Source organism: Dysidea avara, chromosome 5 (assembly GCF_963678975.1).
Source record: "Dysidea avara chromosome 5, odDysAvar1.4, whole genome shotgun sequence".
Lineage (NCBI taxonomy): Eukaryota > Metazoa > Porifera > Demospongiae > Dictyoceratida > Dysideidae > Dysidea > Dysidea avara.
This window is the reverse complement of record NC_089276.1, coordinates 5970170-6030087: the sequence shown is the minus strand read 5'-3', so window position 1 is coordinate 6030087 and position 59918 is coordinate 5970170. Positions and strand designations below refer to the sequence as shown.

The window sequence follows — 59918 nt, the reverse complement described above, 5'->3', positions numbered from 1 at the left end:
ATGCAGCACGATGTGAAGTTGAATGCTATATGAAGTTGAATGCTATATTAGGCCTGAGACACCTGTATTTTTCATATACACAAGCATAGGCAATGCTATACCATAGGTGCTATATTGTTCTATCTGGTCATTTTGCTTGGAGCATTCATCTCAAGTGCCCTAATCGCTTCAATCATTGGAGAATCAAAGTGCCACCTCATACTGTATTTTCCATACAGTACCAATTAGTCACATAACTGTACTGTATGTAACTGTACTGTATGACTATAATTGGGCAATTACAGTACGATTATGCAGAACAGGAACAACCCCACTCAGACAGCACAACTGATCACATGCATATCACTAAAACTAACCTGATTAATTGTACCAATTGGTTCTACAACTAGAAATAGGGAACTTACTGGTAGTCTGATTACCAGATATTGAAGCAGTTAGGGCACACAATCTGATGGACACTCTTACCAAGAAGACCAGGGAGTACAATATAACACTTAGAGCATGTGGGGTCAAGAGGCTAATACAGCACAAGACAAAGCCCAAGTTTTGTATTTATCTCAAGACTCCATGTGGTGCTCTTTAAACTGGTTTCAGTAATAATTACTTACTTAATTTTTCTGCAGGTGTCCCAGTGATCATTGATATGCCTAAACAACATTATGTAACAGAAGGTGTTGCTGCTACCTTCCCATGTTATGTGTCTGGTCAACCAACTCCTTGGGTGTACTGGTATCTTAACAACAGGTATGTGTACACCACTGTGAAATTAATGGATAGCAATTAGCGGTATAATGTAAACTGTTTATATGTACTTAGACAGCAGGCAGATTGTGCTTATGTGGTTTTGTTCAATACAATGTCTTTTGGCACCTTGCAAGCAATTGTATGCATGTGTTTTGCTTGTGTGATCAGTTTAGAATGAAGATGTTCATTGTCTAATTAAAGAACTGTACTTCATATTATAGGGACATGACTAATGATGATGATGTTACAATATCTGAAGATGGTCAACTCACTTTGGCCAAGGCCTCTAAACAACATGAGGGAGAGTGGAAATGTCAGGCCACTAACTCTGAGGGAACCATTGAGCAGACAATGCAAGTGCTAGTCAAAATGCCTATTATGGGTAAGAACAGCAGTTTGTAAAGCGGGCATGTAATTAGTGTTCTAACAGTTGTGGTGTGTAGTTGGATTAGTTATAATAAAATTTTTTTGTGCAATAAAGTCATAGTGTGAAGTACTGATCATGATTTGTTGGTATGTGTATACATATTTCATCACAGTACTAAATATTGCCTATAGAATATGGCGGTACTGAATCTCCTCTACCATTACACAAGATGGCAGACAAATCAATCCATATTAATGAGTTTGAAGCTCACGTAGAAGGAATGCATCACAACTTTAATGCACAGTTTGAATCACGGTTTAAGGTAACATGCAGTTTACTTTGTTATACGTTTTGTTTATACTTCTCTTGTATAGATGCTATACAGTGGTCATGACATGCCGGTAACTGTGGGAACTAAGAGAGAACACAAACCGAAGAACAGATTTGCCAATATTGTTCCATGTATGAATGAATAAAGCATGCACAATATTGTAATTTGGCAGTTTGGTATAATTCATTGGTTTAAAAATAGATTAGGTTATCTAGCACTGTTGGTTACTCAATTTTTTTACCAATTAATTTATTCAGTATTGTCATACAGTACAGTAGTACTGTATATTAGGGATCACAGAGGTTTGCAACTTCTCACAAAAAAATTTCACATGAAAACCAGCCTCACAGTACCTTAATATCGCCTTGGCAGAACTCTCAGTACGACCTGAAGTACTTCCAATAAGTTTGCTACCAAATATTATTTTTTTATTCAGTGAAATTTTTTGCTGACTGACTAACTGCCTGATGCCTTCAGACAAGCATAACTTGGGTTACAGGCTTGATTTTTTTCAGTGTTAAATGTTGCTTCAGGTGCCTTTTGGCATACGTACATTGCATGCATCATGGACTTACCTTTGTCTTCCTTTGTGTCCCATTTATCTTTGCTGACAGTGCAATGTGGTACATGTAGTTAGTGTGTGATGGCTATCCTACATTTGTAATGCATAGTGACTGGATTGATTGCAGAAGTGCTTGCTTGTTGTAATGCACTTTGTTTGTAATGCTGTACAATAGTTTGAACATACCTGAAAATGAAGTACAATGGTTACTTCACTTTAATTGATAGTTAGGGCATGGGTTCAGACAAAAACATTAAGCATGGCACCATTCTTTCTTTTGATGCAGTATGTGCTGGTTCACCAGTCATATACATGATCATGTTGCAAAAAAAGTAAACAAACAAGTAGAAAGAAACTGAGGAACAATTAGGGATCATAGAAAACAGTATGAAAACAAGGGAGGTCACCTACACCTGCAGATATACTAGTAGACATTTAATCCCTGTAGCTATATATACCAATGACTGGATTAAATGTTGACTAGTATAGGTAAACTGCTTGTTGTAATAACAACAATTGTTTATCAGATATGCTCATACGTGCATACGTATACATGTATGTATGTAACTTCCACGTGATTGTGTGTGAATGTGTATGCATGCAATTGTTCTGTTTGTTGCAGATGATAGTAACAGAATAAAGCTTGTTTCTTATGAAGATAGTGGAAATGACTACGTCAATGCTTCTCCAGTTGATGTACGTTTATAGTAGAGTATTAAACTGTCGCATAAAATTTTATAACTATTAGGGTTATAAGAAGAGGAAACGATTCATTGCTGCACAAGGTTTGAGATATTTTGTTTGACTGTCTAAACTTGGTACCATATTACATACTCTAGCTCCTCTAAAAGTGTCTGTCGTTGATTTCTGGTCTGTGATTTGGGAAGAACGTGTTACAACAATTGTTATGCTGACTAACATCAAAGAAGGAGACAAGGTACACTCATTTGTATGTGTATAGTATTCTGCAAACTTGGATGTTAACTATTGCAGTTGAAATGTTTTCAATACTGGCCTGAAACTGTTGGTGGAGAGGTTGAGTTCAAGCCCTTCAGAGTATCACTGTTGGAAGAGAATAGATACTCTGAGTATCTTATTAGGAAGTTTAATATTACGGTAAGTTTTTCCATTTGCACCAAATGTATGCTACCACAAAATAGAGCTCTGTTAGCAGCCAGTTACCATTAATGTTCTTAAAGGATAATAAATTTGCTGTAAATCTGCAACATTATGTGACCGAGCCTGCAAAGAGTGGGAACGTGGACACATTAATTTACCTACTTTTCAAACTTTCACAACTCGTAACTTTTAATACTGTTATCTCATGGTTACATAATGTTCAGCACTTAAATTTTTATGATAGAATGGAGATACTCTATGCCAATACTGAGATGTGATCTGTTATGTCAAAGGGTGTAGCTTGTGCACACATGCCCTGTTTTTGCAGACTTGGTCACTTATACAGATTATTGTATCCACCATTGGAAAATAGTGTACCTGTTTTTATGTACTGAGTTGTTTGTGTACATATAGTTTTACCGGGATATAGGCAATGTATTGCTATGGGTAGCTACACAGTAGATACATGCATTGTCAGATGTATTGCTTAAATATTTTATACAATACTCAGAAATCAGGAGAATCATTTGATGTAACTCAGTTTCATTATGTTTCTTGGCCTGATCATGGAGTACCAGAATATGCTACTGGAATGTTGAGTTTTTATCGAAGGATTAAAGGCTTCCATAGCACTACTAAGGATCCTATGTTGGTGCATTGCAGGTTAGTGTTATTTGGGTTCAGATTGGCAATCTGATTTGCCACCAATAGCATTTGTTAGTTACTTATTATTATTATTATCAGGGATGTAGCCAAGGAGTTGGATGATTTGGACTAACCCTGCTAAGGTTTTAAATTTAAAAATTTTACTAAAGTTTTCAATACTGAAAATCAGAAGAAACTTTCTGGATACTGTCACTTCAAGACTCAACCCACCCTCCAGGGAATCCTATATAGTTACATGCCTGACTATGTACATTCTTTATGGTGTTACAAGTAACAAGTATAAGGAAAATTAGGAATTTTAAGTTTGCTTAGAGATTATAGAAAAAAAGTAGGGAAACAGGGGAGGTCTGTAACTAGTGGACTTTTAATCCCTAATTCAGTCATGGGTATAGACTGCGTGAAGTATGGATTATGTAGGTAGGTTAGAGGTGTACCGATAATGATACCAATGATATCGGTATCGGATCGGTATTGGTAATACAATGCTACAGATATACCACCAGTAAACACTTATCATATTTATTATAGCTTCAACCATCTCTTGCTAAATTTCCTGCAGCAAATAAGTTAGTTAGGCTAACAAAGTAGCGAATACAAAGCCTTTGTTACTCTTTTCCAAGTATTGCTATACTTGCTCCATTTGTATTCTAATATATTAGAGCACGTGAATCCTTTGTAATTAAATGACAGTGCAGTTGTTTCTCAAAAAATAAGTAAATTTATGACTACTTGGCTTGCTTTTTCATGAAAATTTTTGGTTGCAAGGCTGCAACAAACAGTGTAGAATTATTGGCTGCCCACACAATTAATTATCTAATTAATGAGTTTACAAGAAAACTACCTCAAATCAAGCAGCAATTAGTAATCTGTTTAACATATATGAATATTTTGAAACTTGAGATCATCGCTTTTCAATCAAAGTGCACAATTACTATGATATTTTAATAGCTAGCTATGTATATCTAATCCAAAACAGCCAAGCTGTAAAAAAAGAGTGCGGCCCTCAGAAAGGCTATGGTGAAAAAAGATGTGAAATCCAAGGTGGCGGCCAAGAAATGGCTGTGATGGTAGGTTAATGGTAAAAAATTTAATAACAACAATTCAGGTGAATTTGGTGCCGAGATCAAGCGGGCTGTTTTGGATTAGATTTCACTTCTTTTTGTATTTTTATACCCCAAAGCTGGCCTATGGACGGCTTTAGGGCTTTTTAACCTGTCATTTTTTTACTTTACTACAGGAAGAAGAAAACATGAAGCAGGGTAATTTCTTTGTAGCTGACCTCTCTGCAAGGTGATCCTTCTAGCTGATCTCTCTACCGGATGACTTGTTTTTAGCTGAACTCTCTAAAGGGTGATTTGTTTGTAGCTGAACTCTCTACAAGGTAACTTCTTCTAGCTGATCTTTCTACAGGGTGATTTGTTTGTAGCTGAATTCTCTACAGGGCGATTTGTTTGCAGCTAAACTGCTGAACTCTCTACAATGTAGCTTCTTCTAGCTGAACTCTGTACAGGTGGCTTGTTTCTAGCTGATCTCTCTACAGGGTGATTTGTTTCTAGCTGAATTCTCTACAGAGTGATTTGTTTGTAGCTGAACTCTCTACAAGGTAACTTCTTCTAGCTGATCTTTCTACAGGGTGATTTGTTTGTAGCTAAATTCTCTACAGCGCAATTTGTTTGCAGCTGAACTCTCTATATGGTAGTTTCTTTGTAGCTGAACTCTCTACAATGTAACTTCTTCTAGCTGAACTCTCTACAGGATGACTTGTTTCTAGCTGAACCCTCTACAGGGTGATTTGTTTGTAGCTGAACTCTCTACAAGGTAACTTCTTCTAGCTGATCTTTCTACAGGGTAATTTGTTTGTAGCTGAATGCTCTATAGGACAATTTGTTTGCAGCTTAATTCTCTACATGGTAGTTTCTTGTAGCTGAACTCTCTACAATGTAACTTCTTCTAGCTGAACTCTCTACAGGGTGACTTGTTTGTAGCTGAACCCTCTACAGGATGACTTGTTTGTAGCTGAGCTCTCTACAAGGTAACTTCTTCTAGCTGATCTTTCTACAGGGTGATTTGTTTGTAGCTGAATTCTCTACAGGGTGATTTGTTTGCAGCTGAACTCACTACATGGTAGTTTCTTTGTAGCTGAACTCTCTACAATGTAACTTCTTCTAGCTGAACTCTCTACAGAATGACTTGTTTCTAGCTGAACCCTCTACAGGGTGGTTTGTTTGTAGCTGAACTCTCTACAAGGTAACTTCTTCTAGCTGATCTTTCTACAGGGTGATTTGTTTGTGGCTGAATTCTCTACAGGGCAATTTGTTTGCAGCTGAACTCTCTACATGGTAGTTTCTTTGTAGCTGAACTCTCTACAATGTAACTTCTTCTAGCTGAACTCTCTACGGGTGGCTTGTTTCTAGCTGAACTCTCTACAGGGTGACTTGTTTCTAGCTGAACTCTCTACAGGGTGATTTGTTTGTAGCTGAACTCTCTACAAGGTAACTTCTTCTAGCTGATCTTTCTACAGGGTAATTTGTTTGTAGCTGAATTCTCTACAGGGCGATTTGTTTACAGCTGAACTCTCTACATGATAGTTTCTTTGTAGCTGAACTCTCTACAATGTAACTTCTTCTAGCTGATCTCTCTACAGGATGACTTGTTTCTAACTGAACTCTCTACAGTGTGATCTGTTCATAGCGGAACTTTCTACTGGGTGATTTGTTTGCAGTTAAACTCTGCATGATTGTTTCTTTTAACTGAACTCTCTACAAGGTGACTTCTTCTAGCTGATCTCTCTACAGGATGACCTGTTTCTAACTGAACTCTCCACAGTGTGATCTGTTCATAGCGGAACTTTCTACTGGGTGATTTGTTTGCAGCCAAACTCTTTGCATGATTGTTTCTTTGTAACTGAACTCTCTACAAGGTAACTTCTTCTAGCTGATCTCTCTACAGGGCAATTTGTTTGTAGCTGAATTCTCTACAGGGTGATTTATTTGAGCTGAACTCTCTACATGATGGCTTCTTTGTAGCTGAACTCTCTATTAGGTACCTTCTTCTAGCTGATCTGACTACAGGGTGACTTGTTTGTAGCTGAATTCCCTACAGAATAACTTGCAATGTAATGTAATAACTGAGTGAATTATAAATGACGCTGAATGCTTTATTAGGGTGACTGTTCTATTAGAGTATCTCGATCTCGCATTTGCTGCACATAGTTGCCTTTCGAATCATAACTCAGTGATTTGTAATCCGATTCTTCTCTACTACTGCAAGGACTTTCTATGATGACTATTCCAGCTACATACTGATTTTCAGCTCGTTGTTCTAAGCGGTTTGCCTGGTAGACACGAAAACTAATAGTTTTTTAATTCATAAAAATCGATCGCGTAATTTTGACACAGGTTGGGTTTTGTGTCATATCTCCATGGTCTTTATCCCGATTCCTTTCAAACCACAAAAAGGCACTCCTACGATGGTTGCTCCATCTACATATCAATTTTCAACTGATTCCTCCAAGGGGTTTACCCTGTAGGCGTGACAGACCTTCGACCTTATTTTACGCAATAATCGGTCATAACTCCGTGAATGTTCATCAGATTCCTACCAAAGTTGGTACGGAGATCTGCCTTAATGAGCCCTTTAAGTGTGCCAAATTTCAGCCCAATCCGAGCATGTATTCATGTTTTATGGTGAATTTTGCGAAATGAAGATGAAGAAAAAAACGAAGAAATTAAAACGAAATTTTGTTTGCTCGTATCTCGGAAATGGCTGGAGCGATTTTCTTCAAATTTGGTATGTAGACTCACCTAACTGGGCGGCATGTCTCGAGCAAATTTGGTGCCAATCGGATAAGGGATCACTGAGCTACATAGGTGTGAAAATTGCGTTTTCTTTCTTCCTGTTAATATGCTCACGTTGTGGCGTGCCGACTTCTTGGGCCGCACGACACACTACCGTGTGTCTTGATATCACAACAGTGAAACACTCAGTATTAAACTTTGCCTAGGCTTCATTACTTAGTATTGGTATTGATATCGGCAGATAATTTCAGTACCAGTACTGGTAGCGGAAGTATCGGTAAAATAGTGGTATCAGTACACCTGTAGTGTAGGCGACCTCCCTTGTTTCCCTACTTTTTTCTATGATCCCTAATCAAACTAATTTTCCTTATACTTGTTTGTTTACTTTTTTGTAGCATTATTGTGGCTGGTGAGTCCATGCATACCGCATCAAAAGAAAGGATGGTGCCAGAGTTCATGTTTTCATCTGAATGCGCCCCCCAGCTATTAATTACTGTGAAGTGGCCATTATGCTTCACTTTCAGCTGTGTTCAGCTGTTATGCAGTGCTACAAATGAAGAGCAGTAGAAGAAGCACCTCCTCAATCAATCCAGTCACCACAAAAATTAGACAATTTGTGAGCCCCAACTACTCAAAAGTGAAGTGGCCAATATGCTTTGCTTTCAGCTATGTTCAACCCGTCACACAGTAAAGAATAGTATGAGAAGCATCTCTGCAATCAATCCAGTCGTTATGGAAAATACAGCATAACAGCCAACACAGCCACAGGGAAACCACATTGTACTATCGCAAATCGACACCTTGTGTTGTTAGTGAGAAGAACTGGAACACAAAGGAAGACAAAGGCAAGTCTATGATGCACAGATTGTGCTTGGCAAAAAGGCGCATCTCAGGACGAAGTGACGTTGAACAGTGAAGAAATCAAGCCCATAGCCTTATTCATTGATAAGTGATGCTTAGCTGGAGGCATCAGTTAGTCAGTCAGCATAAAACTCTGTTAAATAGAAATTTTTAAAATTCCAAAGAAACTCTTTGGAAGGGTTTGGGGGTTGGTCTGAAGATATTTTGGGCTTAGCTGTACCTAACCAGTGCTGCCAAGCTGTCATGAAGGGAAATCAAGACTGGTTTATATAGAGTGATATTTTTGGCTGGAAAAGCTCGGTCCTTCATGATCCCTAATATACATACTACCATATTGTATAATGCCAGAATAGAAACATAAAAGTAATAATGGATAATGACAACAGACAATTAAATTGGAAAATCAAAAACCATCTTGTCTACCCCTCCTTAAGTAGCATTAATTTGGCTACCTTTACATCACTGAGCAGTTCCTGATTATAGCCACCTAAAAACTGATGCTTTTAACATCAGCATCCAGTATATTCTTGCATGTTGTTGTAGAGGTTTAACTTAGTCTCACATATCTATTTTCCCATTAACAAAAGTGCATTGTGATTTATTTTAAGTGACATACTAGAGTACCATTGTATATTTAGTGCTGGTGTTGGTCGGACTGGGACCTTCATTGCTCTGGATATTGTACTGAGACAAGTGAAGAATGAGAATGTTGTGGACATTCACAATGTCATTAACAGGCTGAGACACCAACGTCCTCAAATGGTGCAGTCTCTGGTAAGGTCACGTGTACATTGTGTTTGTGTATATTCAAGTTGTGATTGATTGAACAGGAACAGTACATCTTCATCCATGATGCTGTACTGGAGTTCATCACATGTGGTGACACTAGCATTGAAGCACCAAATGTGATGAGGGCAATGGCTAAACTGAAGAGCAAAGACCGAATGACTGGATTAACCGGTTATGAGCAAGAACTCAAAGTTAGTATAGAGACTACTTTCTTTTACTGACGCACTTTGTATTGATCTTGATATCTGTAGATATTAAACAAAGTCAGTCCCAGAGCTGAAGATGTGGTGTGTCCTTCTGCCAATACTTTTCCAAACAAAAATCGTCCTGGCCATTGCTTACCTGGTATATTGAGATGATATATAATCAGTCACTTATATGTCTGTTTTATTTCAGTGGAGCGTTGCCGAGTACCATTAAAGCAGAGTTATATTAATGCCTCATATGCTGATGTAAGATATAATATATTCAGATACATTGACTACATTTTGCTATACAGGGTTACAAGCACAGTAGAGCATACATCATAGCTCAGTCTCCAATGGCAAACACCATTAGAGACTTTTGGAAAATGATCAGTGATAAACAGTGTGCAACTGTTATAATGTTATGTGAATTATTGGAGAATGATGAGGTCAGCACAGCCAATAAGTACATGCAGTAGTATTACGTACAATCTTACAGGAGGTGTGTGCATGCTACTGGCCCCGTACTGGTGTGAATACATTTGATGATATGGATGTTGAGTTAACCGGTGGTAATAGTGCTAAACATTTTACCACAAGAACAATGAAAATCACTGATAATAAGGTAATAAAGCAGCTACCAAGTTTAATTACACTCCTGGTAGATTATGCATACAAAAATACAATTAAAAAGTATGGCTTCTGTTTCAATGCTAAATTTACACTCATCATCATAAGGGATCCTGTTTTGTTTGGAGGGCATTCTTAAAACACTTAATACTACAAACATACGCATTCTCACAAACTTTGTATTTTTTGTAAATACATGGTGTTGTGTTAATAGACCAAGAAGAGCCACCAGGTGACCCAGTTTCAGTATCATGGTTGGCTAGCTCATAAGCCTCCTAGTAATAGTACTGGGCTGATATCAATGCTTGAAGAAGTGCAGAAAGTTCAGCGTAGCACTGCCAACAAGCCCATTGTTGTACACTGCAGGTACTGATAGTATCGTGTGTGGTCATACATTACAATTAGAATATGTTGATGTTCACACAGTAATGGACTGGGTCGAAGCTCTACCTTCTGTGCTATTTATACAACACTGGAACGATTTAAAGCAGAGCAGTGTATTGATATTTTCCAAGTGGTTAAATCACTCCGTATCAACAGGCCAGGAGCTGTGGATAGTTTGGTGAGATTTGAAATTATTTATATTTGTTGTACGTATGTACTTAAGACACATACGTTTGGGTTAAGGAATTTACTAGTAATAATAATGGTTCAGTTAAAATGAAGTGGGGTTCCAGCTATAAAATGTAGTGAAACAAGATTACATGAATGATGGTTTCATAACAAAGCTATGTGGGATAATTACTACATTAGCATTCTGCCTACTTTTTAAATCAAGATATTTATTAGACTAGTTTGTAAGCTTATATGTGACTGGGCCTGCGAAAATAGGGCATGTGGGCACATGATTTTTGCCTACTTTTTCAAACTTTCACCGCTCAACGTTTTGTATCATTATGCTATGGAAATGCAATTTTCAGCACGTAGTAAGCATTTAATTGGTGTTATGATGCAAGTTACAGAATACAAATATTCTGTTCCAGTACTGAGATATGACCTGTACAGTGACAGGGTGTAGTTTGTGCCCACATGCCCTATTTTCGCAGGCCCGGTCACATATTATGTACGTGTGACTGTTCTATTAGAATACTTAGCTGTGACTGTTTTATTAGAGTATCTTGATCTTGCTACAATAGATTAAGGAGTGTGGTTGCTTTCTACAGCAAAAATTTCAGTTAGATTCTAGGAAGCATAGTCACTGTGCTTTGATAGTTTAAGGGTGCTCTGTTTTCAGTAGTGATCAGATTGCTTTACAAATACCTCTTATAAGTGTGTCAAATAGTTTTGTTGTCTAAATACACTTCTCTAAGGAATTGTTGTGTAATTATTCAAGGTACAGTCTTCGGCTTATGTTTACTGTAATACAGAGGGGTTTTTTTTGGTAAAAATGTATGGAGCCAGACCTGTTGAAACCAAAATTTTGTCCTTGTTATGGAGTTGTTTTCTATTTTAAGGAGTTAGTTTAGAGAGGTCCACTGTATTTAATCTACACCAAAAACTAGTGCTGATTTCCTAAGCCTGGCACAGATTCCAGGAATAATTTAGAGAATGGCATGAAGAAAAATGGAAAGTTTTGGAGTGTAAAAATAGGGTACAGAAGGCACCATGGAACTATATGGGATTTCTTTGAACAGCAACTTTTTGAGATTTTAACTTGTTCTCCAAACCCAAAAGTTTTTGTTTTTGAATTTTAATTTTCACCTGGTAACTACGACCTACCATAGCTTTACCATAATAGGAAAACTACATAAGAGCCTTTATTAAGAGATTTTTTTGTAGGAGATGTACCAGTTCATCTTTGAAGTTGTCCTGCGCTACATGCAGTCGTTTGAGACTTACTCTAACTTCAGTGTTTAGGTGACTCCCTTTGTAGTTTATCTAATTATAGAACAAGTTGTTAGGTATTGAATATTGTCGTATTCTTTTATTTTGGTCATAGCATTTTGTATTATAAAATATTTTTTTAATATTACATGTATGTGCTTGCACACTTTTCACATGTATAATACACTGCTAAAACATGCACTTGGCATTTGTTTATTATGAAGATGCTGCTAGAGCACATTTCAAATAACTTATGTATATGAATAGAGAGGTGCACAGAATTTATTAAGCTGAAGATGCAAGACTGTTGTGCACAAGCATGTCAAGGCGTATTACTAAAAGGCTTAAAAGTTACAAATTCTCCTACATGATTCCACATTGAGAATTAAGATATCACTATGTAAAAATGCTTAAACAAGTTCATTTGTGGTCGGGAGAACAAAATCTTTCAGGAAGGCACCAACATCATCATTGTCCAAATCCATATTTAGAAACTGTGACACAATGATTTCACACCTAACACAACACAGCAAGTAAGTTGAGGTAATTTGTATTAGTATATAGTTACTTCTGTTGTTGCTCTTCAAAGTTGCTAACATCCTTTCTTCCTACTGGTTCATGTCGACGTATCAAATCTGAGACCTTTGACAAACATGTAGGCCCAAGTAAAATATGCTCAAAATTTTATCCAAAAATTAATTTCCCACAATTTTCACCTATTATACTCTTCAGTGTTCCTATTATGCTTGCTTTATACTCCTAGGTTAGCAACATTTCTTACAATTAATTATTTTAATCAATGCATGCTCTATTGGAGTATTTCACTACAAAGTGACTGTTCTATTAGAGAGTACCAATCTAAGGAGCTACCGTATAGCGGGAAATTTTCGAAAAGTTAAATTTTCGAAAAAGAGTGCTTGATTGGAAATTTGAAAAAATATTTTTGAAACAATGTCTCTACCTCACCGCACCGTAGATAATTAATTCATGGAGGAAGCTAACAGTGGTTGCGTTGATCACGTACATACATACATAGCTAGAATTTGCTGCTTTGATTGTTCAGTACAGCTAGATAAACGTTCAATCTGGCTTTGATAGAATCTCGTCTAGCTATCCTAGGGTCTTCCTTCGTAGGTTGAACCATGTTGTTCGAGCCATAGCTAAGTACATGGCATTTTTCAGCCCATATAGATGTTTACTGATAATTATAGTCTTTCCTAGTAATTTCTGGTCTCTCGAGCTCTTATAGGCTTCAAGACTCATGGTGTCATTTGTGCTTGCTCATGTGCGCGCGTGCGTGGTAGCTATAGCTATATGGATAGCTATAGCTATATGGATAGCTATAGCTATATGGCTAGCTACTTGTGTGTGGCCCAGTGCCTAGCTATAATACATTAAGCCTATACTGCTATAGCTAACTGATATTAGCAGAAGGCTATGTATGCGCAAAAATCATTATATATACCTAGCTATACTTTCTTTGATTGTCACTACAAAGCCGGGATGTACTATTTTCGAAAATACATTGTTATTTTTGAATTTTTCGGAAATTTAACCATTCGAAAATTTCCCACTATATGGTATGTACGATGCATTTGAGTGCTATTGACTGCTCTATTAGGGAGTATTGATCTGGGGTTAAGCTCCATAGTTTGAAATATCCACCTATATGCTAACATTATGCTGGCACAGCACTCCAGCCTATTATGTTTTTTATTACGCTGGCATACCGTATAGAGTGACACGTTGGCAGGGGTAAACTTTGGCGAATAACAAGCTAAATTGCAGTTGGCAAAATAAAATTAAAGCTCAATGTTTAGTTATAAAGATGCTAATCTGAGGCGCTATGAGTAATTGGCGGGTTAAACTTTTGTAGCAAATTACCAAATTCGCCAAAGTTTTCTCCCACCAAAGTTTCTCTCTATACAGTATTTGACACAGGCCCACAAATATGTAATGCTTACATAGAGAAAATATTCTTATTATGGACATTTAACGTACCTCATTGCCTCTGTCTACTATTTCTTGTGGCAAACCAGCCATTGATGCTATGTGACATGCAAAGCTGCTATTAGAGTGTCCATTGACCAGTTGGTAGAGAAAGACTAGCTCACACCCATCTCTTAAAACTTCCATCATCTGTAAAACAACATTAGTAGCACCAGTATATGGCAATAATGACACTTGGGAGAATAATAACAACACAATAAATTAATAGTCATTTTCTGTACACACTATAATGGAAAATTCAGTTCAGCATTTTCAGCTAATTTATAGCTGTTAGTGATACAGATTTACACATGAGTATGCATATTGCCTAATCTTAAGCTTTTCAGTGGCTTGCAAAAGTTATATATGAGACTATATACTTGGAAAATTCTTACATAGCAACTTTACTACAGCTTTAAATTACTTTACAAGATGCTTGTAAACATTTTACTAGTGAAAAAGTGTTGCAAAATTGGGTTTTGTGTGCACTATACTTCATTGTATACACCCAGGGCTATATACCTTATCAAGTACAACACAGAAATCTATTGGCCAATTCCAGCATTATCACTAATGTCATACACATCCTTAAAAATGTACACAGAACTGTGTATACACTAGCCGCAAGTGATTACAGAGTTAGGAGCTATAAGCTTTGGTTAGTCAAAACTTGCTGCCTTTAATTAAACATTCAGGTAGAGCTTTTCAACTGATGTATAATCATTGACTTTTTCTGGTACCGCTGAACTCTAGCTGTTAGATAACACCACATGTAGTCATCACCTGGTATTGTAATAGTGGAGTGGTGGGAAGTAGTTTCTGTTGAGTGACACTATGGAAGTGTGTGGAGACCAGTACTGCTGGACACTGTGTTCCCTTGGATACCCAGTGACGTAGTGAAGCAACTAACAATGATAACCCATCCACCTAGGAATGACAATACACCATCTTAACAGTGTGCAAGGGAGGAGATATAGCTACTTGGACTGTTGGTATATATATATATGTAATAGTCACACTACATTATATAAACTTGTAAAGAGTAATAGGATATTCTTCTATCATACAGCTTGGTAGTACTGTACATTAGGAGGTTTGGGATCATGGAAGTTTGGGTTTTTCTGGCCAAAATTATCACCCCAAACCATCTTCACAACACCATCCTGGCACCTTGGCAGTATTGGTTACAAGCCCAAAAGTGCCTTCAGTACTACCTTAAATGCTTCCAATAGGTTGATACAATTAAAAAAAAAAAATTTCAATGGAATTTTTTACTGCCTACCTGATGCCTTCAGGCAAGTGTAACTCGATAACGGCTGAGTTGACAGACTTGATTTTTTCACTGTTTGATGTTGCTTTGTCCTGAGGCATGCCTTTTGGCATACTACAGTACGCACAATGCACACATCATGGACTTGACCTTTGTCCTCCCATTTATTTTTGCTGACAGCCCAAGGTGTCGATTTGCAGTAACGCGATGCATGGCTTCCCTACATTTGTAAATGGGAATTGTCCATATTTTCCGTGGTGACTGGATTGATTGTAGAGGCACTTCTAATACTGTTTTTTGTTTGCAACGCTGGCTGAAAATAGGTGAAAGTAAGTTATAAGCTATGGCTCATTGCTGCTTGACCTGGATTTTCAGTTGATCTTGTGACAATTGAAGTTGGCTGTCTAGGCCATTTCATGCCAGTGGCTGTTACAAAGCTTAGCAATGTATGCCATCTACCGAACAGTACAATACATTGTATACTTCAGCAGGCAACTCATGTTGCCATCTCCTGTCCATACAGGATATTATCCGCATCATGAGATGTAGTTGATCTGTTGGAACTGTTGATATGCCATGTATAATTGTTTAGCTTTATAAGTAGCTACGATTTATTATATTTTTGTCTTGCCAGGGCTTCAGCTATTATTACTTTTTAGTAACTTGGGTAACCCTGAGACTAGACTCCTGACTAGGGGTCTGGGAATTATGCCTGCATAATTTTGAGCATAATGATGGGGTAAACGAATAGGGAATCATTCTGGCATTTTGAAGTGATTTAAAAGCATAATTGGCATAATATGCAATTTCATGTAAGTTGAGATCGAGATACTCTAATAGAGCAGTCACCTACTCTAATAGAACAGTTGGTGGAATAATCTTTACTGTATTGCAACAGTGACTAAACATCTTAGCAGCTAAAAGCTAACTTTCCTGTCTAATAGAACAACATAATTACTGTACCAAAATCCTGCTAAACATTATAATTTGCAAAAGTTGAACATTGTTTTATAAAATAATTGGGAATAATTTTGAGAATAATGAGTACATTTTGGGAATAATAAGAACATAATGATAACTTTTTGGAGAAATTCGAAATAGAATGATGAAAATTTGGAGCATAATTCCCTGAGGCCTACTCCTGACCCCTTGTAATCATATTGTACATGTCATTGTCAAATTATCATCTCTCTATATCTACTCAATTAATCATTCAAGATTGATCAAACAAATTTTACTGAGCATAAAGATTATATACTTAAATGATATATAGATAATTATGTACTCACAGTGGCAGTGCCTTTTCCAAACTCATCCAGGATGACAAGTGACCTCTCTGTACTCTCTCGTAATGCTAGTGATATCTACAAATGATTACAAAGTACTAGTACATTAACATGTGTAATTTGCACTCGCTGAGTGTGATACAACACAGTCACGCACAGCAAGCACACACCACATATACAAATCACATAATAGACACATATAGATCTAGTGTTATTGTATTCAGTAAGACTCATTTGTACCTGGTTTAGGTCTATCATGAATGTGGACAAGGCCACAGAGACAGTCTCTCTGGTATGGATCCTGGTGAATATCTGGTCCACCATTCCAATAGTGGCTGCTTCAGCTGGTACATAACTACCAATATGTCCTAGGAACACTATCAGCCCAATCTGAAGAGTAGGAAGGAAACACACTGTACGTATTACGCCTGTACACACACACATATACACACACACAAAGCTAAAGCCTACAGCAGCCGTTTGAAACACACTTATTTCCACCCAGCGAAGCATCACTGGGATTCCAGTGCACCACTCTGGCACTTGCCTTGTGTAGGAAAATCCTCCTGGGGCAGGGCTAGTAACCCGCAGGAGGACTGTCCAGGTCTCATGTAGTCCACAACGGCCCCAACATTGCTAAACGAGACAAGGATATTTGGGCATTTGCTTCTCCAGTAAACACCAGGAATCCATATATCCATTGATGGGTGGGGTGCTTCACCAGTTGACACCAAGCCACCAGGTCCCCAATGTATGATAACCACAGTGACATCACAAGACAAAATGGCTGTGCTATTTGGGGACTTTAGGGTGCATATAGTACAAGCACATAAAAAAATAAATTTTCAACTGTTATGACCCTACTGTACATGTGCATTTCCAATATGGTGTTTTGAGCACAGTAGGGATATAACACTTCTTATTGTTTTACTGTGATTTAATATCGTGCACTACTCCAGTTTGTTTCAGTACTTTTTATCGATGTGCTTTGGTCCCTACTCTAGTTGAAAATTCCAAATTTTTTGTGTACTTGTTTGTTAACTTTTTTGTAAAATAAAATTAGTATGACTGGTATACCACATCAAAAGAAAGAAATGTTGCCGTGCACCCCAGCTATTAATTATCGTATGAAAAGTGAATTATCCATTATGCTTTGTTGTCAGCTATGTTCAACCCGTTACATGGCATAACAAATCAAGAACTGTTTGAAAAGCACCTCTGCAATCAAAGTAGCCACTACGAAAAATGTAGGCGATTTCTTTTACGAAAGGAAGCCATCACGTGCTACCACCAAATTGACACTTTTCACTACCAGTAAAGATGAATGGGACACAAAGGAGGACACTGGTAAGTCCGCATTGTACGTACTGTGGTGCATCAAAATTTTGCATCGTCATGGTATGTGTACTACTTCTTATCTTTATTATCTCCTCGTTCCATAAAAACTACAGACAACATTCAGTTGGAATACTGTGTGCCAAGGACTCTGAAACCCCCACACTAACACAAGCATTTTGTCAATTATGACATCAAATTTTGTCACATTGCAGATATTGTCCATTTACAGCTGAGACTGGAGCAATGTGAGTTTCTTGCTCAGGGAAACAACAACACCAAATTGGCATAACCAGGCAATAAACCTGGAACTTTCGATTACCAGGCTGATTCTCTATAGCTAGTTACTTGGCTATGCACACACACGCACGCACGCACACACACTACACTGCACTCATAAAAAGTACCTGTTTGAGATAGACACTCTTCCCACTGGCATTGGGACCTGTCAGGATCTTCATACGACTATTTTCTAGGTCACAGTAGGTATCATTGGGTACAAATGGACTGACACAGAGTTCTTGCAGTGGATGCCTGCAACAATGAGGTTGTGTAGTATGTATGAGTGAATGACTTGTTTGAAGTATATATGTATGACTGGGATATCTACAACACTGTAACCTCTATAATCTGACACCCAATATGGCACTCAAGTAGAAAATTGATGGCTCTAGTGGATAGCAGTGATAGCTTAAAGCATGGATGAGTTACAAAGTATTAATTTTTAATTTTGTGAATGTACAGTAGAAGCCTCTCCAATCTGTAATCTGTTTAGTGCACTGAAAAGACATTTTCTGTGCAATACAACTCACCATTCTTGCTAACCTTAAATGACTTTTTGCTACTCATAAAAGATTTTGACAGCAATGAAGACATGCAGGTAATTTGTGCTAGGGTGCTGTCACAAGTGGATGCACCTCAGCAAGATTCACAGTGTCTGGAACATGAGTGATATAAAATTAATAGCACTGTACTCACCATTGATGACCATATATATATATAGCAGATTAGAAAGGACATGCTAGTAAAAGTAAGGACCATAAAAAGTTTGGGTGTGGCACATGAAAAAATACCACCCAAAAACCAGTTTCGGTTTTCCCTGATGACGATGAGGCAGTTAGGTAAAACAAGCCTTCAGATTGACCCGAAATGTTTCCAACAAGCTGCTACGGAAATTATTAAACGGAATTTTCTAGTAACTGACTGCCTGATGCCTTCAGATAAGAGTAACTTAATAATGGCTAAGGCTATGGCTCGATCTTTTCACTGTTCAATGTCGCTTCAGTTGGACACATGCCTTTTGGCATACCGCAGTACGTACAATGCATTCTTCATGGGCTTACCAGTGTCCTCCTTTGTGTCCCATTCATCTTTGCTGACAGTGAAAGGTGTTGATTTGGCAGTAGCATGTGGTGGCTTCCCTTCGTAACGGAAATCATCTGTATTTTTCATAGTGGCTACTTTGATTTGCAGAGGTACATTTTGAACAGTTCTTGATTTGTACTGCTGTGTAACAGGTTGAACATACATAACAACAAAGCGTAATGGATACTCTACTTTTCAGATGATAATTGATAGCTGGGGTGCGCGGTGCCATTCTTCTTCTGATGCGGTATGCGTGGGTTCACCAGTCATAATAATTTTATTTTATAAAAGTTCAACTAGAGTAGGGACCATAGCACATCGATAAAAAGTACTTAAACAAGCTGGAATAGTGCATGATATTAAATCACATTAAAACAATGAAAAGGGTTATATCCCTGCTGTGCATTTCCATTATGGTATCTTGAGCACAGTAGGGATATAACACTTCTTATTGATTTAATATCGTGCACTACTCCAGCTTGTTTCAGTACTTTTTACCGATGTGCTATGGTCCCTACTCTAGTTGAAAATTTCAATTTTTTTGTATACTTGTTGCTAATGGTAAAACAAGAAGGAAGCATGTGAGGTGAGTGACCTACAAGAGACAGATTGAAATTTACTAACATGAATGCCATGGCCAGTATCAAATCATTTTGGCCACATGTATATATAAGGTTACCATACACTCTGGAAGAACTATTTTTGGCAGAGAAAAGCTAAAAAAATGCATCAGTTTAACTTTGTATTGTTGGCAGATTGTGCATTACACACACAGGGACAGGTTTTATGTACATATAAACAATATGAAATATACATCGGATTGTTCACATTTTAAAGTAAAGCAGTCACATTTGTTCAAGTACCTTCCTTGTTTGATGTGTATCATGATGTCACCAGTTAACTGTGGCTTACAGTAGTTGTTCTCTTTAGCCAGTGAAGACAGTGCTATCAAACTATGGATGAATCAGTGCAATGGTTATTGTGTGCAGCAGTTTAAATACTGAGTACAATTTGAGGCTGAGCTTATCTTAATCTCATAGAGTGGTCTAACATGTACTATTGGCCAGTATTGGCAAGTCTCTTGTCCAGCCCTTAATACTACATCATTAGTTACTTACCAGTCCAGTTCAGCACAGCAGTCCATTACAGACAGTAATGCTTCAGAATACTCCAAAATGGTGGACTGTAGTCGATGCATTATGGCTGTTTCCTCATCTGTTGGATAGACAGAGAGTAATAATTTTTGTTACCCGGTCACAAGTGTGTCATAAGGAAGACCAGTGAAGACTTCATCTGGGTTAAATTATTACACTCTGTCTTGTCTTATACTTACTATGATATAATCAATAGTTTTACTGTCAGTGCCTCTCTATCTAAAATGCTAAACTGTAACTATTGAACTGTTAGGGTAACTATCTATAAAATTTGTGATTAACAGATCATGAATAGAGAGCTATACACTCAAGTGATATCTTACCAACTATTTCCAACTGAGTGTCTCCCAGCATTGTGTCCAGCTCTGTGAAACAGTACACAACATAGTATACCATCCATTCACACACGTGCATACACACTACCTTTAGTTCTTTCTGATCGATAGTAAGCCATTCCATGAGAGAAGAACTACCAACACAACAATCACATCACTACCTCTAACACTGTTCACTGGTACATACCACAAACTCCAGCTCATCTACCTCCATCCTCTCAGATCCCTGACTGCACGGGATAGCTAACAAGTATCCCAGCTGTACAAAGAATGAAAGTGATAGCAAATACAAATTTGTATGAAATTACTGCCTGAGTAGTAATGCACCGATTAATCGGTAAATAATTGGAAATTGGTTTATCAGCCAAATTTCAGCAATATCAGTATCGGTAATTATTAGCAGATTATTTAGCCAATTAATTTTACTGACCTTGATGCTATTGTTTTCATAAAAATAAGACAAAAATAAAGTTGTAAAATGGAAATTTTATAAAATACTTGTGAAATTTTGGTAAACATAAACATCGGATTGATTATCGGTATTGGCTACTTTGTGAATTTAATATTGACTAATTGGATAATCGGCAAAATCTCTTATCAGTGCATCACTACCATTGTGTGCCTGAGTGTATTGCTGTGACCTACAAGGGATCCTTCTGGAGCTCTTTATGATGTGTCAAGTGCATAGCTAGTCATAATTTTGGAAATATATAATCCCTTATATAAACAAATAGTAAACAAAATGAGCTCTTTAGGATACATATATAATAGTATTATAACAACATAATACATACAAAGTATGTAGAAACTAGAGGAAGATTGCACCTGTGTGTACTTGCACATATATTTGATCACAGGTTTGTGTTGTGTGCGCATTGTCCCCCCCCTCCCCCCTACAGTGGTATACCTGTGGCAGGTACATGATGTTGCACTCATCAATGTCATCTCCCAATTGATCCAGCTCTTCTCTAGCTACCCTAGTCATCAGGTCAGGTAGACCATGGTAAATACGCTTCTCTACAACAACACAGCAGTCATTACAATAAGACAAACAGTGTATGCATTGCGTATATGGCTCTTACTCTCATCCAACTCCGGGTTGATATTTGGTTGGACCACAAACCGCTGCTGAATCCGTGACTCATCAAAATCAACCTGTAGAAATGAGACAAATCGATTATACTGGTCAACTTTAGGACCACAAGAATGTGTTCTCCTTACAGAGACGTCCTGATTTCAGGAATTCAAGCTGTAACCACCATAATATGTAAAATAAAGCTAGGGAATTTAAGGGGAGCATCAACTAGACTACTACCTTATACAGTTTATTGTGTAGAGAGAAATTTGCTATTATTGTATAACAAAAGGAAGTTAGATAAATTTGGTGAATGAGCAATGTTTTACACATTAAAACTCTCCATACAATAGTACACTATACCTATACAACAAATACAAACTACAAGTACACACATACACTTACAATTTTACTAATGAGACTGGCTACTCTGTAGAGCTCATCACTGAATGACTTGGCAATCTGTTAACAGTGTCATCATAGATGCTTTATAGCAGACGATACTACACTACCTTATTGAAGATGGCTATTTCTTTAGGTAGAGTCCTGCACATCTCCCCAATGTGTATAGCATTGTATGTGGTCTGTGTACAGAAGTACAGTATATAAAATATGGATATGATTCTTCTGTGTAGGTTCTCCTACCTTGTATAGAGCTAGCCAGTCACCAATGGATGCTTGTGCTGTGGTCATTCTGACCAGTATCCTCTAAATAAAAGATCACATATACATTGTGCAGTCTTATTACAATTGACAATGGCAGTATTGTTTAATTTCCTCAGTGACTGCTTTATTAGAGTGTTTTGCGGTTATTAATAAGATCACAAAGTAGAGACTGTGGCCATTTTTGGCCTTTATTTTGGGGAGATATTTCAGCCACATTGGAAGAATATGAAGCTTTTGCTCAGAGTTTATAGTTATATTAGCTTGATTTTGTACCTACGAAAATTCTTAAATCTGTGATGTTGGTCTGGCCCATGAAACAACCAAATATGACCTTATTGCTATAATATTTTAGATAGCAAGATACAGTGGATCCGAACTCCAGTAATCCGAATGCTCGCTAATCCGAACAGTAGAAGTGACTGTTCTATTAGAGTATTTTGTCAACTAGTGTGTGTTATATTAGAGTAGTTGAGCTGCTTTGTGTATAATCAATGGTTCACTAATCCGAACGAATTCACTAATCTGAACAGAGTTTTCTCAACTTGAGAACAGAGCTGTTCGGATTAGTGAGGATCCACTGTACTCTAAAGTTGTGTAGCTAGTCACCACTTTGTGATCCTGTTAATGACCACAAAATACTGGCAAGTTATAATAACCAGTACAGAATCAGGAATGGAACAGAGCGGAATGGAATGACTAAACTTCTGTGCTCACTGTCCAATGCTGCACCTGTGTATATAGCATTTGACTAGGCTGATGTGAGGCTTATATTGACCCGCTGTCGTTGAAGATCATAGCTGAATTACTCTAACATAACAATATTCTCTAATTAAGCAGTCACTAACTACCATGCATTTTCTTGGATTTTCCTCTAAATAGTCAAGTGTTCACACATTAAAACTAGCTAAGAATACTTGGGGCGGTTATTCATAACTAGCTAGTATTAATAGCCATATGTATTCTGACTTTAAATACAGGAGGAGAATCCAGCCAACAATAAACAGAATACTCAGTTAATTACATAGCAGTTAGTTACTGAGTATAATACAATAGCTGACTGCTCTATAAGTTTGTTTTCAAATCAATATGGGCTTCAGTTAGTCTTAATATACACAAATGTTAGTAAAGTACAATGATAATATGTAACTGCAAGACTGACAAGGTGCTTGGAGTTAGACAGCAAGCGCAAAAGTTTAGTTATTCCACTGGATATAACTAAACACTCTAATAGAACAGTCACCATTTCGTGATTCTGTTTTGAATAGTCACTTATATTATACCGGAATGTGCCTGATATGTTTGAGGTACTCTTGGAAGGAGGACAGCTGGTCAGCATGTTTGGGTCGTAGTAAGAACTCAATAGTGTCCAGTCTCTGCTGTAATGTGGTTATGTCCTTCAGTGGACGAAGGAACCAGAACCGTAACAGTTTGCTACCAACGGGAGACTTTGTCTTGTTGGCAATTCCTATAACAGTACATACATAAAGTAAATGTACACAGAATATGAGTAATAAACTATAAGTATTTTAGATTCAGATAGATACACTGATGTGCACTAACTGATTTGCCGTGTGTTTGAAAATACAAGTAGTAGAAACTGAATACAGATAGCAAAAAAATTAATGGCAATTATATATTACCAGTTATGCTGTAATTTTCATTGAGAATTTTTCATTGAAGAAGTGTGCAGCTGCTAAACGTTGAAGGTGGCTACTACAAGGCTTGTAGAAAGGTCACAGCATTTATAAAGGTATTCTTGAGTGACCGACTGAAAAACTTTAATTCACTGGTTTCCTCTCATCAACAAAAAGTGATGACTGGAACTCTGTTGCCTGTTTGTGCTGCTCACGTGCCCTAACAGCACTTTTTGTCAGTATACCTTTAATACAAATTAAGCTGCTTGGCAGTATTTATAATTCAATATTGTAACATGGATACTAAACAGGGGCAGCCATTATATGAGCTACAGTTAGTAACCAATAAATAGGATAAACATTCGCATAAGCAGTTGGTTCACAAATTGTGTGATTTTAAACACTTCCAATTTTCATTTACCAGTCATTTTCAACAGGAAAAGCTTAACCATCCATAATAAAACACCTACAAAATTTCCAACTCGTGAATAGCATGATCATTGATTTTATGTGAAAAGTTACCGTATGCTAGAATTACAAACCAAACAACATACCAAATAAAGACAGTCCCTCTTTAGTACCTCCCTTGCCAATCTTGTACACTGATGGATGTAACTCTTTCTGGAATATCTGCAGAGCACTACAATACACAAAAGTTAAACTAGCAGTTTGTATTACAAGTATAATAACAGGGGTGGATCCAGGAACTGGCAAGTGGAAGGCCACAAACAAGTTCAGATCCTCACCATTAAAAGGGGCAGCCACTCTGATTAACTAGTATATAACTAGCTATACAGTCTGTTGTAATTGATGAATGTTTCACTGTTGAATTTTACCATTGTAGAAGGTTGTGAAGTCTTAAAAGCTGCTTAAACACATGTCAAACTATAATTATTTTTAGAGGCGTTTACTATGCACACAAAGACAGTTTGTGTTTGGTTTCAGGTGAATTTATAGTAAAGGGAGGATTTCAGGTGAATTTATAGTAAAGGGAGGAGATTTCAGTATTTCTTGGCTTTACTGGCATCTAAAAGGAGGGGGGAATTTGCTCTAAATGCCAAATGCTGGATCTGCCATTGAATATTTTATTTAGAGGTAAGATATGGTGATGTACACACAACAGAGTTAAAACACTGCTATGGTGTACAGATAATGAAAAAAATTTAAAGCAAATTTATAGTGGAATATAATCACATCTGGCTGTTTATTGCATACATGTGTGACCATGTGTAAAAATTATGCGTTAGTACTGTCTGCAAAACTTCATCCTCAAATTTCCCTTACTGGGACTTTACACTGTATATTTTTTTTCTGCATTCTTCACATTTTAGTTACATGTTTCTGACTCCCGGTATTCACAGGCTTTCAGGAATAGCATTCACAGAATAATATCACATGAACCACAAATAGTCCTAACAAATTATATCCTTCTGTAGATGCTGTAACAATCATATCTCTTAAGGATTTGTAAATGCATACAGTTACTCAACTGTACACATTACACACACATTACCTGTAGGAGTTATCATCCACCACCATCAAGTTGTCCCTGTGTAACATACACAATGATTGGTCTCATGTTAGTTTCCTTACAGTGAGAATGACTTCACTGCCAGTATGGGTACCCTCACATTAGCTCCCTCCAACTCCACTCCAATCCTCTTCTTGTCCATGTACTTCAGTAGAGCACCAAGTGTCCTCACCTTATGATAATAAACTGCATTATTTCCTAGTACAGTGTGTATTGTAACAGGGAGGTAACTGAAGAATAATTATAGCAATAAGCTGCTTAACATCACTAATTTGAAGCATATACACCATTAGTACTCTCCATTTACACACTCACATACCATACAGGGGTTCTCAAAGGCAATGACTGATGTGATGTATATCTGCCTCTCCTCATCTGTGTAGTGTGCTGGTACCCCGGGAAAGTTAGCCAATGATAGAATTCGCCTCTTGGCTGCCTCCAACACTAACACAGTTACATTAGTAACAGAAAAACAACAGATAGTGTCATCACTTACTGAAGTCAGAGCTAGGTAAGATTTCAATGGATGCCTTGCTTGGCAGGTCCTCATCATCTGGTGATGGCTGTGCTGCACATGCACATATAATGTTATATGTTTTGCAAAAAGTATATATAAAAATAAGAAGTAAGGAACTTACATGATACATAGCACAGTTGTAAATGTACATTTTTATGCTTTTTGTCTATAGACTGATTGCTGGAACAATTATCTATAGTGTGTATCAAGAACATGGGACAGGTGACTAAGTAGTGTACCACATTGTTCAGTGAAATTTATCTTAGAAGCCATGTGTATAGAAAGACCACCTCTCCATTAAGGCCAGTTGATGAGCTCCCTAACATTGGAATAATATAGTGAATACGATGGAATTCTTTGCAAAATCAAATGCACTATTCTATAATGTGTGGAATGACAAATAGTCTGTTTTTTTTGGGCCTAATGTATTTCGCGGACTGGACTCACGGACTGGACTCACGCGCTGAACTAGAAACAGCTTTTAAACAATAATCCAGGCATTATCCATCTCTTGCAACACTGGAGACACCACTATCAAGCTACAACTGCTGATACTGCTCTTCCTTACAAGTAAACAAACTCGTGGTGCACTAATTTATTAGAATACACTTACGATACACGAGTACTAGCAGTGATAAAGCGTGGTAGAGGCTATTGTTGTAGCTTAGATGTTTTTCCTTTGTTGCTTTAGCACTAGTGCTAGGGTTGTAGAGATGAGCCAGTAATAATTCTTAGCAGGGTAGCTACAGGTGGCACCGCCCAGAGTTAATGGGGATATGCAAATAAACTGACTCTTCACTACAGTCCTAACACTAGTGCTAAGTACTGGAGCAACAAAGGAAAAACATCTAAGCTACAACAATAGCCTCTATCACACTTTATCACTGCTAGTACCGGTGTATCGTAAGTGTATTCTAATAAATTAGTGCACACGCTAGTTTGTTAACTTGTAAGGAAGAGCAGTAACAGTAGTTGTAACTCGATAGTGGTGTCTCCAGTGTTGCAAGAGATGGATAATGCCTGGATTATTGTTTAAAAGTTGTTTCCAGCTCAGTGCGTGAGTCCAGTCCGCGAAATACATTAGGCCGTTTTTTCGTGACAACAGATAGCAGAATAAGCTAAAAAGCTACCATTGTATATAGTATATTAGCAGCTAAAGGGATAGCTACTGTACTATACCTTAGTCATCAAACTCTTCATGTGAAAGAATGAGACCATTTCGCCATGTGGTATTAAGAATTCCGCCCCATGAGCCAATTACATTCACACTCATGCTACTAGCCTCTACTATACAAGCACTTGAATTTGGTGGTCAAAAGCTTCACATTGGTATAATCTACAAAAGTTGTCATAAGTGATTTCAGTACTAAATTTTGCACTACTGTTCAGTGTCTACATGTTTGTGACTAGAGCATGACAACATTTATATGTATACATTCTAGGGAATATAGATACATAGTTGTATAGTGTATCATAAAACCATAACACTATGAGGTGTAATATAGCATGTTGTCAACAATTTTACAGTATCAATAGGACTATTTACAACACAGTAACACTTACCATATGAGTGTAATACTTTCTGGAGGTGATCATCTTGTTTACAGCTGGTCAGTATTGTAGTGGGGCCTGTCTGTAGTAGAACTATACAGACAGTAATTATTACTTGATGTGCATTATATTGTACTACAACAGTAAGATATCTATTGTGCAGTAAGTAGAGTAATACACACTGCACACACACACAACACACACACACACTGCACACACACATAGCTATATCAGTTATAAAGGGCCCCACATTCTTGATTTTTCCCAGGTTCCCTAAATTCTCCTTGCTATGCTGAATAGAGTCAACACTGCAAAGCTATAGAGCTAGCTAGACTATTACTGAGCTAAATTTAAAAGGAAGCTTTGATCAAAATCTTTGAAACTGACTTAGATCTGAAACCTGCATACCCATAAAGGCCCAGAAACAGATCCTTATGGATCATTTACACAAACGTACAAACCTAGTTAGTAGAAAGAAGGATGACTTTTAGATTCTGAGCACTTAGCTACATAGATGCTTAGTAGTGTAATGCAATAAGTGTTTATATAAAGGTATGCATAACACCATTGTGTGTGAGCAACCTAGGGGGCTCCCCCCAAGGAATTTATTTTGAAAATCAGACCTTCTGAGATTGAATACAATATTCATTTCACTGGTTCATCACAGTATAATCATTGTTTATTTGACTGTTGCATTAGGGTGACTACTCTATAAGGGTATCTTGAGCTTGAATTTTGTAGTAGGGTTTCTGCCAAATACGGTACCGCTCAAACGTAACGTCACACTCACTCGCACCACTCAATTGCAAGTAATTAAAAATCCACTAATTAAAGGGCGTGGCACCTGTTTCCTTCGCGAGTATTCATCCCATACAAAATGGGATGAACACTCGCAAAGGAAACAGGTGCCATGTCCTTTAATTAGCAAGTTCGCAATTGAGCGGTGCGACATTACATTTGAGCAGTACCATACATACCACCATTAAACACTAAATCCAGAATTATTAGAGTAGCTACAATAACTGAATATTTTTTTGACTGGTGACTGTTCTATTAGAGTATCTTGTTTATAATGTGCAATTAGGTACAGGTTACCTCCTTGGGGCAGTGGGTCCCAGGGAAAAATGTCCCAGTTGCTATATTCTGTTGGTGGCCCTTCCCTATATACTATTTTACATATTTTAGTAATATGCAAAGTTATTTAACTGACACATCCATTATAGCCATTTCATTGAAACAGTCAACATACTCTAATAGAGCAGTCAATTAACCATTCTAATAATAGAGCAGTCAAAGATATACATCTAAAAATTAAAGCACAAGATTTAAGTTAGTTCTAATTAGGGCACAGCCACTACCTGCAGTCTTGTGCCATAATAATACTCTGGGATGCTGTGATGCATAGCTTTGAGGGACTATCCAGAAATTGTCTCACTAGACCAAGTCTTGACAAATAAAGTGAAAGCTGTTATATATGTGTGTGTGTGTGTGCGTTCTTAACAGAGGATTATGCCCAACACACTGATTTTATAGATACAAATTGAAAATTGGTAAAACCGTAAAAAGAATGAAGTACTAAGCCATGTCAATATGTATACCTATGCTCAGACAAAAGCAACTAGTAAACATCAGCAGTGGTAGGGCATGAAAAATCACATAAAATACATTTAGCACCACGTTGAATATTCCACCAAAGCAAATTCATTGTAGTTGGTAATTTATTTGTAGAAGAAAGGCTGGTTGAAGACCAGACAACGATCAGTTCCAGGTTTACAGGTTTTAACTTTAGCAGAATCTGCAAACTAAGAACATGGTCTTCACAGTTGGATATGGTATTATTCAGCAGCTGGTTCTTGGTATATTATTGATTTTTTGCGAACCCCCCTCTCCCCAGGAACTAGACTGACTGTGAAAATCAGTTTTGGCTAATTAAATGCAGTGTATTATGATAATATTATTGTGATATATCATATTTCATTATTATTATTATGATACACAAAGTTTAGTTTTACCTCTGCTAAGGTATCCGAAGTCTTCAGTCTCTGCTACATCTGGCATGTAATGCAAGTATGATGTGTCCGCATCATAACAGCTAAATCCCAACTTATGGCCTTGCCATAGAACACAAGCGGTTACCTGATCAAGACAAGCAAATAAGGTGGATTAATTTTACCTGTTTTTAGTTTGTATTTGTAATTACAGGGAAGACAGCATCAGCCAAAAGAGGCTGTTCTTCAGCTGTGCCCTGTGAGTTTGCGCCCTTTTGTATTCAAAATTAATGTTACCCTTCATAAACTTCTTTTACCTGTCTCTCTTCCTCGTTGTCTCCATCAATCAATACTTTCCTGTGAACTGAAACATCTTCTTCGTTCAAGGAACCTTCCAGCGATGGAGAAGGTGAATCCATGAATCACGTGATGGATGGCCTCAGGTTGCTAAGTAGTCTCGTGCCCATGCAGCTATTAGCGCGGGCCCGGCTAGGCACGACACTATAGCTAGTTGCTAAAACAGTGATCACATGATTGCTATACATGTGCCTGGCATGTGCAGTAGGACCTCGAACTTGATTATTCGAACCCTCGAGTACCAGTGACTGTTCTATTAGTACAATCTATGTGTTATGGTCTGATTCCTCGGATGATTCACCATCTGGTTGGTACAGAGCAATCGTGATCTATTATCATTGTGATGGCTCCTGTGATCTAGTTTATGATAATGATGATAGTGAACAGTCTGTGGATCTTCACACTGTGGAATGGTGCTATCAAGAGTTAATAATATGGGAGGGATTCCGAGAGGGATTCATCAATAGGGAGAGAACCATCATTATTATAAATGAGAAAACACAATAAGTAGAGTTAGCTTACAGTATGTGCGACCTCAGTCTCTTGCGACCGCAATCAGATCGTAGTAAAAGATCTGTGTGGGCACGGCAAGGTAAATACAAGAACAAAACTGACAAACATACATACATACAGAAAACAAAAAAAAAAAGTGATTAGTAGTTACAAATTTAAGGAGACCACTCACTGCAGTTCCTAGCCAAGAAAATTCGTTGTGAGCATGTAATGCAAGTGTTGACTGCTCTATCTAGAGTCTGTCTTATGTTAGATTTGGTGGCAATAGACGGCTGAGTGAAATCAATAAAACTCTTTAAAGCGTGAATACTGCTAGGCAGATAGTGACCTAGCACACTAATTTCTACTGTTTCATAATAGTTAGGAATTTGTAAGCGGTCAAACTCTGAAAGCAGCTGTAAATATTCAGTCTTGTTTTGCTTCCTGGATCTTGCTTTTTGGCTCTAACTTCTGCCTTGCAGTTGCCTTATAAATTATGATCCCTACCTAATTTTTAAATTTTTTATGTTTGATATTAAATATTATTGTGTGATAATCATCTATACTGCTTGTTGTCAAAATTTGCTCCCATATTATTAACTCTTGGTGCTATGCAGGCAGATATCGCAAAGTTTATCGTTCTGATAAACCTAATACCTAACCATCAACCTCTACTAGTGCTGCTGCTACTCTACCTAAGATTTGTTATTCATCAATGCATAGAGCAAAGGGTTTTGCTGATGACTTGACTGTCATCTCCAAAGATGTCAAGTCTCATCAGCAGGCTTTATCGTCACTTGTCCTAAAGGCAATAGACATATGTTTTGAATTTCAACCTCCAAAGTGTATTTCTCTTTACTTTAATGGTCATCATATGGTTTCCTCTACTGTATTTTCAATGGCAGCTGGGAATATCATTAATATCTGTAATGTGGATTGTACTAAGTTTCTGGGTCGCACTATTGGTGTTTCTCCAACTATTGCTCGATCGGTAGCTTCTGCTAACATGAAGCAACAGATTTTACAATTTTTACAATCCGTCTATAAGTGTTCTGTTCGGGGAGAATATAAGATATGGATCTTAAAAAACTTCGTGTCTTCTGTTCTACATTTTCATTTAGCTGTTGAGAGGCTTACTGTGTCTTCTATTCCTTCAGCACAGTCATCAATATTGAAATTCGTGAAAAATTGGTTGAACCTCCCCAGAAATTGCACTCCTGGAACTGTTTTCCACCCGGATGTGTTGGATCTCCCCTTTTTACCACACCTGAAGCAATCAGCTAAGCTTTCATACATTCTGGCTATTGAACGGTCAGTTGATCCACTAATTATGGAGCTGCGACATTCTATTCTAGCTAACAGATCTGATATCTCTTCCACTGTCCTTGACTATTTATCTGCTGCTAAGGCTTCAGTTGCCAACATTCACTCTGTAACTTTCAAGAACCATGCACGCCACAACTTACGTTCTGCTCACGTTGAATATTGGAAATCAAAACTGGAACCATTAACTGTTCAAAATAAATTTTTAGATATTGTAACTCTGGAGCAAGCTTGCCCTCTGTGGAAGAGATTGATGTATGGCTTCCCTGAAAAACAGCTGTCCTTCCTGCTACGTGCTGGTTGTGACACTCTACCAACTCCTATGAACCTGGCCAGATGGAACATCATTACTGATCCTAGATGTGCTCTTTGTCAGGCTCCTCAACCCACAACAAACCATATTTTTACTGGCTGTCCTGCTGCTCTAGATCAAGGCAGGTATACCTGGAGACATGATTCAGTTTTACAAGTCCTTGTTCATGGGCTCCAACAGCATTTACCTGAAATATTCAAACTTTACGCTGACCTTCCAGGTTATCTTGCTAGTTCCAGCCCCCCTAGTACCATCCCAACCAATCTTTCCTCCACCCTCAGCAGGCCTGACTTGGTATTGGTTTCTAATGATTCCACTTGTTTAATTGTTTGAATTGACGGTACCAACTAATACCCAGCAACATCTTCTTGCTGCTAGAGCTAGAAAGGAAGATCGATATAGCTCTTTGCAATATGACCTCCAGCTTTCTGGGTTAACTGTCAACCTTGTTCCCATTGAAATTGGTTGTCTAGGCCACTTTTTGTCAGAAACAATTGCTCAAGTAGCTACTGCTTGTGAAGTGCCAAAGAAAACTGTAAGATCCTTGTTTGAACAGGCAGCTCGCATTGCTGTGTCCTGTTCTTACAGAATTTTTAATTCTAGAGCCTCCCCGGACTAGACCACCGTAGGTAAACTTTAAGTATTACATATATATTTTGGTGTATTGTAATTTAATTTTAGTTAATGTAAGTCTTGCCAGGGCTCCTGTACTGATCCATCAGCACATGGTACCCCTGTGTCTAGGCCCCTGTATGCTTGTAATGTATATTTTGTCTTATTCATTAAGACGTTTATTCTCTTTCTCTCCAGTGACTGTTAGAGTATTTTTATCAGCGGGTTTGTTATTATTATTTTAAAAAGGTACATTAAGGCTTACAGCCTATCTTACCAGTAGATATTACTTAGAACTTAACAATGCATAAATAATTATGAGAATTTAGTCTATCAAAAATTTTCACTTGTAGGCGTAGCTGCTTTGACCACCCCACTGATAAATTAATCCAGGAATTAATCACTCGTCTATTATAAATGAATTCTTCCTAATAACTGATCTTGACTCTGACTTCAATAGTTTCAAATTGTGACCTCTAGTTCCAAAAGGGATAGCTATTAGTTGAAAGAATAACAAGTTACATCATACTGTGTCTTCGATAACTCATGTAATGATGACAACTTCAAAGCCTAGTGTTTCCTGGTACTCCAAGCTTCTAATACTAGACACTATTATTATTCTGGTTGCTTTTCATTGAATGTTTTCTATATTGTATACCAGTGTTTATTCTAGGACTGTTAGGGGGGGGAGCTTTCTCCCCCTAAAATCTCAGACTCACCCCCTAAAATTGTGAGCAACTACTACACTACACTTGGCTTTTATCAAAAATGCTCTCAGATTCAATCTCAGCATAGTTAATACGTAAAATTTTCCCAGGTTAAAATTGTGAATGCAACCTTTACTCAGATTCAGTATCAGATCAATTAATTTTTAAAATCCTCCTAATATACAGCTAAAAAAATCCATGCATGTATATAGTTACGGCCATTCAATATCTGAGAACCCAAGTTTACCCAGTATAATTATAGAAAAAATAGCTTGCTTAACTCTCAAATTTAAATTCAATCTCAGAAAGCGTAATTTGTAAAAAATTCTACTTTCAAATTGGCATGCACAGCCAGCACAAATACCCCCAGATTTAATCTCAGAAAGCCTGATGTTTAAAAACTTTCTTGCTTTGCTGTAACCATGCATAAAATATTTAATTTCAAGTTTGAATTATTTCTTGGAAGACATCCAACTATGAAGATCTTGTAAGTTGCTAGTGTTTTGTGGTATCATATGTACAATGATGGTCAATACTGATCATGATCTCACATAAATTGTAGATTCAACACTTGATATGCAGTGCATAATTATATTATTAATAGAATATGTACAGTATACATGAGGTCCACATGGTTGTCCTAGCATTATGTGATCACTACTACACTCATGTTCAAGCTCTATCAACCATAGGATCTGGCTTCACCCAATCACAAAAATCAACACTCATGAGACAGTCATGTTAACTATTTTATATAGCTATGTAGTTGTGAACTTGGACAACTATATAATAGACTTTCACCTGGTCACCCCCTAAATTCCTGATTCCCCCCCCCCCCCCCCCCCCAAAGGAGAAATCCTAGAATAAACACTGATATACAGTCTGTAAAGACTGTAATAAACCTGCATAATCAAGTTACCATATATACGTACTCTACACAAGGACAAACCATTGTTTTATAGAGCTAAGTAAAAGCATATCAGTGGATAAAGTTGGTATATAAAACAGCTCTTTATTATAAACCAAGTAATCTGTTTGCTAATTATTCACCACTGCAGCAGGGTGAGAGTGAAATTTTATATCCTTATCAACTATGACTGCAAGGTCCTTTCCCTCAGACACTTCCCCCAGAACATTGCCTGCCATTGTATAGGAATGTTAAGGGTTAGTTAGTCTTCCAAAATTAATATTGAATGATATATCCTTGTGGTTCTATTAAGCGGTATATAGCTAGTATTGTATGTTCTATTAGAGTATTTGAACAAACCTCTATCATTATAAATGAATAGACTTCATTAAATTATCTGGACTAATCACTCATCCGAACACTTTTGATTGAAGTGGCACACAGCTAGCAGGTGCTCAGATAATGGAGGTCCCACTGTACCTATAGTGTATGTACGTTGTGGTTACATCAGGTGTTTTGCATCAATTCTAGCTAAGTAGAATAATACCAGCTGAATGAAGTTGTGAATTAGCTCATCTATATAATTATGTAATGCTTCTTGAGCGAGATAATCAACAATATTAATTTTGAATTCAGCAAAGTTAAATGTTGGCCATAATTTATAGCTGTGCATACAAAAGGAAGTGTGAAAAAAAAGAAGATATAATAGGGTGCCAACCAGTCATAATACTGTCTTGTATGGGTATAGGGTTTGGCAAGGGGGTGCACCAGGTATATGGAGCAGGGGGTCTGGTCCCCCATGCTATATCATGTTTCAGGACTGAAAATGATGTAGAGTGGTTTATGCACTCCAGCCTATTATACTGGTCAGCCTATTATACTGGTATATTCGACGCAGGCCTATTAATAGTGTTGTATGTGTTTTATTAGAGTATCTCGATCTAGTATTTGTTTGGGGGGAGGGGTATGTGCCCCTCCTTGGATCTACCAGGGTCCATATTAATAGTGATGAAGTAACTTTCACTGCTACATGTACACATGACAAGGCTACATGCAGTGCACGTGTATCTTAACCATCTACATGTCTATACTATTGTTTGGTACTTCCTTGAGTACCATGTTGTGAGAATACCTGCCATGCATTCTAACACTGCTTAATTGAATCAGTGTACGCAGTCCACTGGATGTATAGCACACCAGTATACGTAGCTATAGTCCAAGTCATTGTACACTGTAAATTTGGAAATATGCAATGTCATAAAATTAATTACAGTGTATTAGCGAACTGCAATATCTACGTATACAGTCTCACTGTCAGCAGTTTTTGTCACTTACAATCTTGTATGAAATTTGGAAAGAGCATATAGGATCACACTATCCTTTTGTCACTCCTTTTTTTACATCATAATAATATTATGGCATTGTTCATGAAATACCCACCTCTGTACCACATGTAAGTATTGACCTAATTTAGTATAAATTCATAGATGCATGTTGTTGCCTTGCAATTGTAGCTATGTATGTACGTCCAGTACATGCAATAGAAAAGGCTACAAGACACTTTATCCGGTCAACACTCTAACAGAACAGTCAACAATACCTTGTATCAGTAAGTGAATATGGTGGCCAACCAGAAATAATATCATTGTTCTAAGGATATACTTGGTGATACCCTTCAGGCCATAAGGTGTATACTAACTTGAAAATTGGTCACATTGTACCCCTAACACACCACTAATGCTTGATATACAGCTGTAGCTAAGTGATCGGTTAAAAACATGAGAAGGTATTATAACACAGTCAAATTTCAGCTAAAAATTATCCTGGAAATATGGACACATATATGGACACATTATTTATAGTCACACGGCTCTCCATTGCATATAGCATGACAGACTTAGGTTTGGTTCGTCAGAACTTAATAATGCACAAAAATTAATACAAACCTCTATAGAGCACACGATGTATGTACTGTTCTGTAATATGGATAAACTGTCACACCTAGCCTACTGTACAAATCTTAGAGAAAACACTATATGTACATAATAATACAAGATGATGCAAGATTGCTGTGATTCAAAAAACGGAATAGTGTTCCTAAATTTTGAAGTTGTCATAGGTATCAAACGACTGAAGATAACGCAAAACTGTGCTGTAAATGAACTGATACTGATCCTACGTATAAAGTAAATAACCAATTAATACTTGGTGTTAGCAATAACAACCTACCAAATCCTCCACAATACCAGGCCTTTTAATTCGCAGCAGTTTTACTGTTTGCACTACATCAACCACTTGTTCCACTTTAAATCGATCCAGTATGGTGAACAGGATGCAGAAAGTACCAGTACGGCCAAGAACATTGCTAAAAATGATGACAAATAATGGCAGTAAAGATATTATTAAATAATACTACTCTTGTTATTTACTCTAGTCCCAAATGCCATTGTGGACAAAAATCCAATTTTAAGTTCTATATATCAATATTTAAGTATAATGTTATTGTGTGTCAGCACACTGCACTATGTCCATTTCACCACTCCTGCATTCCTTCATCCTTCTTCACTGTCTTCATTTTTGTTTTATTTCAGTTCGCATGTCTTATTTTCACTTCACTCCACTAAACTACTGTACTGCATTTCAGTTCACATGTCCTATTTTCACTTCACTTCACTACACTAAACTACTGTACTACATTTCAGTCCTATTTTCACTTCACTACACTAAACTACTGTACTACATTTCAGTCCTATTTTCACTTCACTACACTAAACTACTGTACTACATTTCAGTCTTATTTTCACTTCACTACACTAAACTACTATACTACATTTCAGTCCTATTTTCACTTCACTACACTAAACTACTGTACTACATTTCAGTTCACATGTCCTATTTTCACTTCACTCCACTAAACTACAGTACTACATTTCAGTTCACATGTCCTATTTTCACTTCACTACGCTAAACTACTGTACTACATCTCAGTCCTATTTTCACTTCACTACACTAAACTACTGTACTACATTTCAGTCCTATTTTCACTTCACTTCACTACACTAAACTACTGTACTACATTTCAGTCCTATTTTCACTTCACTACACTAAACTACTGTACTACATTTCAGTTCACATGTCCTATTTTCACTTCACTACACTAAACTACTGTACTACATTTCAGTTCACATGTCCTATTTTCACTTCACTACACTAAACTACTGTACTACATTTCAGTCCTATTTTCACTTCACTTCACTATGCTAAACTACTGTACTACATTTCAGTTCACATGTCCTATTTTCACTTCACTACACTAAACTACTGTACTACATTTCAGTCCTATTTTCACTTCACTTCACTATGCTAAACTACTGTACTACATTTCAGTTCACATGTCCTATTTTCACTTCACTACACTAAACTACTGTACTGCATTTCAGTCCTAGTTTCACTTCACTAAACTACTGTACTGCATTTCAGTCCTATTTTCACTTCACTACACTAAACTACTGTACTACATTTCAGTTCACATGTCCTATTTTCACTTCACTACACTAAACTACTGTACTACATTTCAGTTTGCATGTCCTATTTTCACTTCACTACACTAAACTACTGTACTACATTTCAGTCCTATTTTCACTTCACTTCACTACACTAAACTACTGTACTGCAATTAAGTTCGCATGTCCTATTTTCACTTCACTCAGTTCACTAAACTACTGTATTACATTTCAGTCCTATTTTCACTTCACTACACTAAACTACTGTATTACATTTCAGTCCTATTTTCACTTCACTACACTAAACTACTGTACTGCATTTCAGTTTGCATGTCCTATTTTCACTTCACTACACTAAACTACTGTACTACATTTCAGTTCACATGTCCTATTTTCACTTCACTCTAATGGAATTTCTTGACATTTTTACAGTTCTATTTTTACTTAACTTTGTTACACTTGTCCTGTGTATGTGATATACATCAATTTGTGACTGCGTCTGTGAAAATAGGGCATGTGGCATGGGCACATAAACATACTTTCATGACTTGTCAACATTCTTTGGCCTTGAAATATTCATCACTGATTAGTATAGGTAATCACACACATTTGAGTGCAATTAGGGAATAATTGTACGAGTAACTGTCAAAATTGCACGAGGCGAAGCCGAGTGCAATTTTGGCTGTTACGAGTACAATTATTCCATAATTGCACGAAAATGCGTGTGATTGCCTACTAATCACATAGTGACCACCTTTCGTGGTTTGTAGTACACATCTATCCAGTTCTATGTGGCCATTAACTTCTACCAGGTGATTGCATCATCCTTCTTTGTATTACATCATTTGTTGTTGCACTTAAAAGGCTTCACGTGTCAGCAATTCTGATTGGCTACTCAAAATGTCTACATATGTTGCACTTAAAAGGCTTCTATTGTCAGCTCATTTGATTGGCTATTCATCATATCACTTTCTTGTTGCACTTAAAAGGCTTCTGTTATTCTGCTATTCTATTGGCTACTTTACAGTGCAATTACAGAAACAAGGCCATGCGATTTGGGATTAATTGCACTCCTACTATTGAGACTAAATGTATGGCAAATTAAATCACTATGTGATTAAGAGTTTAACTGGCTTTACAGTGAAGATTGGAGATAATATCCCAGTATTGAGATATGAACCAGTAAATGATAGAGTGTAAGTGGAGTTGGTGCCCACATTCCCAGTCACATTTAATGTGTATACAGGGTTAATTTACACTACGCTTTAAGTGTTATTTAGACTAGTGTGTATTATTATAATGTTGGAAAACTGTTTGATAGTTACAGCAAGAGTTCTCTTACTACTATATTGGTTACAGTGTATACAGTCACCCATTTTGACTAAAATTACTGATCAGCTAGCTGCTGGTCATACTTCACTAATGCAGCACAGGCACCACAACAAACATGCAAGTGTAATTAACTTATTGATTATTGTAATACCTGAAACTTATCTCCATAGTGATGAACACACATCAAATTATGTAAGAATTAATTTATCAGTGATTGTATAGCAGCATCTACATATAGACATATGTGTGTGGCTATATCATGTAACAGTAATCACAAAAATTTTATCTCAGGTTAATCAATAGCGTGCTTTAATTCAGGCATCTGTGAATCTGTCATATCTAATTCCAAATATCATCGCAGATTTAAAGATATCATATTCATTATGCTTTGTTGGCAAAGTAAGCGTCAATCCACATGTAGACGTTTCTGGGTACAGGATATCTTGCAAATAATATAGCCTAGCCTTTTTTGAAAAGCCCAAAGGTGGTATTGCCTCTGCACCACTGAAGAATATTAGTACTTCCTCGAGTGTCAAATTTTCCTCATTTAGTCCTATGTACAGAGTAATATACATATAGTGCCAAATTAAATATGCAATAGCATAATACCTACCCTGTACTTCATCTAAGAGTCTTGAAAAGTATCTATATGCTGTAGCATTGCGGCTCTCTCCAAAGGAAACAGGCTCAAATAGATTTCTTACACGTTCTGTAATTACATTAGTATGTGTATACAAGCATACAGTAGTAAAATCAAGGCACATGGTAGTGTGTTGTTTAGCTAAGAAAACTGACACATTACTTTGTGCAGAAACAAATTAATAACACATTCAATTTTCACACATGCATAGTTCCATAGTTCCTTCTCCAAAACACATCATTTTTGTATTGTAATTGTCTGCCAGGGATGAGGGGTATGTAGGTAACGACTTGAAACATAAAATTATTTCTGAAAGATGAAATATGGCCTAAATTTTTTGAAAGATGAAAGTCGACAATCAACAAATGTAATGGAAGATGGAAGATTATGAAATTTTACAGAAATGGAAATTCACAAATAATTTTGGTTTAGATTAAGGAATTTTACGGATTGAATGGCTTGATACTTGAAGTATGTGCCCTCATCTTTCAAAATTTGAACGTTTGTTGACAATTTCAGTTTATTACCTACCCTTTGGCCAGGTAGGGTAGACACAGCAGCTTTGATTAAATTTTCACCAGACATTACCGTGATTAAAACTCAAGGCAATAACTTGAAAAGTTGTATCTAAGCTGATCATTGTACGTAGCAGAAGCTAATCATTGTAGTAATGTCTTTTTTGATGGCTTAAAAATGGAAATGGAGTTGTAAAGCAAGTCTAAAATTGTGCGATTCAGATTCAAAAAGCACCAAGTTTTAAAAAACCTTAAAAATCACCAAGTTAAATGACTGCAAAAAATCAAGTGGGTTCAGCCTTAAAAAGCTAGGGTGAAAAAATCCTGAAATAAAAGGTGAAGACCAAGAAATGAACTTTGTAATATTATTAGCATTACAATTATTACTGGATGCCACTTTTGATTTCACAGCTTCTTTCACTTAAGTTTGAAAGCTGCACCCTTTCACAACCTGTGTGCATTACATCCATACCAGCAGTTAAGGGCTCTTTGTTCATGGTAGTAAAGAAGCTTGCGAGTCCATGACGATTTGTCACCATATCCTTGCAAACTCCCATGACATTTAATCCATCCTTGAGTTGCTCCCATTCAGCCATATATCTAAATATTGTCAAGTGGAGGAAGACAGCTTTGATGATATTCTTTTTGTCCTCGAGTGAACAATTTACTAGAGGTTTCATGTAGCCTGATTCACAAACAAGGTTTCTATTATCTGGAATCTGAAGTAAAGAAATCATTTTCTCTTGATCTGCAAGTTCCAGTTGCAATTCAAAAATTGTACCATACTATGACATAAGTCCTTGGTTATAGAGAGAACAAAGACATCAGATATAGGGTACCATACATTTATTGCTACATCATAAATTACATTCCTTATGCACAATATGTACTAGTAATAGCATGGGTAGCAGTGAAATTTGGGATAAATACCACAAGTGTTGTATTGGAAATGGGGATAAAGTTCACGAGGCGAAGCCGAGTGAAATTTACCATTTCCACTACAACACTCGTGGTATTTATCTCAAATTTCACTGCTATACCCCAGTTAATACCATACTCGCTGCATATACGCAATTTGTAACTATGTACTAAACACACGTCAACACTAATTGGCGCTACATTGTTAACATAAATTCTAGCCAATGAAATTGCAATTACAACTTCTTCACTGCTACCAGTGAAATACGGGATAAACTTCACTGCTACTATTGGGGCTTTTGTATGGGCATTGAAACAGGTATGGTATTATATACTGAATTAAACATGAATTGTATCTATTGTAATTATATGGAGGGGTGGATCTAGAATTTTGTTAAGGGGAGGGCACACTGGAAGAAGTTGACTCCACAGTGTACATGTGTAAAGCACACTCAACGAAGTGTAAAGCACAAGCTTTCTAGGGGTCTGGGGGCATGTCCCCCCAGGGAAATTTTGAGAAATTAGCATTGAATTTAGTGGCAATTTTGGCTGAAATTTGCAAATTTAATTTAACACTGTAAGCATAGCAACATAGCTACTTAAGTAGTGCAAGGCCTATTGATGACAGGTGATCGCTCTGAAGAAATTTTTGAGCTTCTGATATTGTTTTTGTATGGTGGAATTTATGCTAAAAGGTTTCATTGGAAGCTTAAGTGGCTAGATATACACTACTGAGCTGGAAAACACAGTTAGAAGCTAGTAGTATATAGCTTCTAGGCTGCATTATACTAAAGCATATACGGCATTAGGGCTGAGCAATAGTATCGATAGTTTGATATATCGCGATAGTAAATGACTATCGTTATCGCGATAGTAGGGATATCACTATCGTGATAGTTATGATAAGCTCAGATATGCATTAAAATGGTATTAACAACCCTTCTATACTGTTTTACAGTAGGTATTACCAGCTTTCTTACAAAGGAGTGGCCTGTAATAGCTTTATCAAAAGTCCATATTCATCGGCCGCCCACGTAGTTAATTAACAAATGTCCTGTGCATGCAAAATAACTTTCTATATGACTGCAAATCATAGCTGTACAACTGAGACTTTGTTAAGAGCAAAGTGTTTCATAAACTATCGGGATAGTATTCACTATCGCGATATTTAATGAGTAACTATCGTGATAGTAAAATTTTTACTATCGCTCAGCACTATACGGCATTGCGAGAATATAGACATTGCTGGCATGTGAAGTGCAGGTACATAATCTTTCAACTTTAAAGAATCTTTGTATACAGTCAGGGTGTAATTGGAGTCAGCAGCTCTGTTCAGAATAGGTCTAAATTGATAAACAGTGTTTGACTGTTTTATTAGGATACTAGCATATGTACCTGCCTACGTGCAGGACCATTTCACATTTTCACATTAGCAAGCCTAATAATGTGAACATGGGGTTAACTAAACAGCAGAATTGCATGTAGGCTAAACCAATAATTATCAAGACATGTGCAAATTATGTGGTGCTATCCTACTGTAATAACATACGTGGTCAATAGTATACTGCAAGCAACTGAAGGATTGAGCAAAATTAACTTAATACACAGGTACACACTTTCTGGCTATAATTTAGGCATTAACATCACAAAGAATTGGAGTTACAAAGAGAAGGCACTTACTGTGCATGGGACAAACAAATAGACTAACCAATTGGCCTGCCCATGCCTGTATATTCATGGTACCTACCCTATATGTACATTCTCACATTAATCACAATAACATGAATCAGTGCTTTAGGAATGAAGCATGTCCTAAACTGAGTAGCATGCATGGTGATATCATCATGAACTTATTTTCGCCATCATTCAAGCCTAACAGTTAAAGTGATGTGAACATGGAGTTAACTAAACAGCAGAATTGCATGTAAGCTAAACTAATAATTGTGCAAATTATGTGGTGCTATCCTATCATGCAGGCGCTGTAATAATGTGGTCAACAGTGTTTAAAGCACTTGTAGCTATGCTGCAAGAAACTGAAGGTTTGAGCAAAATTAACTTAATACACAGGTACACACTTCCTCACATCACAAAGAATTTTAGTTACAAAGAGAAGGAACTCGAACATACACCCAATTGGCCTGCCCATGCCTATCAAATGTGCTACCATATACTTTTCCAAAGGTCCATATGCAGTGTAGCAATACCTGGATGCTATGAACCTATATGTGAAAAAAAAGTGAGTTAGAAAAAGTATGCACCAAAAAGATGATATAAAACGAAAAGAAAAAAGTTTTGTCACTGGTGGGATTTGAACCCACACCCTACACAGCAGTAACCGCAACAACTTCAGGGAGGTGCTTTACCAGCTAAGTTATTTATCATGTGGTTAGAAATGGAATGCAGCTGAAGTTTCCTCTACAACATGGCCTTCAATGTGCTGTAGTGGACGAAGGAATGCATGTAGAAGCTTGTAATAAACTTTGCAACGTAGCCAGATGGTGAGCATTTCATTTTGCATGTGAATCATCTTGATACGTGCACAGATTGCTGAGTAATGGTCATCAATAGCTGACATATGAAAAAGTGTGTCACAAAAAAGTGGTACTGAGAAGAAAAAGAAAGTTGTCATGGGCTGGAATCGAACTTTGGACCTTTGAATTAACAGTTCTATGTGCTAATGCTTTGGCTGTTTGTTCATGGCTTTCACAGGAATGTAGCTCAAGTTTCCTCTACACCAACGACTTCAACGCTTTCTAGAGAATGGACAGAACCATGTAGTGATCTGTAACAACAAACTTGGAGTTGCCAGATAATGAACTCTTAATTTCGTGAAAGACCCGTTTTGATATAAGCTTTGGTTGTTGAGTTAGCAGCATAACAAAACAGATGGACAGATAAACAGACAGCTTTTCAGCTTTATATATATATATCTAGATATGCATGACTGTTCTATTAGAGTATCTCAATTTCTGCCCCTAATTAATCCACCCTGTTTCCTATGTTATCCTTGTACTTAGTGTGCTATGTCTACATGAGTTGTAATTTGTTATGCACAGACTGTGCAGATATACATGATTCACAGTCACAAATAGCACCAAAAACATTTAACTATGTGCAAGTTATCTATGAAAATATCTGAATGAGGGGCACTGTCCAGATCCGCCCCTGATACATATATATATACATATGTGTGTGGAAGTTAAGCGATCATTAAGAGTACACAATAGAGCTAGACATACCCGACTATACATTATCTAATAAGCTAAAAGTATTCTTAAGGAAAAGAAGACACTTGTCAAAAATAACACTTAAACACGGTGTCAGGAATAGAAAGGTTCACTTCAAATTAATTTACTTACTTCCTCCAAAAAGTTCCTAGCATTTGTCAATGGTATATCTGCAATTGTGAGCTCCAAATCATTTGTGCTGTCACCACATAAATAGTTGTAAGCAGTCCAGCTGAAGAAAGGAAATCCACTCCCTTGTTGAGCAATAGACATTCCCATTAGTTGACCAAGCTTAAAAAACTTCTTGCTCTGGAATGGTATATAAATAACATTTAAGCTTGTTTGTTAAACACATAATCAACACAGTAGCTATCTGCCATAAATATTTACATTCATAAAATAAAAAATTAAACATGTAACCGTTACAACACAGTTACCAGGGATATGTATGTGAATTGAAATAATGAAAATAAGTGAGGAGTGTATCTAGAATTTTTTCAAAAGCAGTTTCAGGTTGAAATTTCTGAGAATCCCACTATCTAACTGGGGATCAACTGAAAAAAAAACAACTTTCCAATACAATGCATGCAAAAAGCAGCCTTCCAGGGTTTGGATGTGTTTCAAAAACCTTTCAAACCTTTCTCTAATGTTGTAAAGACTGACCAAGAAGTAGAAAACACAAGCAGTGGTGGATACAGGGGGGTTGCAATGGTTTCAGCTGAAACCCCCTCTGAAAATAGTGTGCACCCTAAATTTATTGACAAGTCATCGTGTGGGTGATAAAATCGCCACAAGTTATATATAGTGTTATAGAAGCACTCTCAACTGGCGAAAACTTCAAAATCACAATCACGGAATTCTGCAGCAGGTCGTGACCTTTTTTTCTTCATATTTTTTTGGTCTTCGATTTACAGCTAGGCTGAAGTTGAGTGGAATCTGAAACCCCCCTCTAAAAATTTCTAGATCCACCACTTACAAGGGAAGTGGTTTTAGGTATTTTAAAATTCTTATTAAATAGTCCCAATTCTCCATCTTCTTTACAAAGTATTATGCGATTGCTCTATTAGAGCGAGCTATCTTGATCTATTAAGTATAGATTTATGCTTGCTTGAAACTATACAGAAGAAAATGCATGTGAATAATAGGTGAAGAAAAAAATAATTGCCAAAAAGAATAATAAGTAATTTGAAAAGCACAATGTACTCAAACCTAACAGAATGCTATTTGAAGCAGTGCACGGGACTAAAAGGCATCAAGATGTGTTAGACTAAACATTGAACATAAATGCTGCTCACTGACGTCCAGATTATAAAAGAAAAATATTTCTTAGTTCTTCATCTACGCTGTTGCAGTCATTTGTCAGCCAGCAATCATCGTAATAAGCTACCAGGAATAGTGCATCCCTCCTAATTGGTGCGTGATAGAAACTAGGACTGTAAGAGCAGCCCTGAGGCTGGCTTTGGGATATGAATTTGTGGCTATAAATACATAAAGGCATAATGCTACAAAAAAAGTACATGCATAATCAATCAATTTCAACACAGTTACTTTTTCCAGAATCACATCTTCGATCCCTATTAAATTTACAATTTTTGACCCCATAGTTTGAGTTTTTTCATGTCCATGTTAATTGACAAAACAATTTGTAGCTGGTGTGTATCTGCATGTACATATGTAATACCAATGGCTAGATATCATTTAATTTGTATATGGTTACGGGCATTAAAAGTTTTGCTATGATTATATTGGTAAGCATAGGAAAATACTTCAATAGACACAGCATATTTGATCTTCCTATGCAACATGTAGCATATGCTATACAACTGCTGCTTACCTGCAATCCAAGAATATCGTGCTCCAAAGTCAGCTGATAGTTTGAGCCAATACAAACCTGAGTTTGCACATCCATTGCAAGCAATCGCCAAAATTCCCTTTTTGGTCCACCCTGATTAATTCCTTCTTCGCTAATAAATTTTACATGTAGATTTAATAAATATTTTTTTGACTTTAGTGTTTAAACATTATGAAAGTTATTTGTGTGGGATACAAGTAAAAAGATTAGTCATACAGTACTAAATACATAGCCTACTAGCTATTATGTAACATAGTAGGGGTACATAATAGAGATTGCCCATGATTTTTGCCAAAATCCTATAGATCACAACTAAACACCGCTTTAGAAATCACCCATAGCCACAACAGAAGTAAATTTGAAAGTAGTAGCATAGGTCCACTGGTTAGTATGGAGTCACAAGGAACTACAAAAAAATAAAATCTTGAAATATGGCCACTATAATATACATCTTATTATTTTTTCCACTGATCTACAGAAAAATCTGGTCACTTTTTATGAGAAGTATGCAATGAAGCATTCCTTCCTATGTCTGCAGGGGCGGATCTAGGGGGTGGGCTTTGGGGGCTGAAGCCCCCCCCCCCTTCACTTTTAGGCTTTACTTGATCAACATGTTGAGGATTATAATGAAATTTTTGTCTTAGCATAATTATATGATCACTAATAATACAAATACTCATAAACCCACCTTATAAACATCTTTCCAAAGCATTATTAGTGGATTTATGCTAAAGGTTATGCAACAATGACCCGGATCAGTATTGGAGGTGTACAAGATTGAGATACTCTAATAGAACAGTCACCTAACTACTCTAATAGAACATTCAGTGTAAGCACAAAAGTTGGTTCTGTTATGGAATTTTTCCAACTCTGCCTGCACCTATACATACAATGAAGTGCATTGGTCTGTTTAAAAGGCTTGTTCATCTACTTTTGTAGTTATTACCGGTACCGGTATACTTAATTCAGGTACACAATTTCCATTGAAAATGCTATCAGATTCAATCTCGTATCATTCAAATTTCAAAATTTTTCCAGTTTCAACATTATTAATCTATCCATAGATAATAATATACCTTACTATGATCTATCATGCATGCAATTGTTAGATGGTGCATCATGTGCTTGGTTGTCTGAACCTACTCAAACCTTTCCATTAGCAAATGCTGCAGAGAGCCATATATATCTAAAGACAGTATATAAAATATCTACTGGCAGAAATATGCATTTTATGTGGAAATGTCTCCAAATTGCAGTATTTTAGCATCTATTTTCAAAAATTTCTTCGGGGGCATGCCCCCAAACCCCCCTAGTTCCAGCAGGCTTGAAGCACACCTCCACCTAAGAGATTAGTACCTTGAGTTAGCCCCCCCCCCCCTTTTATAAATCCTAGATCCGCCCCTGGTCTGTCCCCACATCTGTAATCTATTTTTATATGCAAGTGCGAATGCTAACATGAATGCTGATAGTCTAAATTGTGATGAAGGAGTGCTGTAATAGGAATACACCACATTAAGCTATATCATTTTTGTTGCATTGATTGATATTCCCTACAATTGGTATTGTTGAAAGTGAAGGGATCTATATTATACAGTAACAGTAAGGAATCCCAGTACTTTTCCTGCTATTAGTCATATGGAGCTATATAAATAGATACTGTGTTAGCTACATGACATAGTTAATGTAAAACTTACAATGTCTTATATGGACTGAATTCACTCCTTTTCACTTCTTCTAGAGTGTCCGATAGTACGTGACTTCTCCTAATTCTTAAGACAAACGTTTCTTCACTTGTTCACTGGAGGGTCTTTGGATGTATTCAGCCATTAAATTATTTCTATAATATAATAGTCATTTGATTACATACATTTAAATAAAGCACTACTGTGCAAACCCTAATTAATACTCAATGTAAGCATCCCATTACTCAATGTAAGCATAATATAAAGTTTAATTAGCTATAGGAGCAATATACAAAAAGGCTACTGAATTAACAATGAAGATGCTAGCCAAAGTAATGACCAGGATGATAACAATGACTACATTATTGGACTACAGAGTATGATGAACAGGACATAGCTAAAGTGGCTACATGCTGTTAATCATTGCACTTAGTTTATACTGATTTAATATAGAGTGCAGTTTTGATCCGTGAAGTATCATTACTGGGCCAAAAATACTGGCCAGTCAGTCTGAGGGATCCACAGCTACCCTGAATTGCTGTAGTTTGTTGACAAGTTGAAATAGACTTTTTGGAAATCTTGAAATTCTACTTATAATCCAGTAAAAATTTCAAAATCTCGTGGATGGTTTGTCAATCTCTCATCTGCATCAGCAGCGTATCACTTACATTAATATGATAGAAAAGAATTTAATGCTATCACTTTTACATTGAGACTTCATGAAGAACAAGAAGGGCGAACAGCAAAAATCATCATAACTTTGGAATAAACTATTTGCGGAACAATCTACACATTTAATTTGTAAAACTGACCAAGAGAAACATGATGGCACCATAGTTCTAACATACAGATGATGTACGGAGCAGTTAAAGCAAAAACAAATTTGCATCAGACAACTACTGTAACCCTCAGCACCCCGAGGGTTAACAACTACTTGGGTTAAGGGTGCTCTGTACAGTTCGTACAAGGCTTCCCAAGACATAGTCTGTTTTGCACTAAAAGAAATATTATGGTCACTTAATTAGTCTGTGACATGTTGACACATTTTAGTACCCATAAATTAGGTATCCCATAGCAACAAGCGCACGCATCTTGCTATTCTACACCCTCTCACTTAAATTAGAACTACTCCATCATGTTTAATCCAATGGACATGAAATTTTCACACAAGCTACTTTAGTAATTTTTCCAAAGAAGAGTGTTTGCCATTTTTAAATAGCAAGTTCAGCTGATGAATAACATGGAAGTAAAGAAAAGGATTTCTGGGAGTGTCAACCCGAAAGATAAATATGTGATGAATGAGAAGCTAAAAGACAAAAATAAAAATGCACAATGGTTTGTGCTGTTTAGCATAGTGTATCATAAAAGTATCAAGACTCTTGTGTGTAAACTGTAGGACTAGTTCTAGTATAAAGGGAAAAACTGTAACTCATGTTCTAAAGCAAATTTAGCAGTTGGGTTTGGACTAAACTGTGTACTAGTGTTAGCTTATATCCAGTAAAAAAGTACAGAACATTTGTTAAAACCATTTGTAAGTTATAGAACAAATTAAATTTCATGGGAAGCCATATAAGCGGACTGTACAGAGCACCCTTAACAATCATATTACTTGACTGACTAAATAATTTGTTTTCTTGTAGAATGTTTGGAGAATCAGTGCAAATTCTTCTAAAACAATTTTTACAAGATAAATTTGTTCAATGTGATTATGGTCATGGTCCTATTCATTAAATGTCTAGACTATTGTCTACATTCTCAATGAAAACCCCTGAATTCACAATCACACTCTGCAATATTTCCAAATATATAAAATTTTCATGAATTAACAAATCCATTAATAAATGAACTTTTATCATGACTGTTCAATTAGAGCATCTTGTAAGAGTCACAACTGTAAATCCTTCCCGCATGACATGAGAGTTTATATTACCACATGCTGTACTACATGTTGCTGTCTCAATTTTTTCAGGAATTTCCCAAATTTTTCATGTATAGTTCTTTTCAGTACTCCCATTATGCTTGTATTATGCTCCAAGGTTAACAACATTTGTTACAGTGATCTTATACAATGAATACGCTATTTGAGTATTTCACTAAAAGTGACTGTTCTATTAGAATATCAATCTATTAATCAAGGAATTAAGCTCCATGCTTTGTAATGTTCATGCTGGCATAGCACTCTAGCCTTATTTTGCTGGCACATTTGATGCAGGCCTTGGTCTTGATAAATCTTCATACTGGTAACAAAGCATCATGGCTTCAGCAAGGCAGGGAGGGGGTTTCCAAGATCTTCAAAAAGCCCCCCTTTTAATGAATTCCTTACCAAAGAAAGGGTTCATTCCATGATGTGTGCACTGTTCTGAGGTGGGCAAAAAGGCATGCACATATGCCCCAGGCCAAATAAATATTGAACAATGAAGAAATTAAGTCCACATAGCCTTATCAATAGAAGAGTTATATGCTTGGCTGGAAGCAACAATACGTCATTCACTTAGCTTATTAATATAGTTCAATTTTTTTGACAAGAGACTAGTAGTTCAATGACTAAGCATTATTTGTGACTGGATTTAACAAAACCCGGCTTCAGCGCAGAGTTACATTTATAGATATGGCGATTTTAAGCAATCATCATATGTGACCCAATTTTAGAAAACCGTCGATATCCGCACAATTTTCAAAATGCATTTTATTTGTTCTTTGTTTTCTACAGGGACAGAGGAATGGACTAGCCAAGTTTCAGCTTCCTAAGTAAAGCAGCGTTGGAAATACAGCACTAGACAGCCGGACGAGCAAATAATTTGATATGTACAGAAACTATCGAGAAAACAATCTACAGGCGCTTACATAAACCATCATAACTTACTAATACAACGACGTACGGAATTGATTCTTGGCTCATTGTGCTCGCCATGAATTTGTGCATCCACCATGGTTTAGTTGTTTCCCCAGGCATGCTTTTTTGTTCTAGAAGAAAGGCAAATTCACTGAAAAACGATCGTCAGTAAATTCTTTTGTCACCGCACCGTAAACAAACATCTGTAACGTTTGAATCTTTTCGTGTGTGGAGATGAAACAAAGATTTTTGTACTCCCTATGGACAGGCGAACACGATGATGCCCAGGATGTATCCATTGGTGGCTTAATTCGCCCACCAGCAAGGCAATAAAAACTTGCATAATTTTTTTTCTGGAGCTTGCATTTTTTACCCATAGTTTTTAAATGCGTTTTATTACAAAAGTACTGTTGTGCGTATATCGACGGTTTTCCAAAATTCGGTCACATATTGTAACTTCCTACTGGACAAATGAAAGTTACAGCAAGTGTTTATCTGTTTATTAGCTATCATTGAGGTCCAATCAGGGGTCTTTGTAGACCTTTCTTGCTTTCATATCTCTCCCAATTGAAGATGAAAGGTTACATTAATTTTATTTCTTAATTTAACCTTAGTAGCACATTCCTTACTATTACACTGAAACTCTCTAATCTGACACCTCCATAATCCAGAATACCTCTATAATCTGACATTGATTTATTTACCAAAATTACTTTTTCTATGTAATACTATATACCTTGATAAACTGACATCCTCACTAATCTGACACAATTTTCTTATCCCAATGAGCATTGAATTATAGAAGTTTCACTGTACATAACATGTTGACGTTTCGTCAAAGGCTTAACCCAGCAAAAATTCAGAGCTAAAATACTCCCGTGTGCAAGCCTTGTATCCTTTCCAATGCATTTAGCTATTTTCACTTGCAAAATGTCTACTGACTACCGTATGACACAAAATTTTGGTGAATTTGGCAAATTCTTGTTCAATTATTAGCTAACTAAATAGACAGAATGCAATATTACAGAAGGATTGGCCAATATATTATCCTCCTAATTCCCATCTCATGTAAAATCACCAAAATTTAGTCCCAACTAAATTTTGTATCGTACCGTATATGACTGCAAATTTTCTAGTATATAATTTCATCAAGACAACACCCCTTACTTGTATTCATTATTTTTCACATTGTTTTGTGCACAACAAGACACACGGTAGTGAGTCGTCCAGCCCAAGAAGCCGGTGCGCACACCATGAGTATAGTGACAGAAAGAACAAAAGCATGATTATCATGTGTGCATAACTCCATGGCCCCTCTTCAAAAGCACATTATTTTGCATTACAGTTACCTGCCACCTACACAGAAAATTTCATTGAATTCACAGTAGCCAATCGTGAAATATGGGCAGTCAAACTTTCATTTTTTCTTCATTTTTTTTCCTTCTTGAGGAGTCTTAGAGGTATAGGGGTCTTAGAATGTTCTTTTCGCACACTCCATGCACAAAATCACCCTGAATCAAAAAAGCGTCACTCAATCGCCTTGGAATTTGACACAGATAAGGAGTATATCAAGGTGACTTCATGTACCAATTTTGCTATATATAAATCTGATAAATATCTGTGGTGTTATGATCGTTAATTTATATGAAAAAATATTTGAGCTGTAGACAAGCCTACAGGGTAAACCACATATGGACATGACTTAAAAATTGGTGTGTGCATTGTTTGATTACTGTAAGGGGTGCCTTTTGTTGCTTTGAAAATCAATGGAATTTCAGCTACACAGAGTTATAAAGCAGAAACCAAGCAAGTGTAAATCACGGGATTGAAATGCTCTAATAGAACAATTACCATGGGGTAAAAAAAAAGTGTGTAAAAATGTTGAAAAAGAACTGGGACCTTCACACTTACATCTGAATTCTTAACCACTGAGCCACTGCCATCTTGGCTGTTTAACTTACCAAATTTCTGCTTTATAAATGAAAATTTTAGCTTAAACATGGATGTGGTCCACCTGTTCATAATTCATTGATTATGAAATTCTAGAGCATTCTATGATTGTTCTACGTAACAATGGTATTAATAAATTCTTAAGTATAGTGTGCAATGCAATACAATTACATCTTGTCTCTAATGATCATCATTGCAGAGAAAAGAAGAAATGTGGACAAGAAAATCACTTTAGCCAGAAATTGGTTGGTTTTGGGATCTATAAACTACAAAAAGAGGTGAAATCCACTTTTTTGAGTTTAGATGCTGACTTATTTATATTGTAATAGACAATCCCTGTAAAGCAAGTAATTGAGTTGAAGTGGTGTAGACAATACACAAAAATATTTTCTTATATAGTGGGACCAGGAAAACTGTATAGTCTTCGAATTGACCAATGTTTCTGTGTGTAAATAAAATATCATTTTTGCTGCTCATTATACAATGAGTACACATTAGAATATGAATTATCAATTTAGCACAAAAAGAAACAAACAAGGATAAACTTACTGATTATTATTCACTTGAGATGTGCCAGGCTGTGCGGAGACTACTTGACCTTCTTCACTAGGTGCATTCAAGACTATAAAAAGAAATGTAAAATCAGCATCAAGTGACACGTCTAATGTTAGGAATTTGTTACACTTCCCCTTATTGCAAGAAAGTTAAATGTACGTGTATTATTAAGAAAGGTTGCATTATATGCATGTGAAGGTTATATTAGCTCAGGGATAATCTACCTAACATAGTTAATCATATAGATTTTAACTCAGCTCATAGTCATACCAACAGGGAAGTAACAGTGACTAGAGCTCAGGTCAATTTGTATAGTCATTTATTCAAATAAAATTTCCAATTGCATTTAAACAAAATCCAGTCTTCAATTTTTTTCTATGAAATGGCACTTGAAATTTAGTCAGAAATACATCAAGGGTGCCAAGTATAACAATAATCCCAAAGAATTCTGGGCTGACAGTGATTGTTCTATTATGGTATCTTAATGTATAGGTGATAGCTATGCATATTAGTGTCTCAATTGTTTCTGCTTTTTACTGCACTGCAGGATATATTATAGAATGGTAAACTACTGGTAGGTGGAATACAAAAGAATGCTAGATAGAATGATAGGAATTCTCTATTCAATTCTCTATTTATATATATATATATATATATATATATATAACGTGCACACAAATTATTGTGCAATGCACTATAGGTTACAATAAAAGAGGCGCTTGTACTATTGTAATTTTTTTCAATTTTAAACTTAATCATCTACCACCCATATGCATGTTCTGAAACTGTTCTTTATGTACCATAACTACATAGACCTCACTGTGATAAATATAGAATAAACATGAAGGCCCTGTGTTGGAGTAAAGTGAGGGAAGTACTACAGGGCCTAAGGGTTTCTAAATTCTGTGGAGCCCTGTATTTCAAAGTCTAATTTAGACCACAGCTTTTTTTACCTTCACAGCTGCTTGTGATACAGGAAATTTAGTGTTCATTAGTAGAAACAAGCCCATTATGGCTTACACACATTCCTTAGAGAAAGTCTCAAGGATGCCCTTCATTTTCGTTCATGTAAGTAAGGGTAATGCGCCCTCTAAGCTCGAAGGATACATTAATGTTTAGTTACGCTACCACTCACCTACTTATGTGGTCTGTTCCTCAGATCTTCATTCTTCACCTCCAGCAATCCATTGATTGAGGAGGGGGTTTGGTAAGTGCTAGGGGCCTCATCTGCCATGGTATATGGCCTACGCAAGGTTATGTAATTCCAGCGGGGCCAAAGTAGGAAGTACTTTTGGATTATTGATGCTTGGGTAATGAAAGAGTTTAGAGCAGAGAAGCGTCTCTGTCCTAAACTCTTTACAATAGAGGCCATAGGTAGGTCACAATATATTATATATATATATATATATATATATATATATATATATATTGTGATCTACCCCCCCAAGCATCAAGGTTATTTATTTAATTTAGACCATGCAATGTGCAGAAATTTGATGGTGACAACATCTAGTAATATGCACGATAAGCTATGCTTGCAACATGCAGAAGATGATGTGCAAACCGAGCCACGGTAACAAACGAAACAAGCAGTGGAAGTGACATACGTTGGTATACAAACAAGCAATGGTGATGACATACATATCAAGCAAATGTGACAATATAAATATTAGGAAGACATAACACACAAGCAAACTAACATGCAACTAACAACACAATGGTGTGTCCCATGCCAATTGCCTAGCAAAATTGTGGAGCACATCCTAACCATAGAACTACAGATATATAACGAAGACACTGTATCATGTACACATTGGAACAAGCACCATGTTTTGAAATGATTCCTATTGCGATTGTATAGGTTGAAGTTTCCTTTAATAACAATAAAATGGACTTTTCTTTGTGACTATTATAAGACTCAAGGGTATGGTGTGCAAGAAGCTGACACAACACGGTGAAACTGCTATGCAAAGTTCTAATATGTACCTGGCTGCTTTTCTGCATACAATTTATGATTACCGTATTTTTATTTTATTCTTTATTTATTTATTTTTTGGTACCAAGTTACCTTCATACCACCATTAATGCAGTCACCTTCTAAGGCTGGTGACTAGCTATATATACATGTATGTAGCTAGTTTGCTGATACTTCATTGTATTCTGCATTCTCTAGTTGACTATCCAAGCCCTGCTGATGCTGACTACAAGCCAATAAGCAGCAATGAAGAAACCAATATAGTATGCTGTAGAATACAGAAGTCTATTAATGCATTTAATACACATCTGTGGATGCATTATTTATTTATTTATTTTAAATTTAATTGCACAAAATAGAATTTTTTGACTTCAAAAGCACAATTAATGTCACTGAATTCAGGTACTTAGTTGTTTCTTTTTTTTTTTTGAAAATAGCATCAGTGATTGGTGGCTACACTGTATCTATGTATGAGCTCACTACTAAGCTCACCAGTACAAAGCAACTCTTATTATTTCACACATTACTAGAGGTGTACCGATAGAGAAATTTCTGGACTGATCTAATATAAAGTGATATACTGAGTCAGAACACCGACACCGACACAATATAATAAAGTGTAGCTATACATTTAGATTAGAAGAAACTGGGAAACTTTAACTTGCATAAGATATACTTAGTAAGCAGTTCCAAGTGCTAACAATCACTGACAATGCTTGATTGCCTGTGGTGGTGTGGCCTCAATTAACAGCCCAGACAGTGAGGCACCCACAAAATATTTTTTTAATGCATGCTCCCACCAAGATGAGTCCCCATTAGCTACTCCGTATTTTAATGGCTTGTAATGATGGCTGGTTATTTCAAGCTGTGTTTCTAGTTTATTCATCCCATGGTTGCTTTTTTATAGCTCTCCACTATGATCATTTGTTGTATGGTTGGTAAGTATTGTAACAATGAATGTTTGTCAAGCGCATATTTCTATGGCTTCTCGTAGTATATGCGCTTCTTTTCAAGGATATAGAAAAACTACTATTTCCTCAGCCTTGTTTGCTGCATAACAGAGGATAAAATGTGGCTTTACCATGGCAAAGACTATTTCGATATATCATATCGGTTTTGGTGGTTATATTGACACCAACCGATATTGGCAGAAATCTCCATATTGGCCAGTGATACGATATGAATCGGTACATCCCTACTCATTACATGCATATATATATATACAGGGTGTGTGGGAACAGTGTGTAAGCTTATACTAGTACACCAATTGGTGTTATACTGTTGCTTACCCGATGCAGCATCTCGTCTGAGGCCATTTCGCGATAGTCGGGGCGTTCAAGTTCCCTCCCGAAGATTCTGATTGATGCCCGCCACACGATCTCCCTACATTTTGTGTGGAATAGGTGGCGTCCGATGAACTGGCTATGGCACGAGGTGGAGCTGTAGTCACTGATGTTAGCGACGAGTCCAGCGGCGATGGAGCTGTCCCAGGTGACAGTGATACCGTGCGTGGGCCGAGGCAAGTGACCCAGTTCTAGAGACGACCCTGACGGTAGTCACTAGTACTGTAATGTCACATCCTGTCGTGTTGCTGTCTTGCCCGGAACACCCGTTCCTTGAGGCGGTCCTTCCCCCGGCGTGACAAAGCCGGCTCCTCGCCTGCTCAATCCAGCAGTCGAGCTTCCCAAGGACGACAACCCTCTCCTTCCTCAGCAGGCGAGAACAACGAGTACCCATCTTGAAGACTCAAAGCCACTGCAACTGGCAAGATTTCTTACAACAGGTATGAATTACTGCCAACGTGTTCTGCTCACGATGCTGCGCATGCGTTGTTCTTATTAGAGCCCACTGTTGCATGCTAATATTTTGGATACTTGCATGGCCTACGCTTCACAACATTAACTGTGTTTAATAACTTAAACTTTATCTATCTCTGGTAGCCTAAGAGGCCTCCATTGTTTTTTAATCATCCATAAAACCGAAAGGGAAGATGGCTCAAGAAGCATTTGAAGAGTTGCCATAACCGTATTTCAGACCTCCAAGAAGAAACCACCTCAGAGAAAAGTTTATGTGTGTGGAAGTATAATACAGGCTTCATTTAGCTTTCAACTGTTACAACTCCCTGCTTTTCATTCTAAATGTTTTTGCTCACGTGGGTACGTACGGACAAACACACATACACATTTTTACAAAAAAAATCAGTAAACCAGATGCGCACCCACAGACAGCCGAATATGTTCCCTCAATATAGCACAAATCACCAGACCTTGTTCATACATACTATAGCTTTATTACACCCTTCCAAAAGCTTGGATCTACCCCTGAAGCTGGATGAAATTTTATTTCATACCTATTATGATCGTATGAAAACAAATGCTTCATAATAATAATAATATGTAATAACTATGCAGATGTTTTAGAATAAAAGAAATTGCTCATAATGTAACATAGCCACTTAATGTTTTATACAAATAACAAACCTAAGGGTTGTTCCTCCTCTGGCTCGGTTCGCTCAACATTTCTACAGTCTCCCATACTATGTGCTACTTCTGTCTGGTTGCCAGTGCTATCTTCAATAGCAGGATCCAGCTCTGCCTGGAAGATACCTTCAACAGCAGGATAGCGCACATGAAATTCTGGTCCTGTCCTGTGATTCGTGCCTAGCAAGGCACTCCAGTCTTCTTCAGTACTCTCCTTAAAGAAAGTATGTTGTATGTAAAATTGATTATTTAAGCATATGTAAGACAAGGCTATAATAAGTTATAATAGCTATAGCATACAGACCTCAAGTGGCGAAGGCTGCAGCTGGTCATCACTTTCATCACTGTTTGATAAATCTACATACCTTCAGAAAAACTAAATGAAATAAATGCATATGAACTGTACAATTTATATATCCATGCAATGTTACAAATGCTGCCAGATCTAGCTTGCTAAAAATAGTACACATCCCATTGCATTTACGTATAAAAGTGGTTACCTGATTTTGCAAACTTTAATGTGGTCCCGTAAATGAGAAATGGTAATCATCGCCCCACATTGAAGGCACTTCTCCTTGATGCTTGGTCCCTGAAAAAATAGAAAATCACTATTTAGTATGTAACTGCAAATCACTAAAACTACGTAGTCAAACTTATAGCTTGTTCTATGAATAAAAACTGACATTAGTCTGATCACCAAAACTTGAAGCTTATTCAGGTAGATGAGATAATTGCTCCAAGCAAGACGACCAGAAAATATAATGAAACACTTAAAGCATTGCCTCATACAGCATTATGAGGTTAATGCACTCACAGTGGTTCTTTAATAACATACAGGTAGCTACATGCATGCATGCTATTAAAGATTATATATATTAAGCTAAACACAGCTGGCTGTTAATCAAATTATTACTGAGAACAAACTATATTATTGATATAGCATAAAATAGTTTCAAGTACGTATCGGTGCTACAAAAAACATTACTTTAATTCTTTACATGTATATGCTCACCGTGGTGTGTCCATCCACCGGTGACAAATCTAGTATCTTTTGGATGGGCCTCAGATAAACTCGTGCTGCGCCTATCCAAGCTTTTAACACCCGTGGTGAGCTGCTAACATTGTATGGTATTACTTCTAGTTTCCTTGAACTTTGCACACACTTCAGGGATTCAATTCCTCCACCTTCACGGAGCTTGGGAAATTCCTCACATATAAATTCCTGGAAATCACCGGGAGAGCAATCTATATTAGGTATGGTCAATGACTTCTCTCCTAGGCCAGCTAGGATCAAGTGATTCTTTTTCATAGGAATTGTGTCATCATCTGTCTCAGATAAGCAGAAAAATTTGTGTGTCCAACTAGTCGCTTTTCCTTTTCCTCGTTTGGCGGCATACCTTGGTGCAGCAGTAGAGCGGCGTTTTCCAAAATTATTTCTGTGTTCTGCCGCAATACTACTGTTCCTAGCATCACGCACCAGTGAAATTGCATTATTCAATCTGACCCCGACTCGTTGGTGCCTTTCTGTGATAGCTGTACCTGGTGTAGCTGCACAAAGAGGGATTGAAATTTAGCTAGCTATACATACTCAGACAGATAGCTAAATACTAGACGCACACAACCTAGCTATAGACAGAGTATATGGCTACTGTACCTGGTGGAGGTAGCTCACGACAAACTAAATATAAATACTGTGAATGCTGCTGAGCATTGGACTGTTGAACTGTACAGCTCGGGAGTACCGCTATGCCACTGCTACACGGCTGGTCTAGTCGACTTTCCGGCGCCGTCCACCCATTATTGTTGCTTGGCTCTAAACCAGTGAGAAGGCGGCGACGGCGTCCTGGTACAGCAATAGTACTCTGAAAGCTGGAGCTAGGACATTGTTGGTTGGCGGCTTGTCCCCCTTGCTCAAGTAAAGGTGCGTTGCTCGAGACCACAGGAGGCGACCCAATTGTAGCTCCTCAGTTAGCCTGATGCTCTCCTCTGCCTGCAGCTAAAGGAAGCAAAACTGCTGCTATACAATACTTAGCATGCAACTGTAGTTACCTGTGTTTGTCTCATCATTTCTTCACTTGCAGATGTAAGCTGTTGCAATAAGCTGATTGCTTGAGTGAGAGACCTTCTTCGTTCACCAGAGAGTAATTCCATTCAACACATACACAGAACCAAAT

General features: G+C 37.0%; 2 protein-coding genes across 2 annotated transcripts; one reads left to right on the top strand and one right to left on the bottom strand.

Annotated features, from left to right (window-relative positions):
- The first annotated feature begins 1303 nt into the window (after positions 1-1303).
- LOC136255390 (receptor-type tyrosine-protein phosphatase alpha-like) lies at positions 1304-11997 on the top strand. The gene is made up of 16 exons (XM_066048159.1): positions 1304-1433; positions 1486-1573; positions 2627-2700; positions 2753-2789; positions 2844-2941; positions 2998-3120; positions 3635-3786; positions 9086-9221; positions 9278-9427; positions 9488-9581; positions 9633-9688; positions 9736-9870; positions 9921-10046; positions 10266-10417; positions 10478-10613; positions 11831-11997. The coding sequence occupies exons 1-16, from the start codon at positions 1341-1343 to the stop codon at positions 11906-11908; spliced, it is 1728 nt and encodes a 575-aa protein (XP_065904231.1). The 5' UTR covers positions 1304-1340; the 3' UTR covers positions 11909-11997.
- A 173-nt stretch (positions 11998-12170) lies between these two features.
- On the bottom strand, positions 12171-30024 carry LOC136255389 (mutS protein homolog 5-like). The gene is made up of 26 exons (XM_066048157.1): positions 29889-30024; positions 29596-29719; positions 27596-27676; positions 26012-26083; positions 25835-25959; positions 25578-25687; positions 25498-25533; positions 24539-24624; positions 23631-23815; positions 22330-22392; positions 22197-22268; positions 22090-22146; positions 21692-21764; positions 21517-21626; positions 20797-20868; positions 20698-20743; positions 20598-20639; positions 20239-20335; positions 19984-20073; positions 18163-18289; positions 16661-16810; positions 16424-16498; positions 14648-14791; positions 13877-14014; positions 12444-12517; positions 12171-12391 (listed from the first exon to the last, which is right to left on the bottom strand). Exons 1-26 carry the CDS (start codon positions 29988-29990, stop codon positions 12286-12288), a joined length of 2457 nt encoding a protein of 818 aa, XP_065904229.1. The 5' UTR covers positions 29991-30024; the 3' UTR covers positions 12171-12285.
- Between the last annotated feature and the right edge of the window lie 29894 nt (positions 30025-59918).

Excerpts from the sequence above, each read along its gene's own strand:
- LOC136255390 (XM_066048159.1), top strand. The coding sequence starts at position 1,341 with ATGGCAGACAAATCAATCCATATTAATGAGTTTGAAGCTCACGTAGAA. Across the intron at positions 1,574-2,626 it reads ATTTGCCAATATTGTTCCAT|ATGATAGTAACAGAATAAAG; the intron begins GTATGAATGAAT and ends TGTTTGTTGCAG. Across the intron at positions 2,790-2,843 it reads ACGATTCATTGCTGCACAAG|CTCCTCTAAAAGTGTCTGTC; the intron begins GTTTGAGATATT and ends TACATACTCTAG.
- LOC136255389 (XM_066048157.1), bottom strand. The coding sequence starts at position 29,990 with ATGGATTCACCTTCTCCATCGCTGGAAGGTTCCTTGAACGAAGAAGAT. Across the intron at positions 22,393-23,630 it reads AACATATCAGGCACATTCCG|AGGATACTGGTCAGAATGAC; the intron begins GTATAATATAAG and ends TCTTTTATTTAG. Across the intron at positions 22,147-22,196 it reads AAATAGCCATCTTCAATAAG|ATTGCCAAGTCATTCAGTGA; the intron begins GTAGTGTAGTAT and ends CACTGTTAACAG.